The sequence below is a fragment of the Gossypium raimondii genome, chromosome 1 (genome assembly GCF_025698545.1).
Source record: "Gossypium raimondii isolate GPD5lz chromosome 1, ASM2569854v1, whole genome shotgun sequence".
Lineage (NCBI taxonomy): Eukaryota > Viridiplantae > Streptophyta > Magnoliopsida > Malvales > Malvaceae > Gossypium > Gossypium raimondii.
In genome coordinates this window covers 14,632,625-14,702,526 of record NC_068565.1, presented here as the reverse complement: position 1 = coordinate 14,702,526, position 69,902 = coordinate 14,632,625, and the positions used below count along the sequence as shown (strand labels likewise).

Below are 69,902 nucleotides of genomic sequence, written 5' to 3'. Positions count from 1 at the left end.
AAAACTAGAGCGGAACCCAAGTATATTCGATAAAGATGGGAATTCAGCAAGATATGTGTATTTGATAGGATTAACGTACCATGGGTACCAATGGGTTCCTTAACTCGACCACGACGACCGCACTTCGTCCACACTTCAACAGGCTGCAACCACATCCAAATCAAGAATATAATTTATGTAAAAAGTAATTTTTCCACTGGCTATTCAACTATAGAAACAAAATATTTTAAATCACTTGTAACAGATTATCCTACCTTAAACCATCTCACATCCTCTGGATTATGGAACATATATCGTACTGTGGCTTTTAACTTTGATACTCGTTGAGGATAACTGCATCAAGATATAATCCAAATTAACATAGCCAAACTACATAAATCACTTTTGCATTTTATAGGTATTGCTTCTTTTAAGTCTGAAATTCTAGAATAAACATAAACCAGTAGTAAAATCATCTTCGAAAACTTTTATCACCCAACAAAAGAATCCATACCCAGTTAAAATAATCTTCTTTAAAATTATTCTATCGGGGTCAATACTTCTCAAGGAACCAACAGCAGCAACTGCAGGTGTGCCAGTTCCTGCTGCATTCTTCAGGGCAATCAAGGGGAGAGGTGGAAAAGAAATGGGAGCATATATTGATGCTATTGAAAAACGTCCGGCATGAAGAAACCTTTCCATCTTGTGCTTGTCTGAATTAATATTGTCAGTTGAAAAGATCGGTCTGAAAATAAGCAGAGAGATTTCAGGATTCTGGTAAAAGGTCCAAGACAGTAGTAAGCTACAAAGAGACCATTACCTAGCAACAAACTGACGGAAACCAACATGGAATATGAGTTCTTCTTTAGATTTAATTGGAGCATCATAACTATCATGCTTTTTTATACTGCAAAAAGAATTTATATTGGGAAAAAATAAATAAATAAGGGTGAATTGTTGCTACTCATAACCAGGAAAGTGTAAAGAGAAATATATACCTAAAATGAAGAACAGACATCTTAGACTCATGTTGCAGGAGACCACATAAAATAATGGGTGCAGTTCTTGATGCCGCACACAAGTTGGAAGCAACATGAAAAGGAACCTCCTTGATATAAAACCTAGCAAATGAACCAACTGGCGCACAGTCATCCCTGCCCTCTTGCTCCACTTTTAAAGCTTTTGCAACAACATGCTTTTGTGTTCTTGCAAAACTATCAAAAGCAAAAATTCTGGCATATTCTGGAGGTAGAGATTCCTACCAATAACCAGTAAACTTTAAATAACTTCTTAATATTAACCCAAAACAAAGCTCATCAAAATGGTATCACAATAAATTACTTTGGGGTCCCACGAGGATGTCCTAAAAGACTTAAGGCCTCTATATTTTGCAAACCGCTTTCTAGCAGGAACATCTAGTGGAGTATCCACTTCATCTGGAAATTCTGAAATTAACATTTAATCAACGGTATATTAGCACCTACATTACAAGAGGTGTTCATACATGGCTGTGAAGATTTGAGAAGAGTGTTCAGAGAAAAATGCATGCATTGGTGTAGTAGGGTAGTAGCTACGCAATCTCATCATCAAAATTCAAAACTTAACTGCAGACTAGCTATCATATGCATGCCCTCTCCTCACTTGTTAATACTTTGAAGACTAGAATTAGTGACTTCAATTATGAGGAGAAAAGGGCTTACAAGGGTCAAATTTTAGTAGTCAGATATAATAAGATGTTCCAATTATAGGTGCCCCCCCCCCCCCCCAAATATAGATTATTCTGGCTTTACACAATGTGACAACTAATCATAAGAAATGCTCGAAAAAAACTCTAGGACTCATCCAGAAAACATAAATACCCTCATCTTCGGCATGTGCCTCTTTTATTTTTTTAATCTCATCCTCTATCTGTTCCCTTGTCATATTGTCCCCTTCCTGCATGTATAAAAAAAAATCATTCACATACAGAATATTTAAGAGAAAAAGAAACAACATGAATGCCACAAGAAGCAAGGATATGCAGAAACATATAGCTGGCTCTTCCTCATAATTCATCAAGTACAAATTGCATTGGGACATAAGCATCAAAGAGACACACCATCATCACTGAATCATTTTCAGTTTCTTCATCAGAGTCCCTTAAGTGCAAGGAAGCTTGATCTTCCTCAAAATCTGGATTATTGGTGTCTTCTTGACTAGGAAAGCCACTTTCTCCTTCATCCAACAACATGCCATCATCATCCTCATCATCATCTCCATCATTCTCCACGCCAGAATCCTCTCCATCTGTACCATCTACGATCCAAGCAGCCTGAATGGCAGCCAGTGGTCACAAATAGATTGTTATGCATAAACATGAAAAATAAGAAACAGAAAGGTGGACAGCAAATGTTAAGAGTCCCAGGAACTGGCAAGACAATTCAGACCTGATACTCAGAAGTGCCTCGAGGGAGAGCTCTCTTTCTCAACCTCTTCTGCTTTTGATTTCTTTCAGCCTCAGCCATTTCTGCTTCAGTGGGCCATGTCTGTCATAATAAAACAGCAGTATAAATAGCACCCAACATCCCTAGAAGAATGCATAAGGTGTGTGCATACCACTATAAAGTAATTTTACTAATTTAATAAGAAAACTCAATTACAAAGTAGCTAAGCAGACACAAAATTAGTTTGTACTTTGTAGATTGGATTGGGGGCAAGCAGCAACTTAATCATCTTATCAAAGGCACAACCCTAATATGTAACCAAAAGTTTGAAAAATACAACCCTTGGTTTTCCTGATGTCTCAATTCAATTTAATTATACTCGTCTTTTAAGCATACTCAGTATCAAAATTCCTTGAATTCTTTACTACAGGTTTTGATGCGTGCATGACGATTACTATTACTCCAAAAAAAACACATTTGAGTGATTTGATTAATAGTTGAAAGAAGCAGAAAAATGAGATGAAACAATATCAGGGAAGTCAGTATTTAACAAGAATGAGGAGACCAAAGTAGTAACTCTGTTGATCTACATGCCAAAAAGCAAGTACCAAGTCATGACAGAGTAATCATAGGAAATCGCGAGCAAGATATTTAAAGCTTTAATATCCAAGTTACCTGTTCTCCAGCAAGTGGATCTGGAACATTCTCAACAAGCAAAGGCTCCTGGCTTGATGGATCAGGAGCTAGGGAACGAATGATCTGGACGCGAAGAAGCAAAATTGAAAAGTTCATTACCCACTTCATTGCTACCCAGTACATAAGATAAAGGCTTTTCTTGCTTCTGAAATAGTGTTCAAATTTCATTAAAATAAACTTACCTCAGCATCTTCAATGTCATCAGAATCCATAGCATTATGATCTTTTCTAGCATTTAAAGGGATAGGATCCTTCATAATGTCAATTCTACTCAATTGAAAATCCCCCGCACCAGAAACATGAACCTAATGTATAAGACCGTAAGAAGCCACCACCAGATATACATGTGAAGCAAAAGCTAAGAGAGAGATAACTACCAGCTGGTTCACTGAGAGGCTGTGAGCACGTGTATAACCAGTGAGGAGAAGTGTACACTGCTCTGGAATGGAGTCATCTGGTACCATATCAACCTAAAACATAGCAGTTCGTAAAATTTTACCTTCAAAGGTTTTGGCACAAACAAGTAACATGAAAAAAAATTAATGGATTGTAAAAGGATTGAACAACCGCCCATCCAAAAATGATTGTGTACAACCTATCACTAAGATTTTTAATAGGTGAACATCTCCAAGACTTGCATTGCAAAAATACCTTCGTTAAAGTTTCCTCACAATCTATGCTACCCCTAATGATGTAAAATTCATAAAAAATTGCAATAATTTAGAAGTACTTTTTGAGCAATGAGATAAGGCCGCTGATTTCTCCAATGCGGTGTTGTGAGTCTTTGCTCCTTAAAAAGCCACATGAACTGCAATCAAAATATCAGTAAAGAGTATTAGAAGCAGGAAAAAAAGTGAATAAATGGAACACAATCATTATTCAATTCCATCTCAATCTGATTAATTCACGGATAGATCAGTTAAACCCAAAAAAAGAAAACTCATTGCAAAGAATATCACCTTGTGCAAGTCGTCCTTCGTATCTGCGGGATAAAACTTGCAATCCTCTGGAAATTCAGAAGTAAGGCCGGAAGTAATGATCTTCTTTGCATCATTTCGTCTTTTAAGCTCCGTAGGCAGATCCTGGAGGAAAAAACTTCAACCTCAGTACTTGCTTTCTTAGAGAGGTCACAAGTATAAAAACCATATATAGTCATGAACTGAGAACATACACGAATGAAAACGACAGTGCTTGGTAAACCAAGAGACCTGAACACTGAAAGGCATTGACTTCCAAATGAATCAATATAGTCACATGTGCTTTGTTCAGTGGCTGATGCCACAAAAGCAATCAAATCAGCAACCTACAATTAAACAGGCAGCTGACCATTATAGTGAAAAAAAAAGAAAGAGGGTTACTAAATGAGGTTGACACAATATATCACCAAGATGTAGACAATTTTTTACCTTGGCCATTTCCATACACGATAATAGGTCCCCATGAGGAGCATGCAGTACCTAGACAGAACAACTTGACGATTAAGAGGTTGCTAATTCTTGCACTTAAGATCAAGGATAAAGCGCTCATCTTTCAATAATATTACACTGAACCTCACAGAATGATAAAATGATATCCACCACAAAATTGACAAATCAAAAAGAAAGCTGAGCTTGAAATATTAACTAGCAGCTTTCTCTAACTAATAACATGAAATAAAAACAGGGGCAGTAACGCCTACTGTTGCTCGCAGTTTGTACTCTGAAGAAACTACTGTTGATGAAAAAGCTCCGCCAACATCTGCTGATAGCAATCTCAAAATGTCTTCAGCAAGTGACCTTACATTCACAGATGCGGAAAGAGGGAAAAGAAGCTGTGATTAAAAAATAATAAGACTTTAGGGGGGAAAAAAATAGGCACTCGAAGCAACAATATGGGAAGAATTAATTTATACAAAAGGCATACAATGACACGGGGAGGGCCGGCTGATCCACTTGAAGCCCTTTTTTCTTTCAAAAGAGCTTCCTTCTTCTGCTCTCTTAGCTACAAAATCGAATAGCAATGTCCAGTGTGAGATAATAAGCACAAGAGATATTCAAATTTATTCTCACTCACCATCTTGCTTCGCTGAAGCCGAGCAGCTCGGCCTCCCTGCGCTACATTACGGTTTGATTTTGCAATCCGGTTCTTGTCTAAATCACCAAAAGACAAAGAATCCTTAGTAGGGAAAACAAAATCATAGTTATATATATATAAATCTGAACCATTGAAGTTGAATAGAGAAGGACAACCTTTGTGAGAGATTTTATGAATGTTCCTAGAAGATTTAGAGGAGAAACGAGTTTTGTGAGGCTTATTGACTTGAGCTCGAGATCCTCCCATGCTGATCGAGACAGTGGGATAAACAGACTCCTGCATAGTAGGGGAAATAGCTCAAAACCTCTCAAAGTTAAGTTCAGGGTTGGCAGTGGCGGGATAAGCTTAGAGGTGTCCATGGGCAGGGCCTGAACAATATCTTAGGCCCAATTGGTATGCCCGGGTCCGGCCCAAAAAAGGGGCTTAGATTTTTTTCCAAGCCCGGCACGAATTATATTTGCTAAACTCGGGCCTGGCCGGTATTTTTTTTTGAACAAAAATATTATATAAAATAAATTTTAAAAATATAGAATATCAAATACACTAAAAACATTAAAATAAATATTTCCCTAAAAATTGACTAAGCAATAAGGACAAGGATTAAAGCAATTTTAAGAATACCATTGTGTGATGAAGGTAAAAAGGATAAATGATGGCACGGTCTTACAATAAAGCTGAGATTTATACACAGTAAACAAATTTATAGTTACATAGAATTTATCAACTGAACCATCACTCTTATATAATTTCCACAGCAATTTGATAGAAGCAGGCAGTACTTTCTGGCACTGCTTGCACAAGAAACTCAACTTGGACTTGTTATTATGAAATGTAACTAATATGATTTGGTCTGGTTATAACTAAACAGCTTAGTAGTATGCTAGACAATAGCTGGTGGCTTTATAACTATTTCAAGACCTAACAATTAGTCCATCTTCTCTTTTCACATTCCTCTTTTCCCATCTTTCTTCAACAAAATTGCTTATTGTGTTTTCAAGCTGAGCATTTTACAACACAATCCTCATCAATCAGGTTTTTAGCAAGCTTTAATTTTTTCAATGAGAATAAAGCATAAATGTGCCACTACCACTTAATCTTCTATATAGCATGAAAAAAAACTACATAGTTCATGTAACATCTAACATAAAGTAAGAACAGTTTAGGACTTTGGCTTGTCAAAAGTAGGCAATTCCATTTGCGATCACAACATTACATAGACTGTCCATTCACAACAGTCTTCCCACATGTGCTCCAATGCAAACAGAGTCGGTAATTAACAAGATTTAAAACTCAATTAATATAACAAACAAAAATAAATGAACTGTGGAAGCAGCAGTGGAAGTATGGTGCATATATACCGAGCAAACCAGTGGGACGGCGACGGCTGAAGGCTGGAGCGGAGAAGCTGACAGAGGAAGCGGGAGACGGGCGGGCAGCGGCGCTGGAGGTCACTGAGCCGGGTGGGGGTGTCGTCTCTGTGGAGGAGTGAATGGGTGGGTGGGGGAACTGAGGTTGCAGAATTTGCAGAAGGCAGAGAAGCGAAAAGCACGATGTGGTACCTCAGATCGCACTGGAGGTGGTAAGCAGCATTTAGGGGGAAAGGGGAATTAGGGATTGGGAAGAGGAAGGGCAATGAGGGATATGGTAAATATTTATTTAGCAAAAAAAAATAAAAGTTTGTAATTTGAGATTTTATAAATTTTGATGGTTAATTTTTTAAAATTATAAAGAAATCGATATAATATATAAAAATTGAGGTTAAATTTATTATTTTATTAATTTTTTTATTTGTCACGTTAACTTATTATTTGTGATTTTAACGAGAGTAACCAAAATGATCAAAATATGTAATATAGGTGCTTAAATTGTAAACTTTTTATTTTAAGTGCCTAAAATGAATTTTTTTTATATTTAAATAATTATTTGAGTAGTTTACCCTGAATCATTTTTGTTGAGTTGAAACCTAAATCAATTTTATTTAACGAGGCTAGATTCGTAATTGAAAAAATGAAACAGCAAAAAACATTACTTGGAAGCCTTCATTTTCACGATATTAGATCTAGAATAAGTTTGTTCCCAAGCAGGGATGAAGTCAAAAGAATTTTTTGGGAGGGCGAAATTAAATTGTATATTTTTACGATGGTAAAAAGGTAATTTCATCATTTTAATAGATTATATATTTATAATCTTTGAATGATTACATCAATTTTTTAGCATTTTTAGGGGGTCAAAATATAATTTTATAATTTTTAATTTGAAGTTTTATAAATTATACATATGCCTAAATAGAAAATTTTTCATTTTAGGGAGGTCGAAACCCCTACCAACCCCTGGTTTCGCCACTGTTCTCAGACAACAGAATCTAAACCAGCTAAACCTACAAAAAAACACTATTTAAACAACAAAAAGAAACTAACTTTTCTAGAAAAAAAAAGTAAAAGTTTTTAAAGTAATTTACATGAATGAAACAGGTTGTAAGAAAAGAAGAGAATTTGGGCTTCTTTTTTTCAGTTCCATGGTTTACATGATAGAAAGAAAGGAAATTTTCCTTTTAAGCATAAGTGGCAGGGAATTTTTGCAATATAAACTTTTCATAGTAAGGTTTCTATTTTCAGAATTCTATAACAAGGTAACAATGGAAATTTTCCAATGTCGCATTTGTTTAATTTGTAACAAGTAGATGGTCAAATTGATTGACACATCATCCTTATTAATATTAAAAGAATAGTTTTTTATTTGACAATGCACGAGTTTAATTGTATGTATTAATTAAAATATATTAAAATTATTTTATAATTTTGTATAAATTTACTTTTATGATAATATTATAAATAAACTTAAATCGTTTTATAATTTTTATATATTTTATAATTCAATATTTTATTTGATAAAATATTGTCTCAAATTATTGTCAAATTTATTTATGCTAAACTATTTAAATTTGTTTTACTTTTTAAAACTCATAAAACTAATATAAGGTTCATATAATGAATCGCAATTAGAATAAAAATTCATTTAGCATGAATTATAATAAAATTACTTTTTTTGTTAATTAAAAAATGTTTATCTAAAAAAAATTTTTTGAAAGAAATTTAAAAATTAAAATTGATCCCAAAATCTATTAAAAATAGAATTTTTTTCGCATTTTACACAATCATACATGGTTAATAAAGTTGTCGAAACCATCTTTTTGAAAAATAAAAGTTTTTAGGTTGTCGACTAAAAAAATGAAAATTGGGAGTCGCCACCAATCTTTTATTAGGGTGTGATTGGATCACCTAAAAAAATAGTTTTGGTCTACGAGTTTTTTAGAAAACGGGTTCGGGAGTCAGTTACGTAGAGGAAGGATTAGCACCCTCGTAACGCCCAAAAATTGGTACCTAGTTAATTAATTAATGTCTTAAGGTCGAGAATTTGAAAAAAACATAATCCTTAGCAAAACTTAAAAGATTACGTATTAAGACCCTTATTATTTTAGAGAAAGAGGATATCACACCCAATGCGTTAGGGCACAGCATTCTAATTTTCCCCAAAATGAATTTGGCCAAAATACTTGTACAATAAAACTTTAAAAGAACATCCACTTATCGAAGATTTAAGAAATCACACCCAATACGTTAGGGCACGATTCCTTTAGAATCCCAAATTTGGAATATTTCCTTTACTTTAAAAGAACATCCACTTATCCAAGATTTAAGAAATCACACCCAATACGTTAGGGCACAATTCCTTTAAAATCCCAAACTCGGAATATTTCCTTTATTATTTTAAAAAAAAATCTTCATTTCGAGAAATCAATGCGTCACATCCAATACGTTAGGACACAACGTGTTGAATTCCCAATAATGAACTCTTATTTTGATTAAAAGAATATCTATTTTAAAAATTTGATTTAAAAAAATCGAGTAAAAATGTAATGTTATGCTTCATTGAATATATAATGCAATAATAAATACTACGATAGCATAGAAATAATGCAAATATATGAACAAATAAATAATGAATGACATATAATATATCAAATAAATGAGCAATATAAATATAATAAATGAAATTACGAAGAATTAGATACATATAAATTTTCATGTAAAACTTTGATTTATAAAATTTATAATGTACTTATGAGAACATAAAAAAATATTAAATGATGTTAACATTATTAAAATCGAAAAAAATATGTATACATATAAATGTGAATAAAACTTTAGTTTTAAAAATATAAATGCGCATAAAAAAATAAAGCATATACATTTTTTTTAAATAATTACAATAAAAAAGCAATTACATTATTAAAATTAATTAAGAAAATAATAAGAAAAACCAAATTGAACGGCAATTGAAAAATTTCGGGGTAAATCCGCGAATAAATGAAACCCCAGGGACTAATTCGAACACGCGAATTACATAGAGGGGCTGAAAGGGAAATTTTCCCTTCTCCTTTAAAACGGCGCCGTTCCATTAGGACAAAATTGGAATTGAGAATAAATAAAGGGGTAAATTTAAGAAATGAAGAAAACTTAATTGAAAATATATTAAAAGGTGGAGGGGCCAAAAGCGCAATTTGCCCCTTTCGCTCAAAAACGCGCGGACCCTAGGCCGGATCGGGTCAAACTCGGGTCGACCCGTGTCCAAAACGACGCCGTTTTGAAGGGTTATTTAAACCACTAACTTTCCCAAAAAAAATTCATTTTAAGCCTTTTCTTAAAAATAAAAACTTTTAAAATGCTTTCCCCTTCCCCCAGTCCTCCGGCCTTGGTCCGGTCATCGGCCGGTGAATGGCCACCGCACTGGTCGCCGATCACCGGCGCTGGCACCGCCGTCTGCGGTGGCCGAAAAAGGGGAAAATGACCCTTTCGGCTTTCTGGACCTTCCTAAGCCCAGATCTAGGCTCAAAATACCCAAAATCCAGCAGAAAACGCAAAGAAATTGCGAAAACCCTTCGGTTTCCGGCCAGCGATCCTCGGGGGTGGCTCCCTCGATCTTCCAACGGCGTTTCAAAGGTAAACGAAGGTAAGCTTTTTTATTTGTTTTATTTACGCACGAATTAAAATAAAAAAAATAACAGTAAATTAGAATAAAACAAAATAAAAATGTGAATGTAAACCTTTTGATCTTTTGCTCTGTATTGTATTCACTGTTTTTGGCTGAGAAAGTAATTTTTTTATTGATTTTCCCAATCCCTATTACAGTGTATTCAAAGCCTTTTTATAGCCATGATAATAATAAATCAAAGAAAGAAAGAAATCTGCTGATATATTTGATTCGCAAATCCATGATTTTCTTTCCATATGTTGTTTGTTTCTTTCTTGATGCTTGTTTCCTTGCAGGTGAAGATCATGGAGATCCAGAGGACTCGTCTTGCGGCGCTGTTGAAGATTAGAAACCCTAGGGTTTCATTATCTGTCTTGGGCCTCTGTATTCGGGCCTTTGTTTGTTTTGGTTTGGGCCTTGTGGCCCATTTGTAATTCGGGATTTTAAATTCGGGCAAAATTGGGTATTTACAGCTGCCCCTTTTTGCTCGTTGTCGTGTAACGGGAACGGAGCAAAGATTTTAAAAATGCCCGATTTTGCCCAGACATGCTGGACCTTGGTACTTTTCTTCTTCAAAAAGCCTCGTCCCTTCCTACTGCATCTTCAGAGGTATAGGAACTAATGCTTCAATCTACTCCTCTGCAACTTTAGGGAGATAAGATTTGATGCAATCTGCTCTCTGCAACTTCAGAGAGATAAGATCTAAGGTTTTAATCCGCTCCACTGCAACTTCAGGGAGATAGGATTATCGGCTTTAATCTGCAACTTCAGGGAGATAAGACTTGTCATCTTCAGTCTGCCCCACTGCAACTTCAGGAGGATAAGACTTTCTTACTTAATCTGCTCCACTGTAACTTCAAGGAGATAAGACTAGATGCGATCTGCTCTCTGCAACTTCAGAGAGATAAGATCTGAGGTTTTAATCCGCTCCAATGTAACTTCAGGGAGATAGGATTATTGGCTTTAATGTAACACCCCTTACCCGAGACCGTTTCTGGAGTCGAACACGAGGCATTACTTAGCTTATCTTACTAATTCGGAGCATAAAAACTTGGTTTGAAAATTTATTTCACTATTTACAGCAATCTGTCCAATCGCGCAGTAGTTACTAAATTAATTATAACTTAAGATACAGAACTCGAAATTTAACTCCATAAATTTTCCCTGAAACTAGACTCATATATCTACTTGCCATAAAATTTTTAGAATTTTATTAGTTAAAGTCTCCCCTGTTTTACCACCTGACAGTCCTGCCCTCTTGTTACTAAAAATAAGTTTTCTCACTGTAGGATTTTCATATGAAGTTCTTACTTGTTTCTACAGAAAATAGACTCAATAAGGAATCTAGAAATATAAACTATAACTCATAAAAATTTTAATAAAATTTTTAATGATTTTCTAAACTCAGAACAGGGGACTCCAAAAACAGTTCTGACCTTGTCTCACTAAAATTCACATATCTTAAAATATAAATTTCTTTTTGCTAACATCGTTATTTTTCCATGAAAATAGACTCAATAAGCTTTCATTCCATATATTATTCACCCTCTAATTCATTTTATACTATCCTAGGTGATTTTTCAAATTCACGTCACTGTTGCTGCCTGAATTCTGTTTCTTTGCACAATTTTAGCTTTTCATGATTTCCATACATAATTTATCACCTAAACTCTTATAACAACAAATACCTTCATACTTAACCATTTTAATAACCATACATCATCAAATACTTACACACCATTCTTTAGCAAAATCATAACTACAAACATACAAAATAACTAAATCCCTATACATGCCATAACCCAAACATGTTTCATCATAAAATACCGAGTAGTTGTTCTTGATAGTGTGGACGATCTCCGACTTCTTTAGGATCCTTGAAGTAATCTTACAATACTATAAGAGAAAGAGAAATAAAAGACGTAAGCATAAAGCTTAGTAAGTTTACTAGCAAATAAATAACAATATTTAACACAAATAATTAAACTTAAGTGTCTATATCTCTATTTTACTCTTTAGTTAATCTCCTACTAGTTCTCTTGCTTGATTACTTAATATACTTGTGTTCATAACTTACTCTTCTCTTGCTGCATCATTGAATATCAAATGTTAGTATAATAAATTCTTAACTCCTATAACTCACCTGAGCTTGCCATTTCTTATCTTTAACTGAACTTTCATGTACCTGATTAGTTTACTAGCCCGTTGAACCACATTGGAATAATAAGGATACTCGGGTATCTTCTGATCATAACATGCCAAAGCCATGTCCCAGACATGGTCTTACATAGGATGTTCTCATGTCGGTGCCCATGCCATGTCCCAGACATGGTCTTCTGAGGACCTCTCATCTAAAGTATAACGCCATGTCCCAGACATGGTCTTATATGGGACCTCTCATCTCGGTGCCAACGCCATGTCCCAGACATGGTCTTACATGGGACCTCTCATGATCTCAAGGATGCCAATGCCATGTCCCAGACATGGTCTTACATGGGATCTCTTTACCCAAATGTCATGACATTCGTATCCAGTATCATCTTTATGTATCAACGGGACTTTTAAATTTTAATTCTCTATCATTTCATGCTTGGATCATCATCAAATAAATTCATAAAATAAATTCATAATTGCTGGAAATTAACAGCATTAATAATAAATATTGAAATATTGCATTTATTTACCGTAAACTTACCTCGGTACCAACTATAGTCAAATTCACCAACTTAGTCTTCAACTTTACTCTTTCCTTTGTCTAACCTCGAGTTTCATTCTTCTTGATCTAAAATAGCAAATTTAATTAATTTAATACTCACATTCATCAAAACAGCCCTCGACTCTAACTTTTCAAAATTACAATTTTACCCCTAAACTTTTGCATAATTACATTTTTGCCCCAAGGCTCGGAAATTAAACTTCATCCCTTATTCTTATGTTTTATGACATGCTGAACATTTTTCCCTTCTATGGCAACATCAAATCCCCACTCTAACATGCACTTAAGAACATTAGGTATTTTTACCGATTATGTCAACTTACTCGTTTTCGCTTAAAATCGGCTAGCAAAAGTTGTTTAACATAATTTCTAGCTTCATATTCTATCATAAAACATCAAAATAAACACTTTTCACCTATGAGTATTTTTCCAAATATAAACCCTAGGTTAAATTATTGCTAGAATAAGCTAAATTAAGTTACCGGGATCTCAAAAACGTAAAGAACATTAAAAACGGGGCTTGGGATCACTTACTATGGAGCTTGGAAGCTTGAAAACCCTATCTATGGCTTCCCCCCTTGCTGATTTCGTCCTAATGAAGAAGATGATGATTTTTGCCATCTTTTTCCCTTTTAATTATTTTTATTACTAGATTACCAAATTGCCCCTAAATTAAAAATTTTCTATTTCACTTATCTCATGTCCATTTTTGTTTACCAAGTTACCAATGGTCTAATTACCATATAAGGACCTCCAATTTAAAGTTTCATAACAATTGGACACCTCTAACATGTAGAACTCAACTTTTGCACTTTTTACAATTTAGTCATTTTGACTAAATTGAGTGCCCAAACGTCAAAATTTTCGAACGAAATTTTCATGAAATCATTTTGTGAAATCATATACCATAAAAATATAAGAAAAGTAAATTTTTTCTCATCGGATTTGTGGTCCCGAAACCACTGTTCCGATAACCTTAAATTTGGGCCATTACAATCTGCTCCACTGCAACTTCAGGGAGATAAGACTTGCCATCTTCAGTCTGCCCCACTGCAAATTCAGGAAGATAAGACTTGCTTACTTAGTCTGCTCCACTGCAACTTCAGGGAGATAAGACTAGATGCGATCTGCTCTCTGCAACTTCAGAGAGATAAGATCTGAGGTTTTAATTCGCTCCACTGCAACTTCAGGGAGATAGGACTATCAGCTTTAATCTGCTCCACTACTGCTTAGGGAGATAAGATTTACAATCTTCAACCTTTTCCGCTGCTGCTCAGGGAGATAAGGCTTGATGGCTTAAATCTGCTTCCGACTATCTTGGAAAGATAAGATTCGCCGTCTTCGATCTGCTCCACTGTCAATGCAGGAAGGCAATATCTGCTCTTTCACTGATCTGTTCTCTGTAGAACATGACCTGTATAATGAACCTAACTATGCCTAATGATTAGGATGACATGATCAAAAATGCATCAAATGCTCCTAACTAGACATGTGTGAATTTTGCATGAATGTAAAATTTATTTTTCCGAGAATGATCCATCTTAGGTTGTCATTACTCGAAGTTTATTAAGGCTTTGTGACTGACGTGCTACAACATCTTCTTGTTTCACTGGCTTTTCTGAAGAAACATTTAGCCAGGCTGCCCCCACTGTGAACCTCCAAGTTTAATCCATTGGGATGCAAAATTTGTACCATCTTTCTTCTACTGTGACCCAAGGGTAAAAATATCTGGCCTTTTCTCAATCCTCTGCTATCACATTTCGAAGATACAGAATGCGAAACTCTTTGGTTTCCTACACCATTCCTAGGGTGTCATATCAAATGATCACGCACAAATGAAGGACTCTCTTCTCCAAGGAAACCCCTTCTTATTGTTTGGTGATTTAAACTTTGTCACCCACCTGACATCCTGTCATTTTGTTTGATCAATGTTTTTGACAACAAAATCCAAAGAGATAGTCTTCATTTAGACTCTTCCTTCTCAGATTTCCAACCTTTAAACTTGGTGCGTTCTAAACAATAGTCATGTTTCAGGCTCCTGTATTATTTAGAAACTTCTAGAGTAATATGTAAAAATTCCTTCGTGAAAGTTTTATTAGTCCATTAATCATTATCTTAATGCAACATACTTGCAAAAAGGGTATAACAATGGATGAGAAAACAATTCGTTCTGAGCATAGCTTGAAAGGAATAGATTATCAAAAATAGTAAACAAGGATAGCAAAGAAATTGATTGGGAATGTGTATCTTGGAAAAGAATGAAGTATTCCAAGAATAACAAATTCAGTATGAATATTGGGTGCCCCAGATATCACAGCTTGAACTTCTCTGTACAAACTTTTTAAAGATCCTTCTGAGTTTGACATGTGTTTAGGAGATCCACAGTACTCTGCCAATGCCCCAAGATGTTGCCTACCTTTTCCTGATAATTCAAGTATAACAAGATCACCACATGCCCCAATCTGGTTAAACTTTGAGTTGCTCTAATCACCTTGTGCCCCATTCTGATCAATATTTGAGCCGCCCTTTTCGGGTTTTCAACTCAAATCCCCATTGGTCTCAAAGTGCCATTTACGGGTTTTCACTTTGACCTCTCCATTTTCTTTTCTTTTTTCTTTCACTTTCATTTTTTTGAATCTGAACTCATAGGATTAGACAAGTCCTTGTTATCCCTTTCGATCAGAACCAATGTAAAATCTTTTTTGTGATCAAATTTATTTTGATAGAGCCTTTTGGGGCATAATTTTAACTATGACGAAAACTTTGGATCTTCCTCTTCAATTAATATGAAATCCAACAATGGAGAAATGACAACTTGACTTCGACGGGCTAAACCATTATGAGCCAAAGAAGAAGGCATTGCCCCGGTAAAGAATGCATCGTTCATGATGTTAATCTTGAACATACTGTAAAATTTTTTTATTGCATTGTTGTTCAGATTACAATGTCAATGCATACCCAATCATGACCATACGAAGACATCTTTGAACTCTTTGAAGTAACTCAACAAGGTTCTGCTTCATTTTTTCGGTTATGCACGTTCTCTTAAGGTCACAATCTCCATTGTCTCCTCATGAGGTAAGATTTCATTCCTGTTCGACCATCTGTAACAAGTCTGAAAATAGGCTACAATCTATGCCATCTTTAAAGTCATGAGATCCCTCTAAACACAGATCCCACTAAAAGGAACTTCGAATTAAATGACATCACTCATGTCATTGATATCGGGGACCCATAATAGGTACCAAAGAATATACAAAAGAATGTATGAATATTCATTTGTACAATTATGAATGAATAGAATAAAATGGAAGAAGATCCGAAAGAATGAAAGTATAATTATTCGAAAAGAATGAAAGAATATTGGCTTAAAAAATGAATGCAAAGATGTATTTTATTAGAATAACAACGTTCAGACATGAGCCTATTTCATAAAGGAATTCTTATTGCCTCTAGGCTAAAGGCAACAAGTGTGTTTTAAACATTACTCTGAGTAATCTCTAAATACTACAGAGGCTTCTTCTGCAGTCTAATTATTTAAAACACTCCCAAATCTATAAGGGCAAAAATCTGACAAGGTCTCTTCTTCAGTTGTTTCATCGTGAACACTTCTCGACGCCCCTTCATATTCAATCATGACTGGGTACTAGATGAACCATCTATCTTGACAATACCGATGTTGATGAATTTTTCAACTAGCTTTTTGAAGGTAATGCAATTTTCTATAGAATGCCCTGTAATTCCTGCATGATAATCACATTGTGCACTTGCATCATACCATTTGGGATACGGGGCTGTGGAGGCTTCACATGAAAAGGAGCAACAACATGCGCATTGAATAAGCTTTGATCTGATTGCTTATGCGACATTGGAATTGGCGTGAACAAGAGCTTTTCATGACAGCTTCACACCTAATTCTTGTCTTGATGAACCCTGTTGGTTAGCAATCAATTTGCCGTACGTATTCACACTGTTCACCTCATTTCCCTTTTCTTTTGAGGCTTGCCTTCTGTTATTTCCTCCAGCATCAATCTTTCCGTTCCTTATGGCACTTTCAATCATTTCACCATTCATGATTATGTCAGAAAAGCTTTTTGTGGCACTCCCTAACATATGTGTGATGAATGGGGCCTTCAATGTATTAACGAAAAGCATCGTCATCTCTCTTTCTAAAAGAGATGGCTGAACTTGGATAGCAACCTCCCTCCATCTCTGTGCATATTGCCTGAAACTTTCACCAGGCTTCTTCTCCATATTCTGAAGAGTGATCCTATCAGGTACCATGTCAGTCACATGGCTATACTGTTTTAAGAACGCCTGTGCTAGATCTCTCCATGAATTAATCTGGGTACGACTCAATTGATTGTATCACTTGGATGCTGCCCCTGCGAGGCTATCCTGGGAACAATGTATCAGCAGTTGGTCATTATTAACATACCAGTCATCCATCTGCAGAAAATAGTAACATGAGCTTCGGGGTTACTAGTTCCATTGTACTTCTCAAACTCAGGCATTTTGAATTTATAAGGGAGTACTAAATCTGGAACCAAGCTCAATTCTTTAGCATCAATCCCATAGTAGCTATCAACAAATTCCATTGCTCTAAATTTCTCTTCTAGCCACTTACTTCGCTTCTAGCTGTTTTGACGACTCATCCTTCATTTTCTCTCTTCCGGACATTTCATCAAAGTCAGGGACAGTATGATGAACAAGGTTGTCTTCAGGGTTGGAGCCAGATCCAACTTGAAAATTCATTGGTATTGAAGTATCGGCCTGAAACTGTTGAGGCTTGATGGTGACAGAAGATTTGCGTGGATATACCTCAACATGCTGAGGGGTAGAGTCCGAATGATAGACATGTCCCTCATTGTCTCCTTCTTCAACATTGAGCACAAAGCTTTTTCCTTTATCAATTCCCTTGTTCAACTATTGAGTTAACTGAGCCATCATATTCCCTTGAGATTCCATTATTTTGTCTATCATTTTTTTGCTGCTCATTCATTTGCTGTTGAAGTTGCTCCTGCATTTCCTTTTGGAACTGTTCTAGCCTTTACATCCTTTGATCCATGTACTTAGTTTTTGATCGAGTATCGTAGCAGTTTTTAGTAGGCTGGTTGGCTTCCAGATTAACTGAGGAATGATTTTAATCGATTAGGCTCTTTAGTAGACTTTAATGTATATGATGTCATGCAATGCGAATGCATGCGATGAATGCATAAAGAGATGTTGATTCCGATTCAATTCCATTTAGAGAACTTTACTAGAAAACAAATCTCTTTGCATAAAATGAATATTTATACGGCCTTGCCCTCATAGGCGAAGACACTCAATCCTTTTCTTCATTCGAGCGTTAAGATAAATCTCTTGAGTTTTTTCAAAAAGGACGTCTCTTCTATCTCCTTTCTGCTTGATCCGAGTCGTAACATGTTGTTCGCTCATCCTCGTGATGCTCATTGGCTTCTCTTTAAGAAGGTTCAGCAACTCTCAAATAATCTTTGTCATCTTGAATCCTTGGGCAACAAAGCCATAGTCGTGTAGTCCTCCATTAAATCATCATCCTTCTCTTATCATGTGTTCTTGGACCATATTCGGACAACCATAATGTCATCCACTTTATTAAGAAACCTATTTTCTTATGACTAGCTCTCTACTTAGCGACTGAACGTGAATCAACACCTCTTTTTTGATGATGAAATGAAATGCCATGTTATGCAATCAAAATAAAACACAAAAGTCAGTATCCAATACAAGCATATAATCAAGGAAGAGTAAAACGTCTATTAGGCCATCTACTAGGGTTTAGTGCAGTTCTACCAAAGGCAAGCTTCTAAGGCTCATTATATGCGGTTCAGTTCTAAAGTAAAGGTACCCGAACCAGCAGATTCCTCAATCCTCACCCATTATAGGCTCATATGGATCGAGTTCGGTTCAGGGGAATACATTTCCCTATGGCTGCACGGAGATGAAAATCTCACGAAGACATAGGTACGGATGTATCCCGGAAGCAATCCACTACCCTACACGGAGGTAAAAACCTCACGAAGGAATAGCTTCTCACTCCCACTTAAAAGGGTAAAATTGTTCAGCTTATGAAATGTATAATGCAAACAATATTTAAACAAGAAGATAATGAAGGATGTCATGAGTTTTTTTTATAAAAAATATTTTCTCGACTATAAGACAAGAATTAATCAACTTTGTGGCTCGACTCTCAAAAGTCCCCAGTGGAGTCGCCAAGCTGTCGAAACCATCTTTTTGAAAAATAAAAGTTTTTAGGTTGTCGACTAAAAAAATGAAAATTGGGAGTCGCCACCAATCTTTTATTAGAGTGTGATTGGATCACCTAAAAAATAGCTTTGGTCTACGAGTTTTTTAGAAAACGGGTTCGGGAGTCAGTTACGTACGAGGAAGGATTAGCACCCTCGTAACGCCCAAAAATTGGTACCTAGTTAATTAATTAATGTCTTAAGGTCGAGAATTTGGAAAAAAACATAATCCTTAGCAAAACTTAAAAGATTACGTATTAAGACCCTTATTATTTTAGAGAAAGAGGATACAACACCCAATGCGTTAGGGCACAGCATTCTAATTTTCCCCAAAATGAATTGGGCCAAAATACTTGTACAATAAAACTTTAAAAGAACATCCACTTATCGAAGATTTAAGAAATCACACCCAATACGTTAGGGCACGATTCCTTTAGAATCCCAAATTTGGAATATTTCCTTTACTTTAAAAGAACATCCACTTATCCAAGATTTAAGAAATCACACCCAATACGTTAGGGCACAATTCCTTTAAAATCCCAAACTCGGAATATTTCCTTTATTATTTAAAAAAAATCTTCATTTCGAGAAATCAATGCCTCACATCCAATACGTTAGGACACAACGTGTTGAATTCTCAATAATGAACTCTTATTTTGATTAAAAGAATATCTATTTTAAAAATTTGATTTAAAAAATCGAGTAAAAATGTAATGTTATGCTTCATTGAATATATAATGCAATAATAAATACTACGATAGCATAAAAATAATGCAAATATATGAACAAATAAATAATGAATGACATATAATATATCAAATAAATGAGCAATATAAATATAATAAATGAAATTACGAAGAATTAGAGGCATACATATAAATTTTCATGTAAAACTTTGATTTATAAAATTTATAATGTTCTTATGAGAACATAAAAAATATTAAATGATGTTAACATTATTAAAATCGAAAAAATATGTATACATATAAATGTGAATAAAACTTTAGTTTTAAAAATATAAATGCATAAAAAAATAAAGCATATACATATGTTTTTTTTAAAATAATTACAATAAAAAAGCAATTACATTATTAAAATTAATTAAGAAAATAATAAGAAAAACCAAATTGAACGGCAATTGAAAAATTTCGGGGTAAATCTGCGAATAAATGAAACCCCAGGGACTAATTCGAACACGCGAATTACATAGAGGGGCTGAAAGGGAAATTTTCCCTTCTCCTCTAAAACGGCGCCGTTCCATTAGGACGAAATTGGAGTTGAGAATAAATAAATGGGTAAATTTAAGAAATGAAGAAAACTTAATTGAAAATATATTAAAAGGTGGAGGGGCCAAAAGCTCAATTTGCCCCTTTCGTTCAAAAACGCGCGGACCTAGGCCGGATCGGGTCAGACTCGGGTCGACCCGTATCCAAAACGACGCCGTTTTGAAGGGCTATTTATACCACTAACTTTCCCAAAAAAAATTTCATTTTAAGCCTTTTCTTAAAAAAAACAAAAAAAAAAACTTTTAAAATGCTTTCCCCTTCCCCCAGTCCTCCGGCCTTGGTCCGGTCATCGGTCGGTGAATGGCCACCGCACCGGCGCCGGCACCGCCATCTGCGGTGGCCAGAAAAGGGGAAAATGACCCTTTCGGCTTTCTGGACCTTCCTAAGCCCAGATCTGGGCTCAAAATACCCAAAATCCAGCAGAAAACGCAAAGAAATTGCGAAAACCCTTCGGTTTCCGGCCACAGATCCTCGGGGGTGGCTCCCTCAATCTTCCAACGGCATTTCAAAGGTAAACGAAGGTAAGCCTTTTTATTTTTTTTATTTACGCACGAATTAAAATAAAAAAATAACAGTAAATTAGAATAAAACAAAATAAAAAATGCGAATGTAAACCTTTTGATCTTTTGCTCTGTATTGTATTCACTGTTTTTGGCTGAGAAAGTAATTTTTTTATTGATTTTCCCAATCCCTATTACAGTGTATTCAAAGGCTTTTTATAGCCATGATAATAATAAATCAAAGAAAGAAAGAAATCTGCTGATATCTTTGATTCGTAAATCCATGATTTTCTTTCCATATGCTGTTTGTTTCTTTCTTGATGCTTGTTTCCTTGCAGGTAAAGATCATGGAGATCCAGAGGAGTCGTCTTGCGGCGCTGTTGAAGATTAGAAACCCTAGGGTTTCATTATCTGTCTTGGGCCTCTGTATTCGGGCCTTTGTTTGTTTTGGTTTGGGCCTTGTGGCCCATTTGTAATTCGGGATTTTAAATCCAGGCAAAATTGGGTATTTACAAAAGTTATCTTCATTAAAAAGAAAAACGAATAATATATTTTTTGTATCAGATTAAATTGTAAAAATTGAATTAAATCAAATAAGCTTCAAAACTTGGAATTGACGACTCTAGGGAACATTTAGTTAGGTGAGACCAAGGGGAGATTCTGTTGTGAATAAATTCGATTTTCCCAATTTTTTCTAGTGAGGTCGAGAAATAAATTAGACTAAATCGTCTAATTGGGTAAAATAGTGACCAAAAGGTAAAATTAGACCAATTAGGAGTTTAAGCAATTTATACCTCTAACCTGAGAGTTAATTAGCAACATAGATATCAACTGACCACTTAATTTTATCGGATTAATTCTCATGTTTCGTTGTAACACCTAAATACTACAACTGACCTGTTCATAGAAGTCGTTTTTTGTTTCTATATTTTGTGCTAATTCTCTACTCGAACTACAAACACCAACATGCATGATCAAGTTACTAGCATCATTGTCAGGGAGATTTGTGTGTGATAAGTTGAATTGTGTTGATTTCTGCATGCTTTGTTAGTGAGATAATTAGTGAAAACTAGGTTTGCGGATACGTCATTTATTTATGTTTTAATGGTTTCATTGTTTAATAATAACTACAGGTGGCTAGAAGATCAATTTGTGTCTGATGTGAATGGTATTTCAATGCCTAGTTAGGGGTATGATGGCAACTATGGGAGATAAGGATATGAGTCTCATTGTTTCAACACTGTCAGGGGTATCACAACTTTCATACTTCGATATGGTGATACCCCCCTTCTCGATGATGTTTTTGCTCCATTTCAGCTACTGTGGGCTCCCTGCATCATCCATCAACCTTATTAGATGCCCCGAATGTCAGTTGGTCATCTCAAGTTTCAAAATAGCATAAAATGCACAATAATAACTTATTTGTGCAAATAATTAAAACTAAGTAAAAACATGACAAAAACATATAACTTGCTAGGAAACAAGCTCATTAAGTGTAACGAAGAGCCTAATTTGACATATCAAATTACGACAGATCATTACCATTAAAGAGAAATTGACGATTTTGGGTTTAATTTGAAGAAATTGATAGTCAGCAAGTTTAGATTGTGAAAATGACTAATTTGTAGAGCTAATTAAGCTTGTTAGATAACTTTGTAATATTAGGGACTAAATTGAATAAATGAAGAACATGTCATGAAATTATGCTATGAATAAAGAGTATAGTCTCCCTAATGAGAGAATGTGAAGTTGGATTCTGATCCGATGCTAGATATAAAAAAATACGCATGCTCCGAGTATAAGGACTAAATTTAACAAAATACAAAATATGTTTGACTTTGTATTTGAATGTGAATTGAATGAAATTTAATATTGTTTTATTTATTAAATTATCGAACGTAGCTAAAGGTGACGTCGAGCCATCACGAGAGATAGAAAAGACGAGAGTTCTAGACTAGTAACGACAATTACGATTTGTATTTTTATTATTCGAGATCATTATATATACACACATTTACATGTTGCTTGCATGAATAGCTATCGGGGTAAACTTATATTATCATAAAAAATAATTCTTATTGAATGATATTGAATGCCGAGAAATTTGACTGAATTGAATATGGTGTAAAAGAGTGTGTGACATAAGTGGAATATGATATGTGACATGAATATAATATGAACTATGTTATATGAAAATGGACTGTACGAATTGATGATGAAATGAAATGAGAGTATGGTATATGAATGGTTGATGCCCATGTAAACTTAGTAGAAAGGTTGGGATACAATTGACATGCCAATAATGTCATATACACATTTGTATATGGGTTTGTTGACGATGTGGAGATTATGATATGTCATTTGGGATCCAACATTTGTTGCGGGTCATCGAGTATCCATTGCCTCTTCAGAGATCTTGGTGTGGTGGAGGGATGTATTTACATATGTATATGCATTTGTTGCCTACATGCTAACTTAGACCAAGAAAAGTTCAAGCCTAATGTGTGAACAATTGCTAAGTTTAAGGTCTAACTTGAACCCAAAATAAGTTCAGGCTAGAGGTGTTCAAGGGTCGAGCTAGGCCGGGTTTGGGTCGGGCCTAAACAAAATTCTAAGCTCATTTTTTAGGCCCGGCCTGACCCGAAATATGGACCTAAAAATTTGTCCAAGCACGAGCTCGGCCCTACCCATATTAAATTTTTTAGATTATTTATTAAATAATTTTTTAAATATAATAAATCAAATACATTTAAAAACATAAAAACAAATATTAAAACAATAAACAAATAAAAAATGATACTAAAATTATTCTTAAAATAATACACAAATTGAAAATATAATAAAAAGTGGTTATATTAAAATTGAAACAAGTTAAAACTAAAATAATAACATAATTAATAATAAAATAAAAGTTCTACAATATCCAAATAATATTAAAAACGACGACGGAACAACATAATAAATAGCTGCGAAACAACAATAAAACAACACAAAAAGTAGCACCAAAATAACACAAAAAACATCACCAACAACACCCAAAACCTGCAAAATATAATCAATCGACAAAAATATCTATACATTAACCAATCAACATATTTAATTTTATAACAAACTATAAATTGTAAGTTAAATTAAATTGTCAACAATTAGAAAGGTTACATAAAAAGCAATCGAAGAAACATCATCCTCATCGTCCTCATTTTCATCATCATTCTTGCAACCAATTTCTAACATGAAATAAGAATAAATAATTAGATAATCAAATTGATAAGAATAATATGAAATTACAACTATAAAACGAGAAAAATAATTACCCGTTGAAAATCCCTTAGCTCACATCCGATCATCAAAGCAAACAACGGGTTGAACCATTTTTGACTTAAGTGAACTTCTCAAAGGTGTGATAACTTTTTTACCCATGCTGAAAGCTGATTCGAAAGCTACAATCGATATTGGAATTGTCAAAAGATCACGAGACAATAATGAAAGCTCATTATATCGAACTAAACTTTTGCTCCAATAATTCAAAACATCTATTTGACTATTCAACTCAAGCTTCGATTCTTCCAAACAAATGTCCAACTGTGACTTTTCACTCTTAGTGCTAGATTCATTTAAATACAATTTATAATCATTACTCTCATCAAAATCTCCCCCAAAATCAGCATTGATTACATTATGTTGATGCAAACTAGAATCAACAAGATTTTTATCCGAAACATTAGAACTTTCAACCAAAGAGGAAGACGTGAATTTAAATTTTTTAACATACTCATCAAACAAGAGTCTAAGATTGCTAAGAATGCTTTCAACAGAATCTGAAGCATGAATACCATAGATTGTAGTAAAGCAATACTGCACACTATTCAACTTGTAACGAGGATCTAAAATTATAGTACATGACAATATCAGCGAATATTCAGCCCAATATTTATTAAATTTCTCTTACATTTGCTTAACCATTGGAGTTAAAAAAGAATGAGGGCCTTTAAGTGTATCAAGCAAGACCTTGTGAACCTTCCAAACCCTTCTAAAATAAAGATTAATCGTTGGATAATTACAACTAGAAAAAACATAAGTCACATCATAAAATACTTTCAAAAATTTGCAAAGAATAGCGACATTTCTCTGCTCCTCATTAGAAAGCGCAAATATTTAATAATCTTTGTCGAAACCATTTTTTTGATATTTGGAAAAAAGGGGATCGACTTTGAAAATGAAAATGGGAGTCGCCACCGATCTTTTATTAAGGTGTGATCGGTTCACCATTAAAAATAAATTTTAGGTCTGCGAGATTTGAAAAAATAGGTCCGGGAGTCGGTTACGCACGAGGAAGGGTTAGCACCCTTGTAACCCCCAAAATTGGCACCGAATCGATTGTTTAATGTCTTAGTGTCGAAACTTTGAAAAGATTTTAAAATACGATCCTTTTATCTTGAATAAAATGAATTGGATAATAATGCTTCCTTACTTCAAGGAAATAAATTGTCACACTCAGTAAGTTAGAGTGCAACATTTCAAATCCTCAAAATTAAATTTGACTTTTAAAACCTATGCATTTTGAGAAGGATATTTGATTATTTGGGTCAAATGAGAAAATCAAAACCCAGTGAGTTAGGGTTTGATTTCACAAAATTCCTAAATATCGAATATTGCCTTTATTTTTATTTGTTAGAAGAATCCTCATCTCGAGAAAAGAATATGACATATCCAATGAGTTAGGGCACCACCTATCGAATTCCCGAGAATGAATCTTTTCATTTATATTTTAATTAAAAGAGATATTCGGTTTCTTAGATCCCGAGAAAGATTGGAATCCAATAAGTTAGGACATAATCTTTTCGAGGATTCCGAAACTCCAAGTGTTGCTTTATTTTGAAAGGCTTTTGTATAAAATGATTTTGATATTAAAAAAAATGTGAAACGTAACCTTTTAAGCAAATAAAATGCGATAAAATGATAATGTACAACGCGAAAGGATAACTCATAATCCTAAAATATGCTAATGAACTCGAATTATCTATCAACACAAACGAAATGATATAATGTACATAACACCCATAATCACATATCACATGTAAATATTAGCACCAACATGTAAAAATTAAAGATATCAAAGTCTATCACAAACACAATGAAACTAATTTGAAGATTTGAAATGTTTTAAAAATAGAACTTGAGATGAATAGCATATAACATAATAGTATCTAAATAAATTTAAAAGTAAATATTATATAAGAAGTAAATTAAAATTCATGTCAATTTTAAATAAATAATACATGTGAAATGAGGATTTTAATAACAATATGAATGATAATACATACATAATAATATACAAAAAGGTTGGAACAAGCGAAATATATAAAGTAGGGTTTTTAAAAGAAAATAATTATATATATAGGAATAAGTAAAATATATAATAATATATACAAAAGTTGAAATAAACAAAATAAATTAAAATAGGGTCCTAAAAATAAATTATATATATGTATAGATAAATAAAATGATGTAATAATGTATTATATAATCGTATATGTTTTAATAAAATAATTTAATATAAGTTGTATATAGATATAAAATAGTATTGTATAAAAATATTAAAACCTAAAATAATATTACATAATAACATAAAATAATTTATATACGTAAATAATGGCAATTAAATATACAAACTAATATAATAACAATATCAATAATAATATCAGTAGTAATAATGGTGATAATAATAATAAATTAATAATAATAATATTACTGAATAGTAAAAAACAAAAAGGACTAAACTGTAGACAGAACAAAATTAACAGGCCACAAATGTGATTTAAAAGAAACGGAGGGTCAAACTGCAATTCGCGAATTACGGAGGGAGCCAAATGGGAAATATCCCGCTTCCCCAAAACGTAGCAAAGTGACATGGACCAAAATGAGACAATCATTAAAAACGCGGGGCAAAATTAAAAGGTGAAAAGGATCGATTTGAAAAGAACATGCAAAGATGCAAGTGTCGCTCGCGCAATAATCCCATCAGACCCAAAACGCGGGGATCCTTCCCTCGGGTCGGGTCACCGCGCGGGTCAAGGGACCAAACGGCGCCGTTTTGGCGTTGGTGCCCTTGCCTTAAAACGACGTCGTATCAATGCATTATTTAAACCTAGTTTCTTTAAAAAAAACATTTTGCATCAACAAAAAATTAAAAAAAGGGGTAAACTCTCTGCTAGGGTTTCGGCCCTAGCTTTTTACACCACTCCTCCGCCGCAATTCCACCATGAACGGTGGTCGGAGCCTCACCACAAAGGGCTTTTTGGCTCCTTTTCGCGCGGATCCGAGGGCATCCAGATAAGTCTTCTAACTCCCTCCTTTTTTTTATTTGCTCTCTATATATACTTATATATGAGGTTAACAACAAACGAAAAAAGAAAGAAAAGCCATCGAAGAAGAAAACAGAACGAAAGAAAACCTTCTTTTTTTGTATTCTGCGTATATTTGATACCTGATGCCTGAGGGTTCTCCTCCTCCTCCTTACAAATATTGAAAATGGCTTTTTATATAGCCGAATCGAAAAGAAAAGAAAAAATAAATCAAAATACATCATTTTTCTCTGCCCTCTTTTCCTGCCTCTTTGTGTCTTTGTGGGTTTTACAGTGTCTGAGGCCGTCTGAGTGGCGTGGCATGGCGCAGAGACCAGCTGGAGGCGCGTGGCGTGGAGTCGGTGGCGCGCGTCGAGGGCAAAGCTTGATTAAGGTATAACGACTTCTTGCAAGTCGCTAGGGTTTCTGCAATCGGGTTGGGATTTAATGTAATGGGTTTGTAATTTGGGCTGTGTTGGGTAATATAATTAGGTAATCGGGTTTGTGATATTGGGTCAGATTAGGTTCGGGCTTAATTGTTTCTGTATTTTTAGACTTTTAATTTATTTTTAATTTTTTTATTTTATTTGTTTTTGTAAGGGCCGGGCAAATTCGGCCTATTACAATCTTTATCCCGTTAGCCCCAATAATCTAGCACATCTTTATAGTAAAGAGAAGATTCAAGCATCAAGTAAGTAGAATTCCATTACACACACATTTTGATGCAACTTTTTGGTCACATTCAAATGAAAACTTTTGTCGACCACATCATAAAATATTTTCCTACGAATTCTCGACTTTTTTATGTACTTAATTCCATTTCGTATCTTACCAACATCATCATCAGCAAGTTCCAAACCGAATTTAACTATAAAATTCAATATATGTACACAACATCTAACTTGAAAAAAAGCATCATCACACAAAATAGCTCGGTTCGCATGAAAACAATTTTTAAGACAAAAAACCATAACATCATTATAAGAAGCATTATCCAAAGTGATGCTAAAAATTTTCTTATCTATACCCTATTGAGATAAACATAAAACAAGCTCATCCACTATGTTCAAACCATCATACGGAGGAAATAAAACTCTAAACCTTATGATTACCTTTTATAGCTTCCAATCTTTGTCAACCCAATGAGCAGTAATGCAAATATATTCATCATTAGTATGCTCTGAGTTCCAATTATCAGAAGTTATACAAATTAAACCAGGTGCTTTAACCAACTCTTCTTTGACATGATCTTTCTCTTTTGCATAATACATTAGGACATCCCTAGCAGCTGTATATCTACTTATATTCTTAAAATTAGAACTAGCAATTCTCATCATGTATCTAAATCTCGGTTCTTCAACTGTCCTAAATGAATGCTTGCCACACATAAGAAAAGTAGAAACAGCTCGACGACATTCATCAGCATCAAACTTGTAGTTTTTTATAGATGGACCACCTCCTAATGATGGTTGAGTGGCCATGGTGTATTGAGTGATGTCCTTATTAACTTTTTTCAAACAGTTACTTAGATGACGTCTTAAATGAGAGGTTCTACTAGAAGATTTAGCAGAGAAGATACTCTTACAATGATTACATTATACCTTTAATTCATTTTTGTTCTTGCATTCAAGCTTTGTCATTTCATCCCACACCTTTGAGGTGGTAGACTTTTGACGTTTGAGAGCACTTTCATACTCATTAAACACATCATCCATAGGTATAGGAGTGTTCGAACTAGCCATAGTCATAAAAACTCAAGTCCTGAAATTCAAATAAACCAAAAGGTTATATAATTGTTCAACAATTGTATATAATATATGAATTATTCCATGTTATTATTTACTATCATAAAATATTAGCCCAAATTAAAACCAATCTAATACGATTAAGATTAATCGGACTTGATTATCGAGATAAAGTATATCTTTGAATATGAGTAGATAATAAAGTAACTAATTTCTAATTCATGATGAACTAAATAGAAATTAAGATTAATTTGCAAAGGATACATATTAATGTTATCACCCTTAAATTATATATAACATAACTTTTCCAACATTTCGTCTTCGACAAAAAAAAAAAGGCGTCATTTTCTCTAAAATACTTATATGCTAATTTGGAATAACAAAGCCACAAGGTTCAAGGATTTCAACATATAAATGGATTCAAGTATGTTTCTGCATCTAATTTTTGCTCATGATGATATGACATAACAAATATTAATTTATAAAGATGTTGTATTATATATTCATGTTCAAATATAACTTAGACATAAATACCAAATATAAATACATTCATAAAAATAAAAAATAAAAACCAAATCAGATAAGTGAGGCTTTTTAAGGTAGGACATGTGCCAATGAAGTCCCTAAATCCATTTCCCCCATCCATTCAACTTGAGGAAATAATGTGAAGTGTCCTTTGACATTAGTAAAGACCATAGATGAAGATCTTGGCATTGAAGATGTTATGGCATTGAAGTAAACAACAACATAATTTAAAGATATTCAACCTTACATTTGAATATGTTCGACAAAACAGAGATAACTTGAATTTTTTACGTCAAGCTAGTTTTGTCTTCTATATATAACTTTATTTCAAATAAATTAAATAATGGAAATTTATAAAAGTAATATAATTAGAGACATAAATGAGATATTGGTGTTTAGGTATTATTCCAATTTGATTCGAAAAAACTTGAATTCGATACAATAATTATTGAGTTGAGCTCAAGTATGATCAAGCAGAATTCGAGTACTTTAGTACTTGATTCAATTAGTTTGTGAGCTTAATTAAGCTTTTCATTTTAATAATTTTTTATATTATGAAATTATTTTTTTACCTTACTATATAGAAAGAGCTTAAGGGTGTAAATAAGATATTGGTGTTTGCAAGAGCTATTAAAATTTGATTCAAAATAAAAACTTTGAATTTGATTGGTAATTATTAAGTTGAGCTTGAACTCGAGCAACTTGAACTATTGATTGAGTCAAATTCGAACACTTTAGTACTCAATTCGAACAACTCATGACCCTAATTGAGCTTTTCATGACCCTAATCTTGAGTATGAAAATTGATAAACTCGATTAAGTCTGAAGTTAAATATTGAATTTCGAATCAAATTCGAGCTAAAACTTAGCATTATTTGAATTTAGCTTGCCCCTAAACATTATATATAACAAAAATAATGCCAAAACAACTCTAAGTTTTGAAATTTTATAAAAATAACGTTAATTTAAATATTAGATTGTTTACTTAACGAAAATATTAGTGTTTAAGAAACTCATTTCAACTTGTGTTGATCAAAATTTTAACTTATCATGTTAAAAATAAATTGTTATTTATAAAAATAAATTATTATTGGTGTACGACAAAACAAGATGTTATGAACTAAATACAAAATTTTTAGCAGTAAATAGTAACCAGTTAGAATGCAAAGTCCCCCTGGCGTTGAAGATGCAATGAATGCAAACCAAATGTAGCTAGTTTGTGTTCATAGAAAACAAACAGTCAGCAAATGAGCCCTCCATTCCGATCAATAACAATCACAAACATTCGAAGCACATCCGGTCAACAACAATTACAACAATCACAAACATTTGCAGGAATGATGACTTACCAAGCTCAAATGTGCTAGAATTGGCTGAGAACGCTTATAGTGAAATGCTTCCTGTTGGAGTTATACTAAATAAGATCAATGTCAGCAATTTTTCCAGGTGTCTATGTGGTGTTGGGAAATTTGAGAAAGTATGTAACATTATTCATGAAATGATGCATAAAGGCTTTATACCTGATACTAGTACATACTTCAAAGTGATTGCTTATTTGTGTAATGCCTCTAAAGTAGAAAAGGCTTTTCTATTGTTCGGGGAAATGAAAAAGAATGGCGTCGTACTTGATGTATATACATAGACTATTTTAATTGATAGTTTTTGTAAAGCTGATCTTATTGAACAAGTACATAATTGGTTCGATGAGATGGCAAAGGGTGGTTGTGCCCCTAATGTGGTGACGTACACTGCTATAATACATGCTTATCTTAAAGCAAGGAATGTGTCCAAGGCTGATGAACTCTTCGAGATTATGTTATCTAAAGGTTGCACTCCAAATGTTGTTACATATACAACTTTGATTGATGGTCATTGTAATTGAGAAAGCCTATCAGACTTATGCTAGAATGTGCACTAATGCAGAAATCCCGGATGTAGATTTATATTTTAAAGTGGTTGACAGTGATGCCGAAACACCAAATGTATTCACATATGGAGCTTTAGTGGATAGTTTATACAAGGCTCACAAGGTCAAAGAGGCACACGATTTATTGGAAGCCATGTCAGTAGTTGGTTGTAAGCCAAACCAAGTTGTGTGTGATGCTCTTATTGATGGATTTTGCAAGGTCGGAAAGCTAGACGAAGCATAAGAGGTGTTTTCCAAGATTTCTGAGCATGGTTATAGTCCAAATATTTATACGTACAGTTCATTAATTGACAGGTTGTTTAAAGATAAACGATAGACCTTGCTTTAAAAGTCTTATCCAAAATGCTTGAAAATTCTTGTGCTCCTAATGTTGGTATATACACAGAAATGATTGATGGCCTATGTAAGGCTGGTAAAACAGATGAGGCATATAAGCTTATGTTAATGATGGAAGAAAAGGGGTGCTATCCTAATGTGGTGACTTACATTGCAATGATAGATGGCTTCGGCAAAGCAGGTAAAATCGAAAAAAGCCTTGAACTTTTAGAACAAATGGGTTCCAAGGGTGTTGCTCCGAATTTCATCACGTATAGTGTTCTGATAAACCACTGTTGTATAGTTGGCCTATTAGATAAGGCTTATGAACTTTTGGAAGAGATGAAATAGGCATACTAAAACATAATCAAAACACAAAATTCTTAGTTTCCATTCGAATTAGGTGCAGTTCAGGTGACCAAACAAAATGATACTAAAACATAATCAAAACACAAAATTTTCCTTCATTTGCTAGGTGACCAAACAAAAAGAAAGTGAAAAGGAGATTTCTTACCTGAGTCGATTGAGGAAATCAGGTGGGCGCCAGTGACAGAGGAAGCAGGTGGGAGGTGGAGATGAAGGTGGTGAGCGGCGCTGACGAACAACATTGCTGGATCGGTGGAGGTGGTGAGCTTAGGGATTTTGGTTCTGGAATTGAGAATAAGGGAGAAGAGGGCACGAAATTAAAAATGATTAAAAATAAAATAAAATAAAATATTTAATATATAATTCGGGCCGAGCTCAGATCGAAAAAGTCTTATCCAAGGCCCGGCCCGTTTTCTAAACAAGTCTCGTTTTTTTGTTCAAACTCATTTTTGGGCCTATATTTTTACCCAAACCTTCCTATTTTTCGGGTGGGCCTTCGGGCCAGGTGGCTCAACCCATGATCAGGTCTAATTCAAGCCCTAATGTGAGAATAATTGTCAAGTTCAGACACTAATCCTATATTCAAATTAAATTTTTACAAATAATTAATATTAATTGCTTATAAATATTTAAAATTTATATTTTATATGTCAAAATATTAATAATAAGTTACAATAAATTATTTTTTTATATTATTATTAAAATTTCATAACATTAATAAATTTAAATATTATTTAAATATATATTTTTACTTGATTTAAAAAATATTTTTTAATAATAATAATACAACACAACCTTAAACCAAAATTTTCCAGGACAATGTTTTAAAAGCAACGTTAAATTAACATCCAAACTGGTTGGAGTAGAGAGAGTGAGGGTGTACCCCATAACAAAATGGGCTAATGGGTAGATTTGGCTATATCCATTTTACTAGAGTTCCCCTGTAGCCCATGTCTTTGTACATCAAATAAATAAATTTGTTATTTGAAAGAGAAAAAAGAAAAATCTGCTTGGCTACGGTCACCACCACAAAACTAACCGTCAAAAGAACCGATAAATCTAAAAGCAGCTTTCTCCACTCTCCCTATTCCTAACGCTAACGACGCTGAAATACAGAATCAGAAATAAGAATGCTTTTGCTGCCGCCCACCCTCCCCGTGCGATTCCCTTCCATCCAACTATCTTCACCGATCATTCGCCTCCACTTCAGCCACCACACATCCCTCTGCACGTCTGCCGCCGCCGCCGAAACCTCCATCACTCTCTCATTTGATAAAGAGAGAGATAGAGACAGGTACGGTGATGAAAATGACGACGAAAACGATGTTCTTTCTCTTCACAAGCGCCGTTACGACTTCACTCCGTTACTCAATTACCTCTCCCGCTCCAACTCGGCGTCTGACTTGGACTCCGACTCTGCCTCGCCCACTTCACTCGACCCTATTGAATTCCAGTTGGCCGAGTCATATCGCGCAGTACCTGCTCCACTCTGGCACTCCCTATTGAAATCTCTATGTGCCTCTTCTTCTTCGTCCTCCTCCTCTTCTATCAACTTAGCATACGCTGTCGTTTCGTGGCTTCAGAGACACAACCTTTGTTTCTCCTACGAGCTTCTCTACTCGATTCTAATCCACGCGCTTGGTCGTTCCGAGAAGCTGTACGAAGCGTTTTTGCTCTCTCAGAGGCAGAGCCTTACTCCCTTAACATATAACGCCTTAATCAACGCGTGTGCCCGCAACGACGATCTCGAGAAGGCTCTTAATCTTATGTCAAGAATGCGTCAAGATGGTTACCAATCTGATTTCGTGAATTACAGCTTGATAATTCAATCGCTTACCAGGAACAACAAGATTGATTCATCTCTTCTACAGAAGCTTTATGGAGAAATTGAGTGTGATAGAATTGAGGTCGATGGGCAGCTTTTGAATGATATAATCGTTGGTTTCGCCAAAGCGAATGATCCAAGCCGGGCTCTAAAGTTTTTAGCTATGGCGCAAGCAATTGGGTTGAGCCCGAAAACGGCTACTCTTGTGGCGGTCATTTATTCCTTAGGTTGTTGTGGGAGGATTGCGGAGGCTGAAGCTGTTTTTGAGGAAATGAAAGGAAGTGGACTGAAGCCTAGAACCAGAGCTTATAATGCGCTTCTTAAAGGGTATGTGAAATCAGGTTCTTTGAAAGATGCAGAATTAGTTGTATCCGAGATGGAGAGAAGTGGGGTTTCTCCTGATGAGCATACATATAGTCTTTTAATTGATGCTTATTCCAATGCCGGTAGATGGGAGAGTGCAAGAATTGTATTGAAAGAGATGGAAGCCAATAATGTGAAGCCGAATTCTTTTGTTTATAGTAGGATTTTAGCAAGTTATCGAAACAAAGGAGAGTGGCAAAGATCTTTTCAGGTTTTGAAGGAAATGAAGAGTAATGGGATACAACCCGATAGGCATTTTTATAATGTGATGATTGATACTTTTGGGAAGTATAACTGTCTTGATCATGCCATGGCCACCTTTGATCGTATGTTGTCAGAGGGGATCGAGCCAGATACTGTTACTTGGAATACGCTAATAGATTGCCATTGTAAAGCAGGGTGGCATGATAGAGCGGAGCAATTGTTTGAGGAAATGAAAGAAAAAGGGTATTCACCATGTACAACTACTTATAATATTATGATAAATTCATTAGGAGAGCAGGAGAGATGGGACGACGTTAAGAGCTTGTTGGGGAAGATGCAGGGTGAAGGTTTGTTGCCTAATATTGTGACATATACCACACTTGTAGATATTTATGGAAAGTCTGGAAGGTTCAGTGATGCCATAGAGTGCTTGGAGCTCATGAAGTCTGCTGGATTAAAACCTTCCTCAACCATGTATAATGCCTTGATAAATGCATATGCACAAAGGGTAAGTTATGCTATCATTGTTTCAGTTCTCGTTCTCTCATGTTAGGCCAAAGTGTCCTACTTAACCCTGATCATGCATTCTTTAATTAACTTGATGGTTTTAGAGTTAGCTGGTGCTGTCTTGGTTAAAAACATGTTTATATATTCTCCGCCACTAGGAGGCGGAGTTATGTGTCCTATTCGTAAAGCCTTCATGAGTTGGTAAGTTCATAGTATATGAATATGTTAACAGTTCTGGTCCTCTTCAATATGGTCTGTATCTTGATAATTCTCGTGTGTGGTTCCTGATTACTAGGAAACTGTTGGGCAAAGCGTACCAGGTGTACCTTTGAGGAGTGAGTCAAATGCTTGGGAAGGATTTATTTGGGTCTATGTTGTTACGAAAACAAAATGTTCTAGTCTAGTGATCTGCTTGGCACAAAGACTGCATTTTCTATTGGCATGTCAGAGCATTAATTTTGAGGTTTAGCTAGAGCTAACTCTATTGGTTGAGATGCTTGTAGCATACCTTTATCATCTTTTGTTTGCTTTTAAACAGGGTTTATCTGAGCAAGCAATGAACGCATTGAGGGTTATGGGAGCAGATGGCTTGAAGCCTAATCTCTTGGCTCTCAATTCATTGATAAATGCTTTTGGTGAGGATAGAAGGGATGTTGAGGCATTTGCTGTGTTGCAATACATGAAGGAAAACGTGAGTACCCTGTTACCTTCGTTTGCTTGCCTTGAAGTTATTGGTACTATTCATTTAGGCCATAATTATGACACTATTATCTGGTTCAATTTATATACAGGGTGTGAAACCAGACGTTGTGACATATACCACACTTATGAAAGCTCTTATCCGTGTTGACAAGTTTCATAAGGTATAACGAGTCCTTCCTGTTATGAGAACGAGATAATAGCCCTCTGCTTTTCTGCATCACAAATAATATTTTCTGTGCCTTTGTATAGATAGCCATTTGGATCAGTTGCATGCTAGCTTTGCTTTTTGCTGTTTTTGTATTCTTTTTCCCTATATGACTATGTTGAGTCATTTGATTATAGTTATATTTGAATCTCGGTTGTAAGTCACTATCTACTGAAACAACTATAAACTTGCATCTTACCGAGATCTGACTATCCCTCACCCCTCCCCTCTCTTCTGTAGCATATAGCAACATTTATTCTAGTTTTCCTGTCCACTAAAAAACGTTGAAAGATCAAACAGATTTGTGGTATTGGTCTGATCAATTCTGCTTCTACATCAGTTGCTCTTAACGTAATGCATTGCATGCATCATCTATTTACAATTGTAACATCCATGTTTTGTTATTTAAAGATACTCTGTGTGGTTTGGATTAAGGTCCCAGCTGTATATGAAGAGATGATTTTGTCCGGTTGCACTCCTGATAGGAAAGCTAGGGCAATGTTGCGGTCTGCTCTGAGATACATGAAGCAGGCAGTGAAGTCATAGTTGACAATCCATAATCCATATGGCTAAAGCAAGTCATGACTGAACAAATTGTTGTTTGAGTTATCAGTTTGAGGTTAGTAGACATGATCTTTTGATGTATGAACATTTTGTATAATTCCATCGTGAAAATAAGCTTGTTTTCTGCTCACAAGTTACTTCGTTTAAAAGAACCTACAATAAAGTGTTCTTTAGTTGAGAAGTGTGTGGGTACTTTTTAACCCCATGTCACTTTGTAGCAAATAAAATGATAATCTTCTTCTATATCCAGTAAATTGTTTTCCTTAATAAACTGTTTTGCAGGAACCATCAATTCATGCTGCCATGCTGGCCAGGGTCATCCTTGTGTGACTCAGTGGAGTGGTTGAACCCCACGAGTTGTATTCTGGAGCTTGGAATGAGGAACATTTACCATACATTAGGACTATTATACATATGACATGATGACACCTCCCCCCCTTCTCTTCTTCCCTTTGCATTTTTGTTGAACATTTTTTTCACCATCTCAAAATAGAAACAATATGATTGATTGCCTGTATCTTGTGTATTATATATAACAAAACAAGAAACATTCTATAGAAAAAAAACAACATTCAAAATGTACTTTAACCTCTGCTGTTTTATCTATAGAAATAATATTTGTTGCAATCCGACTTCGGGATGCCTGCATATCGTAGCGAGTGCAACTTTTGCAAAATTTTTATCTCAGTCCGCAACTTTAAAATCTGAATATGTTTCTTTTTTATAGATGTTGAATGGGGAGGGGATCCACACCTTTAAGAGAAGTCTTTGAAGTGATGTCCGTTGGGTAGTTGATCATAGATAATATTTTAGAATTCAGGTTGTCTCTTGACCCTGCGAAAAGCTTTGAAGGTTTACGGGGTGGAAGTGTCTTAGTTGGTGAAGAGAGTGCATACTTGAAGGACTCATAGAGTTTAGTTAAGTGGTACCATATTTCTTTGAAAAAACTACTTATGTTATGTTTTGGTTGATGGTTTGAACTGTATTGTGTGTGTTCACTGATTAATTATCTACACGTATTTCATACTCTCCATCAATTTAGACACTCTCATCAACAAAAAATAATTTAAATGATGTTATTTAAATTCAAATTAATTAAATTATTTATCAAATTTTCAAATTTCGAATTAGGATAGGATAAGTTTACAAAATAGATTCAACTAGTGAACATCTGAAGATTAATATTTACACAGGTTCTAAGTTTGTAACAAAATGTGATTAAAATATCAAAATTCTATGATTATCTGAATCCACAAAAATGAAATATTTGTAAATGTCTGTATTCATCGGTAGTCAATTTGCCTGCAAATGCTGTCAGGATTGTCAAAAAAAAAAAAAAATGCACGCAATCGCTTCAGCCTGTGCCTTACGCTTTCCCACAATCGCAAAATTTTCATACCCCCGATTTTTGGTGCTTAAAAGATTGATTCTATATCAGAAAAAGAAAATAAGTTACTACCAAACAAAAGGACTTTCCAGTTCCAATTGCAGCAAACACGCGAGGTTTAGCTTTGTGATACACCCAAAATGGTAAAAAAACTATCTACATTACCTAATAAGAATGTACTCAACATACAAAAGAAAAAAGGCCTCTAATTAACGTGTACAGAATCACAACATACATCTTTATCAAAAGAATGTATCGTGCTGTTGTCCCGAGTTTGTATTCTATGTAAAAAAGTTCAAATAGGTATGGCCGAAACAATTTGTCTGCCGGTTTTAGAAATTCGAGAACAGAACATGAACAATAACAGTACTGAGGATAACAAGAAAAGCCGGAAATATGTTCTTATTTCCTGCATTCCAACCTCAAGAACCTCCATCTTCTTACCGTACCTGTTTCTCCGTCCCATTAAGTAGCCATCAAAGTATTCATCGATGGATACCCATTTGTCCATGCTAGATACAGCAGCCTTGGAATGGACATCAATCTGATGTGGTCCCAGCTTAAATATTGTGAAAAAAGCTGCAGACCAGTCATTGAGAACTCTCTGTAAATCCAAATTAAATATTCGTTAGTTGTTACAGCAAATAAACAAACTAATTTAATCATCAATTAACTACAGTTTCCACTCTAGGAAAACAAATGAAGTTTAGAAAATTCTAGATATTTGAGATTATATATTTGGAAAAATAAAGTGAAAGAGAAAACAAAAGCAAGAAACCGATTTCAGAGGCAAGTTAAACATACCTTGAAGGTGGTATGGTCAACAGGATTGAACATTTTAAAGCAGTCTTTTAATGTGGCTGTATTATCTCCATAGATCTGTCACCCAACAACATGCAGCTGTGGCTGTTAAAATGAGATAAATTCGCTTTAAATTATTCTGCGGAAAGAGAGTTCGCAATTCACATACCTCAAAGGTGAATGACATGGGAACTCTTACAACATCATGCATGTAATCTGTTGCTGTCCCATGTGCCAGATACCTGAAACAAGTAACACCCATATATTAGTGGGATGAGATTGCATGAAAAACAAGTGAATATATCAAAACACAGTTATTATTATCGTTATCATTATAGTTTTATTTATTTATTTACTTTTAACAATATTTTTGAAACCAGATAGGAGGTTGGACTAGGTGAAGCTTTAGATTGCAATTCTGCCAGTACAACAGGTTCAACCAGCCGGCCAATTGGAAATTTTGGTATTAAGTGCATGGTTTTGATATAAAGTATGAAGTATAGTAAAAAAACAAAACAAGCATTTGGCTTAAAGGTATGGTCTACAGTATAGAAATAAAAGGTCAAAGTTCAAATTTCACCACTTGCAAAGAATTTTGAATAATAAAATAATAACATAAACCCTAAAACTGATTCAAGTAATAGTGTAATCCGATTTTATCTGGCACAAACGTTTCTTGATCAGTTCAATAAAAGTCAGTTTTCAAACGGTCCAGTTTTTTTTTATTCTGCTTTAACTTTTAGGAGAGAGAACAGAAAGGTTTCCATTAAAACCCCTTTGGTTTCATATATAGCAACTGACTGAACTAGAGTGCTCTAGTACAAAAATAGATATTGTAGGAATGATGTCATTGTCATGAACTAAAAACTACTTGTAACCCAAAAAATGAAACTACATACGACTTCTACAGGATGGATAAGTTGAGCAAAAATAGCTCCCAAAGACAACGTTAAAAAATAAATATAGAAATAAAGAAATAAAAGAGATAATGAAGCTATAAAATGACTAGTTTCCCATGTGAATGCTTTAGTGGGGAGTGATACTATATGCTTAATATAACTAGCATGACGCTATTCATCATTTCTTCAAGTATAAGAATACAAACCCGACAGAACCTCCACCAGAACCAATCATGCAACGCTTGTGGCAATGGACGTTGTTCAGCTCTTCAAGCAACAATCTCATTCGTTGTGATGGCAATCCATCTGGGGTTCTGTTTTTGTGGTCATATGGCATAAATAGTGCCTACATGAAATCATGAATTAAATCAAAAGCAAGAAGTGGGTCTGGAATGACCTACAGCAATGGTTAGCTCCAATAAAACAGAATTTAGCTGGAGCATATAGGCAACACATCTGACCTATCCTTACGAGACAAAAAGCATAAAGCAATATTATACAGGATAAGACATCCAAAGTTTTCTCTTGATTGCACATACTACAGCTTTATTTACGACATTGTGTGTTTTTGTGATATATGGATGCACACTGCAAACTAACAGGATTAATTCCTCTTGACGAAACATTTTAGGTGAAAAAAAAAATGTCTCAGTGAATTTAAATATTTCCTAGAGATTTCAGTGTCCAAAAAAGGTACTTTAATGCTGCAATCATACGAAATAATAGCTTAAGGGTTGCACAATAGTTGAGGCAAAATCAGTAATTGGAAAGGAAGAACTATTAACATGCAATTCAGGACCACTCACCTCCATTCCAGAGTGTACATTAACCCATATGTGAGGATCAAATGATATGGCAATTTTCCGCATGATTTGGGTTTCAGGCTCACTAAAAGGAGCAATTCCGGGATTCTCTTCATATGGATCATAGTCCTATAATCGAACAAAATATTACAATGGAAAACCTCATCATGTAAAAGAAGATACAACTTAAACATGAAACAACAGTCGTAAGAACTATATGTAATAGGATTTGCATGAAGAAAATGGGCAGCATGATGAACCTTCTCCTTCTTTCCCCAATCTACACTCCAGTTCCTATTGAGATCAACTCCTCTCCCTGCCAAAGAAACCCAGTTTAAATCTTTCAACTTCTTATCAAGATCATAGATATTATATATCGTTGAGAGATAAATTGAATTACCATTTCTCCTTTCACAAAGATTTCCTGCTTCAACAAGCTTGCGACCGTTCAGATTCTCCATTGGCACTACCTGCCATGTTATTGGACATTAGCACTCAAGTAATAAATGGTCCATATATTATATCTCTCAAGCAATCTAGCATCACATGCTCATTTAAATAAAAGAAAAAATCTTATCCATATTTCCTCCTGTAGCAAGCTCATAATTGAAGTTCGAGTAAACTAAAATTTCATAAACAACCCACTTCACTAATCAGAAGCCCAACAAAAGCAATGAATGTCTTGCCAGTAAATAAAAGTTACCTTTATGACAACATTGTCAAGGGTACCATTTAAGGAAGCTCGGTCCATTTTGGGTAGAAACTGCTCTTCGCTTAAGATTGACAAGATCCGCAATGCCAGTTCAGATGTAATAAGCTCCCGTCCATGCTGCCCAAAACTCTGGAAGACAATGAATAATCTGTCAAGAACACCAGCAATTACCAATCTGAGATCATATATTAACTACATACCAGATAAGAGAAAAAGGTTAGCAGATACAGTTATAGTATGGAAATTTAAGCGGTAGATTCAATCTGTTACAATATTTAATAACTGAAAGGCAAAAACATCCATAGTTCTTGCTATACTATTCACCAAATATGATTTATGGAGGAACTTACAAGAAGGATCCGGAACTTGGATTTGTCATCAGTCTCTTTCCTACTCTGGCAATAAGTAACAACAGTTATCTCCGATGTGTACCCTTTGTTTCCGGCTTTAATTGTTTCTACCTGTTTATGGTGTGAATAATATAAAATCAAATTCTCACACAAAAATTGTTTCCAACTATAAGATGTAGTTCACCTACAGTGAGTTTGTCAGGGTGTCGATGGACCAAAGACTTTATTTGTTCAATCAAATCATCACTGCAAAATAGTATAAAAGTAAATTAAAACAAGAAACAATATTTAAAAAAAAAAAAAAAAAACTCTTAACTCCAAAGTTCAACAGCACTTTTAAAACAAAGATTGAAGAAAAAAAATGTTTGGTGTCTGACCTAGATCTTTCAAACTACTTCAACAATTTAGATTAGATTAGTTCATTTCTCGCTCCAGCCTATTCTCTGATTGTTACTCCTTTTGTTCTCATGTTAATGATTCTCGAGTTCTAAAACACAACTTAACTTAAAATGTACGGCAGAAAGGTCAAAACCTGACATTCAAATACATTCTTGCACATTCCACCATGCCGAATTAATCTAAGAGCGGTAGAGTACAATGTAATTCTCCAAATCTAGCCTGGGCAAGCTTAATTTTACCTTATCTGGAGGTTTAAATTAGAGAGCTGCAAATCTCAGCTTGAAAGGAAGATTGGATAGTCAATTTGATTACAGCAAGCTAAGGAAGCATCAAGAAAACATTTTGTTACAGAAATCTCCCTACTTGAAGCATCAAGAACACATTTTCATAGAGATCACTCTACTCGAATCTACTTAGATTTCATATTGTCAGCTGTATTTCAAGCTAACGTATTTGACGCATAACAAACAACTCTGTTTAATTCCTCATTTGGGTTCAAAAGATTCGTTCAAATCATCCGCCAAAATGTTAAAAAGAAGTTAGAATAGAATGTTCTAATTATTGATTCCACGAAAGGGTAAAGAAGAAAAAAAGTGTACATCGAGCACGTTTAAGATTTGGGATCATCAGAATATTGACGATACTATAATTTTGATACTGAATCGAACGCTATACAGCACCAAAAAAAGAATAGCTAAATTGTGTATCGAAATTGAAAGGAAACAAAAATAATAACTAGAAAGAGAAAAGAGACCTGGAATGGTAGAGATCCCGGTTGATGGGAGTAAAAGAAGGTCGAGTGAGATCAGAATCGGCTTTAACGACAGTGAAACTTGGCAAAGAAGCAAAAACGGAGAGGAGGTAAGAGAAGAGAAGAAATGAACCACCCATCGCGATAATATCAGAACAATAACGCTGACTCTGCGAGTGGTGGACTGGACCGGCCAGGCTTCTGTGTTTTATTTTATTTTTTTCATTTCATGTTTTCTGGGAATATGATACTATAAATAGCCATACAAATATATGCATACACTTCCAATTTGATTAGATTTTTATTTTTATTTTTAAATGTGTTTTATTCTAGAATCTCATTTAACCAAAATATTAATCAAAAGATTATTTTAGAAAACAAATAATCAAATAATAGTAATAACTTCCTTTCGCTCTGCGGAAGAAAACCTAGGCTTGATAGCTGAAACCTACCGCCGATTTCCCTGTTAATAAACCTCTTCCTTCGCCTTCCACTACAGTTTTACCATGCTTCTAAATATCATATATTTTCTTTTATTTTTCGAATTTTAAAATTTTAGTCGGATAGTTAACATCATTAAAATTTTTCTATTAAATTCGTTAATATGAAATATCAAAATTAAAAATATTACATAACTAGTAGTCATGTAATAAACATGAATTTAATATAGAAATTGAAATTAAAAATGAAAATTGACCATTATTATATAATCTAAAAAAGGTAGAATTCTATGTATTTTGACACCTATACATCAACATTTGATCGTAATAGAGTATTTAGGCTAATAATGATATATTAAAGTTGATATACTAAATTATGTCAAAAATCAAACATATATATAGAAATTCATATTTGAGCATTGTATAGGAACCAGAACTAAAATTTGTCAATTATTATATGATCTTGAGAGAAATTGAACGTCAATAATGGTAATGTATCGTAAAGAAAAGAAAAAAAATAGAACACACAGAAATTTACGTGAAAATCCTTTCGAGCAAAAATCACAGGCAGAGAAGAAGGAAAATTTCCTATGTCAAATTCGAATGAATATAATATGAGAGACGATTACATCTATTTATAGGTTTAAAATCTTATTTTAATCAAAGTCAAATAAAAATAATACAGTAGAGTTAAAACACATTATTCTAATCAACATCAAATAGAGGAAGTAAATTTCTATATGTATTTAGACACCTTATCCGGGCCTTCGGCCCTTGTAGATCCTCTATCTTGCCATAGGAATTTGAGTCAAACAACTCTAACGGGTCTCAAAAAAGAAATAATGGATCTCAAAAAAGAAATACAAAGGTTGTATATTTGGACACATATATGTCAACATTTTAATCATAATGAAGTATCTAGATTAACTATGACAATATAAGAACCGATGTAGCAAATTATGTTAAAAATTAGAGCACAAAATTAAATCTAAAATTTAAGCATATTATAGGGAATAAAACTGAAATCAGACCATTCTTATAACATTTAAAAATAAAGCGCTTTATTTTATTATTTGGACAGGTGTCATAAAAGAATGCCTCTATTAAAGTATAAAACTAAATTTGAAAATTGAGCAGGACTCTAAAACTGAAATTGACCTCTCAGAAAAAAAAAACTGATATTTGAGCATGTTATAAGGACTAAAACTGAAATTGGACCATTCTTATAAAATCTTGTTGCATTTTTGGACATGCCTTTTTGTATATAGAGTTATAGATAATGAAAACATAATGTTTAAATAAGAGATTTAATCATTAATTTATAAGTAAAGTAAAGCGATATAAGTATATTTTAAATATTAAAATTATTATTTTCCACGTTTGAAGTAGTAATGCAAATGTTATTAAAATTTTCTTTACAAGGATAGGTTTTTTTCCAAAGATCACAGAAACACACATTCTGTTTTTAAACTTAACTTTCCATCCTAAAATCTGTAAAGTGCAAAGATTAGCTTTCCCCATTTCATTTCATCAAACATTCCTCAGTAAATATTGTTAACCAAAATACTCAAAAAGAAAAAAAGAAAGGAAAAGATTGCCATCTAAAGCCAGTAACTTCTAAGAAGATGCAGAAAGAGTTGTTTGCCGCAGAGTCTCTGTCTTGGATCGCCAGTTACTTCTTGCGATGAACTATATGTAGCAAGGTCTATGTAGTCATCAAAAGGTACACAAGGCCTTTTAGATACTCTACAATTTCGGATCCCCCAAGCTTTGAACTTCCAAATACTCTATCAACAAAAGTTATTGGAACCTGTGGGCAGTAAATATTCAAATCAATGAGATTTCCAAGGTCTAAATAAGCTGCCTTTGCTGCATGATTTATTGATTTTAGAACAACTTAATGGTTTAAAATGAAATAGGGGATGCAACAAAAACCAAACAGGGTGAAGCATATGACCAACACCCTGATCTAGATAATTTCTGTACAATCTGGTGAATACAGGGCAGAACATTCTCTCCATCATGGAATCCCGTCGACAGATAAATAGGAAGAGATTGAGTTAAAAGAAAATATTGAATAAAACAAATTAGCATTCAAGTTAGTTGCGGAAATTGCTAAAAGGCATGGAACTCAAGGCCGTGTCCTGTCTTGGGCTTTTAAAGTGAAATATACTGACATTAGAAGAAGATAACAGAAGTTTCAACTCTTACATAGAAATGAATTATACCTCTTCTATGTGATAGCCTTTTCTTGAAGCCCTAACAATCATCTCCATTTGAAATACGTATCCCTTGCTAACGCAGGAGGAAATGACATCTTCAAGCACTGATTTCTTATAAAGCCTTTAAAAGAGACGGGGAAAAGTAATTGTTATATCTAAAAAAGGCTATGACAGCCTGCATAGCCCATTTTCTGTTGATTAGATCTCGTACCTGAAGGATCCGGTTAAGTCCGATACACCAGGCCACAAAAGAGTCTGAGCAAGAACATTGGCTCCCCTACTTGTTAGCTTGCGAATCAGATTCCATCCATGCACACCACCGCCTTTGACATATCGTGTTCCAGTAACTATGCTGGCACCAGTTTCCAGCTGTTTCCTAAAAGATGTCATGCACCAGCACAGTTGAAGGATTTGAGTAAATCAGGCATAACTGTGAACCCAAAAAGGAAAAGGAGTTCTTACTTGATGAAGCTTGGCAAGTATTTTGGCTGCAAAACAAGATTGAAGAAATAAATCAAGCACTGAAGTGTTGTAAGATTTAACTGGCAGAAGAGGCATATAAACACAGCATAGCACTAACATGATGTGATAGATCAGCATCCATGATTACAACAAAATTTCCAGAGGCATGCTTCAGACCATGTATATAAGCCGTTCCTGAAACCAATAAAGGTTCAAAGGGCAGATCAAGGCATCAAGCTACTACTCCTGAAAGGGAATAATTTTCACTTACCCAATCCAAGCTTCTTAGGTCTAGGTCTCAATAACTGCATAATTAAGGGAAAAAGAAACAGATGTAAGCATAGGAATTGATCAGCAAAACCGACTGCATATAGATTGAATTTCGGAGGTATATAACTTACAATTCGATCTTCACCATACAGAGTCTGCAGCTTTTTCACTACTTCTTGAGTACCATCTGGGCTCCCATCATCCACAACAATTATTTCAAAATCTACATCCCTACTCCAGACATGGAAAGTTAAAACAGCTTCTATACAAAGATATCTCAAAAATAACAGATGCTTATAATTATTCAAGCATAATGATAGAAAGGAAGGGAAAGTTAGCCAGGAAAGGAAAAATTAACACTATGGTTATAAAGTTTTGGATTTGGAAGGAACAAAAAGCTACAAATTCACTCATTTTCTTTCATTCCTACCAAACAGAGTGTGAAAGATTTCTCTATATCCGTCATCAAATTCAAATAATCTGAAGAATAAGAGAACAATATAATAAAAATACATAAAATTAATCAACAGAAAATTCTAATATCATGGAAGACCCACAACATAACTCGATAATAACAAGAAAAATAAAGCGCGAATTTGAGAAATGTAATCGGATCTCGGTGGAGCATTTCAAAAGATCGCGATGAAAGAGATCCGTGTAATAAGGGAAAGAAAAGGAGAGATTTGGGATGGTTAGGGACATACCGGAGATGTTTGAAGATGAGATAGACGATGAGAGCAATGTTGAGGCGCTCATTATACGTTGGTACTATTATACTGTACTTGTTCTTGGCAGCATCCATTTTCGTCTTCTCTTCAAAACCTTAACCAATTTTAATGCCGTTTTCTCCGATTATGGCAGCAAGAATTCTTGATCGAAAGAGTTCGTCTTCAATACTGTTGTTTCATTTGATTTTTGCTTAAATTAAATTGGGCTAAGAGCAAACAGAGTAGTTTAACCTCAATGGGGGTAAGGGCATAGAAGAAGGCCCATCAAGCAGGAAAACAAAACAATTGGGCTAATCTCAGACCGTCCTATTTTGGGCTAAATCTAAACCAGAGTTGGGTTAGATAAGAGTTAATAGAATGAAAGGAGAGTAGTCATTAGTGAAAAAACCACTAGGGTTCTTCGACTTGTACGGAAGCAAAGCAGGCGAGGGAGAAACAATGAGTCGGAGTTTGGGTATACCGGTGAAGCTACTGCACGAGGCGTCGGGTCACATCGTAACTGTGGAGCTCAAGAGTGGAGAGCTTTACAGAGGAAGCATGGTTGAGTGCGAGGATAACTGGAATTGCCAGCTCGAGAACATCACCTTCACTGCTAAAGTACCTCACTTTATCTACCTTTTTGTTTTCCTCTTTTACTTGTTTCTTAATGACTTTGATTTCTTTATGTTTATTTTGGATCTGTTGAATTCAGGGTTTAGGGTTTTTGCTCCCAGTTAGTGATAAACCTTAAAATGCTATAAACATATTATGTTAGATTTAGGCATAGGATCTCTGGGCTTAAACCTATAAATGGGTTAAATCCTATGAGAGAAAGGAAGAAGTGAATGGAGTTTATGCTCCAATTTGAAGATATAACTCAGCAATAACTCACTGCTATTTCCTACTTTGTCCTTGAGCTTTGATAATTGGTTGTTGTGTCATTCTAATTAGTTTGTGTATGTCTGTTTGTTCTATCCATTTCAATAAAATTTAGACCTGAAATCATATCCCACAAATGTCTGGTAGCTGATTTAATGAAGTAACTTAATTTCTGACTTTCTTGGAACATGTTTCTTTACTATTTGTTGTATACAATTAAAACTTGCATTTGGGGCTTCAGAATTTCACAGTTTTTTTTTCTTCCAAGATAGTTCGTTGTGATTTAAGTGCATTATCCTTTTTTAAAAGCATGTGCACATCCCCTTTGGATCTAGCTTCATTTTGTCTTTCCTCGCATTTGCATTAATTTGTAACTGATTTTAAGATGATTGCTTTGGCTTGGCTTTCAGGATGGGAAGGTTTCACAGCTTGAGCATGTTTTCATTCGAGGCAGTAAAGTCAGGTATTATCTCTCTCTTTCTCTCCCTCATAGCCTTGTTCCTTTGTTTTTAATGGGTTGTATGTAGTGTAGGGTGTGCTCTCTCTTTAGATCAGATAACATTGTTTGGCTATTAAAAAGGGGCATATTTTGACAGGTTTATGGTCATACCAGATATGTTGAAGAATGCTCCTATGTTCAAACGTCTAGATGCTAAAATCAAGGTACATTTTACTAGTAAGTTTTAAGTTTTCTGTAAGAAGATTTCTAACTTCCTTGTGTTAACTTCATGAAGGGCAAGAGTTCATCTCTTGGAGTTGGCAGAGGTAGAGCTGTTGCAATGCGAGCCAAAGTAAGTTCATCCGTCCAGTAATGAAGATGGACTCCCATTAGTAATGTCCTTGACTAGTATTTGTGCTACCAATTTTTAACTACATTGTTTTTGCAGGCTCAAGCTGCTGGCCGTGGCACAACAGCTGGGAGAGGTGTTGTGCCATCTATTCGTAGGTAACTTGGTATTGTGAAGTTCTTTGTAATCTCTTCTGTCAGAAGCAAAAGGATTGACTCTTTTCATATTGTACTCTTCATATTTGATGTAAAAGGATTGACTCGTTTCATTACGTTGAGGAAAAAGAAATTAGATAGAGGTGAAGTCATTTTGCCTGGATCCAAAAATGACTGCTCAATTTCTGTGTGAATGTTTAAAATGTTTTAATGACTTTTTGTAAGGCAGTACCTTTCGGAAAATGATAGATAGGTCTTGGAGATTTTTAATTTTGCTTGGTAGGCTGTAGTGATAGATGTCTAGCAAAGATAGGAATGGAATAACATCAACACAAATCATTTATCCAATGGGGGGGGGGGGGGCTTAAGTCTAAGTTGCTTGTGATATATAAACAAATAAAAATGGGTTTGTTGGAACAGTTCTACAATTTATTCTCTCTGGGAAAGAGAAAATGAAAAACAAACATAATCTGGTTAAGTTCAAATAAGATATAAAACTAAAAAAAGGCAAACACTGAGTCAGACAGCGTCATATTCATAAACCCTGGGGCAACTTGTGTTGCTCTTTTGCTCCCCTATCCCCTCTCAGTTCATAGTTAGGTTTCTTGGCAGCTTTATTTGGTCAATAAAAAAGCAAATGCTTTCAAGTTGTGCTAGGATTTTGCCTCAAGGAGAAAAGTCGCTGGTTCAGTTTTTGCAGCATAACCATACTTAGATGTGCAATACTTGCGTTGTACGCCTGTAAGTTTCCCTGTCCCTGCTTTCTGATGGAAAGTAACCATCATTCTTGAGCAATCCCTACACCAACAGAACAAGCAAACAACATGAGTAAGCTTTTAGATGGAAGTTACTGACATTTCATGGTAACTGAAAAGAGGAAAGAGCCAAAAGACTTTACACAAGCTGCTCTTCTTTGTAGTTGGTATACCACTCACAGGTCTTGCTCCAATGCTTAAACCCACCAATAGTACACTGAGCAGTGAAAATAGCAGCAGCAGCTAATAAAGAAGGTGGAAATTTAAGCATTTCATATTCGACTAGGCACAGCTCGATCATGAAGAACGACAAAAGCTCAAGCTGGTTCAAAGTCAGATTTAACAGCCATCTCAGATTCAATTAATGACAAAAGCAAAAAATGATAATGTTTATGTTGTCACAAACCTTCTTGTTAGATTGAGCAGCTTTGAGAAATCTCCTCATAAACACATATGGTGTAGGAGAAGATAGATTGAATTGTAAAGTATTGATCATCAATTTCTCCTGCAAATCAAGATGTATGTATGTATCACCCTTTTTACTTATACTCATCAATATATTAATGAGACACAATGTTGAATCACAAACCATGTCAAGCACTTCTTTCCTGCTGTAAGCCTTATCAGAAATCAGAATCAGATCCTCCACAACCGGAACAGAAACTTCTTCGTATTTGCAGGCAAGAAGCATGGCTGTTATTCCAACCAGCTGAAGTTTCTTCCTCACAACTTGATGGACTGTTAAAAATCTATCAATTACATTGACTGTCAGATATAGGGTCTCTTCCATCAGCTCAAACTTGTAATGAACCTGCAAATTGATGGATGATAATTTAATTGCCAGGATGCAACCAAATTCATCCCATAACAAGAAGCAATGTCAATTAATGCAACAGTTTCCTTACCTCTATCAGCCAATCAATGAGGATAGCTCTCATCTTTTCGTTAATGTCATGTTGTTGGGCCATATAATTTGGAGGGACACAACCAGTACACTGCAAAAATTAAATGAAAAGGGTTCAGAAAATCAACCAAAACAAGATGATTAATCACTCCATCTTTTTAAGTTGCAACTGAGCATGAAATCACCTCTGCTTTCCGGTAGAATTTGTATAAATCATCAATGTACTCAACAACTGCAAGCGGATTCTTTTTATCACCATTGTCAATGTCCAAAAACGGCCCTTCAGCAATGTCTTCCATTTCAACCTCCTCCTGCAAGCGGAAGCAAAGCATCAGTCAGTGCCATTTGAACAAAAGAATGGTACTGATTGACGTCTGAGTTAGTAAAGGGAGGCGTGCCATACCATCCGGTCAATCTCCTCCAACATAGCTTCAACATGTCGCTCAAACATAGGCACTTCAGTGTCATTACTTTCCTTGGGGTCATCCAAATCTATGATAGTGAAATCATCCGATTCATTTGGAACCTGTAAGTGTAACTTAAACCATTAATCTTCATATTTTGAACAAGACCTCAATTTCTCATTGTAAAAAGCGTACCTCTGGTTTCATTTGCTGCTTGCTCGCCATATCCGCAGCAAACTTCCTGAGAAAATGAATCATAAACAAAAAAGATCAAGAAGAAGATAAATTTGGGAAACCAAAACAAATATCACATAAAGAAAAAAATTACCGACCTAGTAATTGGTCTATGCACATGTGTGGATGGGATCTTATTAGAGACTGCATTTCTTCTGAATTAAAACACAAAAGGAAAATGGACAAAGAATATCAAAACTGTGCCTTGATTACAAAATTTCATTCTCTAGCTACTGAGAAAGAGAGAAATAGAAAACTATTTGTTTAATTATAAAAAAAAGTCTCATTTTTGGACCCTTGAATTCCAAGAGAAACCCCACTCCTCATATACATCATTTATTCAAACCAACAAAAGCAAACTAAATAAACCGTGCTTTCTTTTCTGTTATAGGCAACCAAACAGAGAGAGGATTTAAGAAATTACTCACTGAGATAAAGGTCTCTTTTTGACAGCACAAGGGAAAGGTGGAGCTCCGACTACATCCCGATTAACGATGCTCAATGCCCTCCGATTCTGCCCAGTAGCCGCCGCGAACTTCCCCCGGGCCCCGGCACGCAAACCCACTTCTATTTGAAATTAAAAAAAGAAGAAGAAGAAAATACATTTCTTTAAAGCTTTAAATATCGAATAGTTATTTAAACATCAAACGCAAGTTAACAGAAAATGGGGTGGAATTAGTCACCTTGTGAGGGTCCGATAACTCCTGGATTGTTCTCATCTGATCCAGCCATATCTTCCGTATCTACAAACAACAACTCCATACAATAAGAACCCCCTTAACATAGGCATCCCTACAACTCTATTGAAGATCGTCAAACTCAAGACTCCATATCAAAATCAAAGCGATTTTATTATTTTTATTTTGACAATATTGATTAAATTGAAAGAAATGCTAAAGACCCAATAAAGAAAGAAGATCATAAAAACATCTTAAACAAGGAAATAATCAAGAACCTGTCTCAAATGAATTTCCCTCGTTGATCTTTGCGCACTCTTCAGAATTCCAATCAGAAAAACCCCGTCTCCTTCGATGCTCAATTCACGGAAAAAAAAGGAAATTAAAAAGAGAGATTACTCGTATTTGACATTTGAAGACAGGACGGCGATGGAGTGATCTCTCTCTCTCCCACTGTCACTCTTTTTTCTCCTCTCTTCCGTTCAGGTTTTTGGGGGTTTTTTCTATTGGTTTTGCAGAAAAGGACCAAAATTAAATAAGCATGCAAACAAGAAATTCTTTATTTTCAAATCTAACGGCTAGTAAATTGAATGAAAAGACACAACGCTTAACTTAACATACCACGTGCTTTCAAATTTTACTCCTTTTTTATTATGATTATCCATTATCCATGGTTGTTGGGTCGGATCTAGCTAACTGTAAACAAATTGGGGCCATGGATCAATCTGATCCAAATACATAACCCCATCCCTCTCTATTCTCTAGTTCCCATCTAGTAGGAAATATTAATAATTTAATATTTAAAAATTCGTAAAAATTTAAAATGTTAAAATAGTTATAAAATATATCCAATATTCCGTATACTTCACTTAAAGATTGGTTCGATCCTTATGTTTGTACCAATATATTAACCGATTCTTGATTCAATCAATTTATCCGAATAAATTCAAATAAATATTAAAGAAAAATTAATCAATGGCAATCCTGTGAGATTTTTCTTTACACCAAAAACTCAAAACCTTAGAAAATCAACCCTTATCTATCCATCACATTCTATAATTAGTTGATATACTTGTGGATTTGAATAACGTACTTTATTTTTAATAAAAATCAGCTCATCAATTTTACACATTCCACGTCTTCCATACACTTTTTTAATTAACATATTTCTTACAATTTTTTTATTTATAAAATAGTTGATTTGATTAAGAAATATCACTCAATACAAGTGAATGTATAGAGGGCAGCCAAATTAAACCAAATTCAGTTATCTTGAACGAGTTACAAAATTAAATAGAAAAATGGTTAAAAATAGAAAAATCTAACAAAATCTTTTATCTAGTCCAAGTTCAAGAATAATGATGCAATGATGACATCAATTGAACCCAAACATACTGGCCCTGGATCTCGGCTCAAACTAAATTATCACAATCAAGTACATAATCCGCTAGACCTCCATGCACCTCGTACACCCGCCCAATTGCTTCGAAGATAAATGACGCATCAACTTTGGGCCTCCCAATCGATGGTACCCAATGCACCTATCTCGGTTGACACGACAATAACGGATTATGAATGAAGATAAACATATTCCTTATTTAATAGGGTTAATTTTGTAGTTTTCTTTCCTTTTATTTTTTTATTAAATGAAACATTTAAATATATTTTTTAAACTCAACATGCTTTGACGTTCAAATCCCAACCAATAAGAAACCACGATAATGCCAACTCATTAAAATAAAATAAAAAAATTCCTTCCATGTCATCAATCTACCAACTCGTGAAGTACAGGGCCAAATTTATCAAAATTAAAATAAAGTAACTAAATTCACCAATCGAGTAAACCACAAGGACTAATTATAAAAATTGACCTAATCTGTTCAAACTTGCATGGTTTCACTGGTTTGTCACCTAATTAACACATTAGATTGTATTTGTTTTGAAATACTATCAGTTTCGGAAACTTGAAAATCTACTCTAACAATTTTATTCTACAAAAAAATATATGAAAAACACACTCCCTGTCCTTTGAAAACTATGGTTTTTTCTTTTCACAATTATTATTTGAGAGAAATTAGAATTAAGGTTAAATTATCTTTCAGTCCCTGTACTTTGAAAAAGTTAAAATCCTACATAATATTTTATGTTACAATTACCAACATGCCATATTGATTAGGCTAACTTTATATAAAGTGACATATGATTGATGGAAAATAAACATTTCAAATTGAAATTCTTTTTCAAGAAATTAGACAAGTGTTCTTAAATTGAGAAATTAAGCATAAGGACTAAAACTCAAACTTTGCAAACGTACAGGAACTGGTAGCAGATTTTAACCTTTAATTAAATTATGTACATGTGTAATTCCATAAGCAAACCATGGGTGTCCATTTACGAGTAACGAACTTTGGAAAGGAATTATCCTATATTAAGAAGCCAAAACTTAACCAATGAACACTCCAACATTCATGGAAAAGTAGGGTTTGTTTTTTTTTTTTTTTTGGTTTATGTTAATCCCATCTCCCTCTTTCGATTCTGGATGTTGTTAACGATTCATGTTTGACGTATATAACTTTCAAAGCCATATATATCTCTCTATGTACAATCGGATTATATATATTGTGTTAGTCTCAAGCACAGTAGATAGATTAGTTGTGTAGATCTAGGGAAAGAGGTAGGTGGCAGAAAGCTGCAGATGGTGATGGATGTTGGAGAAAGAGACGGAGATGGCGAAGATGGAGGCTGGGAGAATATTGGGGAAGATAATGGGACGAAATCACCCACCGATTTGGTGGATGAAACGGTGAGTATGATTGAGTACGTGGCTCGATTTGGGGATTACCGAAGAGCCCAAAGGAAAGAATGTTACAATCTGGCTAGGCGCATGAAGATTCTGTTACCTTTCTTCGATGAGATTCGGCACCATGGTTCCCCCATCAGCCACAATTGCGTCGCTTCTTTGTCTAGGTTGAAGAAAGCAATCCGTTTGGCAATGAAACTATTGAAAACTTGCAATGAGGGTAGCAAGATCCACCTGGTAATAAGAGGATGTGTTTAATTAATTTGTGGATTATATTTGGTGTCTCATATCATATCATCATTTTTTTTTCTTCTAAATCTCATTGTTGCTTACATAAATATATTCTGGGTTTTGCCTTTGTAATTCAGGCATTGGAGAGTGAGGCTATAATGATCAAATTTCATAATGCTTACGTAAAGTTAACCCAAGCTTTGGAAGAGTTGCCTTTCGATGAACTTGAGGTATCTGACGAAGTGAGGGAACAGGTATGGAATTATTATCTTTCTTTGCTTTTTCAAGCTTTGAAGAATTATTTGGAAACCCAAAACTATACTCAATGCCTTCACCCATCTTAACAACATATATATATACATACATGCATACCTACATATATATATATATATATATAATAAGGGACAAAAGCTAGGAATTTTCTGTTTGTGTTCGAAATGAAATTAAAAATATTTTGAGGCCAAAGGTAGGAAATTTTGGGTCAAAATGGTTTAATTTGAATGATAAATTTCTTGGAGAGACCAAAAATGCAATTTTTTTTCCATTTGATCAAAGTTAAAATGAATTAAATTGAACTTTTAAATTTTTAAGAGGGATTAAAAGTGCAATTGCATCATTCAGAAAAGCTGCCTCTTGACTTGGTCCCTATATATATATATATATATATGAGCTTTTATAAGATAATTAATTTGATAGGATATATGTTTGGGATTCATAACATGATTACTTAACATTGATTCTTGGTAATTGAATGTGGATTATTGTTCAGATTGAGCTGATGCTGACTCAATTAACCCGGGCCAAAAAGAGAACAGACACGCAAGATATAGAGCTTGCAGTAGATCTAATGGCGGTATCCTCAAAAACGGATGAAAGGAATGCAGACATAGCCATAGTAGAAAGGCTAGCCAAAAAGCTTGACCTACATACCGTTGAGGACTTGAAGATAGAAACCATAGCTGTAAAGAAACTTTCTAAAGAAAGAGGCAGCACTGCAGAATCTATACAGCAAATCATACAACTTCTCAACAAATTCAAGCAGGTTTTAGGCATGGAAATTACCAATGTTCTTGATGATACTGACACGCCTCAGAAGTTGTCCAAGTGCCACTCTTTGGTCATCCCTCATGAGTTCCTCTGCCCCATCACACTTGAAATCATGAGAGATCCTGTTATTGTTGCCAGTGGACAGGTAATGTAAAAGACAACATTTGTATGCAAGCTCACCATGTTATGCTATGGGAAACTTATTGATTTTATTTATTTATTATTCCAATAAAATCCAGACATTTGAAAGAGAGAGCATCCAGAAGTGGTTTGATTCTAACCATCGCACATGTCCGAAGACCAGGCAGACTCTAGCTCACTTGTCAGTAGCGCCTAATTATGCCCTGAAGAACCTGATCACACAATGGTGTGAGAAGAACAACTTTCATCTCCCCAAGAAAGAGGATCAAGCATCTTCCAGGAAGTTCTTTGTTGATCATGAAGACGAAATTTCATGTCTGGTTGAACAACTATCTTCCAGTCAATTAGAAGTGCAGAGAAAAGCCGTAAAGAATATTCGTGTCCTTTCCAAGGAGAATCCAGAGACCAGAGTTTTGATTGCTAAACATGGAGCCATCCCACGATTAGTAAAGCTATTGTCCTATCCAGATTCTAAAATCCAAGAGCATGCTGTTACAGCTCTATTGAATTTATCCATAGACGAGTCTAATAAGAGGCTCATAACCGATGAACACGCGATACCAGCAATCATAGAGGTGTTGCAAAATGGAAGTATGGAATCGAAAGAGAATTCGGCAGCCGCTTTATTTAGCTTGTCGATGCTGGACGAGAACAAAGTGACGATAGCTCTGGAAAACGGCATTCCTCCGCTAGTAGATTTGTTGCAGGACGGCACAATTAGAGGTAAAAGAGATGCTGTCACTGCACTGTTCAGCTTATCTCTCAACCAATTAAATAAGGTGAGGGCTATTGAAGCGGGCATAGTCCCACCCTTAATGCTGTTACTGGAGGACAAGAAACTGGGAATGGTTGATGAGGCCCTCTCCATCCTCTTACTTCTTGCAACTCACGCAGAGGGGAGACACGAGATGGGACAACTTTCATTCATTCAAACTCTGGTTGACATCATCAAAGATGGAACCCCTAAGAACAAGGAGTGTGCAACCTCGGTTCTTCTTGAGTTGAGTTCAAATAATTATTCACACATTCTTGCTGCCCTTCAATTTGGTGTATATGAGCATTTAGTTGAGATCGCTGAGAGTGGAACCAATAGAGCTCAGAGGAAAGCAAATGGCCTTTTACAGCTTATGAGCAAGTCCGAACAAATTCCATAATTCTTCTCAACATTATACATACATATATCATCTATATATGGAAATCCCAATATCTCAATTAGTTTATTATTCTTTTGCTTTCGTTTTCTTTTCTCTCTGGATAGAGATGATCATATCTGTTCACTGATATTAGAGTATACATATTCAACGTTTTAATTTGTGGCCCTTAACTTAGGAGCAGTCTTTTACTTGTATTGCATGCATATACTTATTTCTTGAGTCTTTTACATGATGAGCCACACTGGCCTTTCCTTATTTTTATCTTAAATCTCCTAATAATTTGTAACTCTTATTTCCACTTATTTTCTAATTTATGTAATAAAGTTGTAGTTAAATCTTGTATGAATAGTGTACAAGAGTTTTTATATTTCATGATGAACAAACATACAAGATACAGTCATATATTATGATGTTGGAGTTGGTTGCCCTTTTTCTGGCCATTGGGTTACTTCCTTTATATCCCTACGTCTCTGCTCAGCCAGTGCTTGGCTAAAAACTGTTCACAGTTGCTCGTTAAAATATCCATGCGAGTATTAACATTAAATATAATAGTTTTTTTTTGTTTGTTTTTTTGTTTTTACAAACACTACCCTTAGGAAAATCAACTCAATACTTACTTCACCACTTAAAAGAAGCTTTTTCTTTTAGTTTTAAGAAAATGTTTTACACTTGTAGAGATAGTAATTGAACTTTAATATAAGACTTTTATAATAAATTACAATTATGTTTTTTTTCCGACATTAGTTCCAACTAATATATATATTTCTTTTAATTTTTAAATTATATAATTTGAAAATTTTATAATTTTAAAAAATAATTCCAACTTTTATTTTTTTAAAATATATTATTCTCATAGCCAAATTTTGTTATTGTTTTTGAATGAAACTTATTGTAGAGGCGTATAAAAAGTTTATAAAATTAGCATGTAATTTTATAAAATAATTCTCATTTTCTTAAAAATATTAAGACTATGTTTATAGAACAAATTTAAAAAAGTTATTAAGGGTTTATTTCTTTTATTAATGAAAAATTCACATTACATAAAGTGATAATTTAATGTTACTTGTTGAACTTTTTTATCTATCAAAAATAGATTATTTTAATATCGACATCGATCATCGATACAACTATTTTAATATTAATGTACTAAATAAAATTTACCTTATTATTATACCGACCAATCAAACAAAGCATCAATCTTATCTTCATAATAATTAATTTCATTGTAACTTATTCCCATGTTTCCTAAATTGACAATACGTTCTTCTTGTTATTGTCACTTCTTTCTAGAAGCTTTCTCTCCTTGAGAGCTAAACTGACTTAACTTTCTTCTACAAAATCCTTGGGGTGTTCTAATTTCTCTTTTCGCAAATCTAATCTGCTTGTATTCTCTCTTCTAACGTAGTTTGGTCTGTTCAAGTAGTGAAAGATAGGTGCGCCGCTTGGTGTTAAGTAGATGTGACTAAGGTTAACGTGGCGAGGGTTATCTGGTCTGCTCAACCCTTGGTTTGATTTTCATGATTTTGAGTGGTAAGGTTTTTTATAGACAAGCTTTCCAAGAAAGAGAAATCTTTGCAAAGAAATGAATGGAATGTACTGGAAAAAAGGTAGAAATGAAGATTAAAGTAGATTCAGTAATATAGAGCGTAACGATAGATGATAGTTGATAAAGTGAAAAAAATAGATATCGACTAATAATAAAGTTAAGCAAAAAGAAATAAAAATTTGAGAAAATATTAAGAGTTCAAATTCAAGTGCCAAAAATCATTTTACCTTTGTGAAAGACTCCTATTTATAATGTTCCAAAAATAGGAGTTACAAAATTGACAATTGATAGAAATAATAGAAGAAATTTATTTTACAATAACATTAATGGTTAAGATGGTTTTTCTTGGATGAGAATTGTTCATGAATAATAATTATTTTGACTTTTTCAAACGTGAGTTGTTCTCAATATAAAGGTTATTCCAAATAAGAGTTATTCTTGAATAATGCTTATTTCGGAAGAATACAATTGTTCCAAATAATGATTGTTCTAAATAAGAGCTTTTCTGAACTCTATTTGTTCTCAACAGGAGTTGTGCTAAAATAATAACTACACTAGATGACATTTGTTCTAACTAAAGCTCCATTTTGGGCATTGTTAATATTGAACAACATTTTTTTGAACAACAACCATTCTAAACAAGAGTTGTTGCTTTGGAAGAGATATGTTTGGTAGCACAATTTTTTGAAATATAATGTTCTTTATCTCAAGGAAGAGATAATATGTTAGTAGTCAAAATTGAGCATTTACATTTTGCCTCCTACATAAGAATTTTTTGTAGAAGTTTTCATGCAAGAAGAGTGTAGTAAAATAAATAAATAAATAAATAAAACAATAATATACTCGTAAAAAATAAAGTTCATGTTATGTAGAAAAGAAAAGAAAATATTGATTTTCTCATTTTGTTTCCCATTGTATGAATTTTGTGTTGCTAAGAGAAAAAACTCATGTTTAAATGTTTTCTCTTAAAAAAATTAAGGATAACATGCTAGTTGTTGGAAAAATCCAATTTAAAAACGATTTTTTTGTATAGCGAAAAATAAAAATTTTGAAAATCGAGCTGGTTTGTAATATTTATAGCAATAAACCATTTACCGAAATCGCACCAGTATTTTCAAGTAGACAAATCCTTGTCATTCCTAGCTTTCAACCAAATTACCTTCTCTGCTATTCTCATACCACAAATTGCTTCGAGTGTGGGCTCGAACAAATTTGAATCAAACACAGAACCATAAATTTACTTTTACTTTTAGTGGGAAAGCAAAATTCTCACTATTTTCGGAAAGAAAAACAATATCTCAAAGTTGTATATTTAGTTCTTGTTAAATTGGTTTTATTTGATAAATTATTTTGATATAACAAACAAAAATATTTTTAAATGAACTTTTTAGAACAAAGAATTAATAAAGTTCAAAGCATAAAATTATTTCAAGACTTTCAAACATCTTAGAAAATGTTTTGAACACTTAGAATATTTTGGACAAAGTTCAAAATCAACTTGAAACACTTGAACTTCATTGAAACAATATCAAATCAATTGAAAAACGCTTTTACAAAAAAAAAAGTATCAATATTTTCCAAAATGTATCAATACCACCATATTTTTTATCAATACCTCATTTTTATCGATACCAAAACTATTCTCTCGACTTGAATAAAAATTGAACAAAAACAATAAGTATCGATACTTTTAAAATTATATAGATATCTATTGATTTATATAGATACCATTTTGCATTTTATTTTTATGATCTTTCAAGAAGGGACAAAAGGTATCAATACTTATTATAAATATATCGATACATTTTATCGTATCGATAAATCATTCTTGGTATAGTTGGAAACTAATTTTAATGGTCAACGAATCAGACATTAAATGCTACTAGTATCGATACTCGTAAAAAAGTATGTATACTTTTTGTTGCAGGTGAATTTAATGATCTGATATTTTTATCCCCAACGACTTTATTTATTTTCTCAACAACCACAATGGTTAAAAATGAATTAGAGGGTATAAATACCAGCTTCTAAAGGTCCTACAACAAGAAGAGAAAATATTCAAGCTTAAAGATCAATCAAAGCAACTTTTGTGCCAAATATTTTGGTACTTTTCTTTCATACACTTGTGAGCTTTATTTCCATTCTATTTGCTCAAGTGTTTTTCATTGTAATTGAGCTTACTTTGCAAACACATCAATCTTTTAAGGATTATTTCTTTGTTTGTTTCTTTATTTCTTTGTTTGTTTCTTTGTATCTATTTGAGGGAGTTTGTATATTAAGGTTTGGGGTAAAAACCTTAAAGGAGTTTGTAAGGTTAAACCTTGTCTTCAAAGATTGTCAAATTAGTGAATTTGAGAAAATCCTTAGTAGTAGAAAGCTAAGGTAGTAGAGTAAGTAATTAGGGTTGAACCACTCTAAATTCTTGTGTTTATTTCTCTATCCTTTCTTTCTAGCTTTAACAAATTTTTTTAAAAGCCAATTCACCCCCTCTTGGAAATTTTGATTTGATTATTTGAGCTAATAATTGGTATTAAAGCTAGTCTATTTTAGATGGTTTAACAACCAAAGAGAAGATCTTTGAGGAAACTCAACGTTCATCAACTCAATTCCTACAATGACGTTTACTTCCGACTCAATTTTTTCTTGGTGAGTCTCAATTTGTCTCCAAGTCTTCTTATTTCAATGGTGCTAATTATTCTTATTGGAAGACAAGGATGATACTATTCATCCAAGCAAATGATCTTGCGATTTGGGACATTATTATGGATGACCCTTCAATTCCACTCAAGCAAGAAGAAGAGCTCTTAGTTCCAAAGAGTAAGAAAGAACGAAACAAAGAAGATAGAAGGAGTATTCAACTTAATGCCAATGTCATGCACACTCTTTTTTGTGCACTTGGTCTGGATGAGTATAGTAGAGTATTGTCATGTTCGAATGTCAATGAGATATGTGATAAACTTGAGGTAACTCATGAGGGAACTAACCAAGTGAAGAAATCAAATGTGGGAATCCTCACTCTCAATTGCGAGACCTTTAAGATGAAGCTCAAGGAGGACATCAAAGCAATTCCGATAGATTCACCATTATCATCAATAGGCTAAATTCTTATGGGAAGACCTATCCCAATGAAAAAGTTGTGAGGAAGATGCTTTGAAGCTTGCTGAAATCATGGGAAGCCAAAGTGACCGCCATAGAAGAAGTAAAGAATTTAGAAACGTTGACCTTGGATGAGCTCATCGGTTCTTTGCTTACACATGAGATGAGACTCAATGAAGGGGTTGAAGAAGCCAAAATTGAGAAGAAGAAGGTTGGTGTTGCTATCAAATCCACCACGAATAAATAAAGTAAATCAAGTGAAGAGGTGGATGAAGACAAAGAGATTACCATGTTTGCTAGAAAATTCAAGAAGTTTATAAGGTCCAATAGAGGGAGAAAATTCTAAAAGAAGGAGGGACTCAAGCTTGAATCTACTAAGGAGAAAGACCCTATCATATGCTATGAATGCAAGAAGTAGGGACACATCAAGTTTGATTATCTCTAATGGAAGAAAAAGGGTTCAAGCAAACAAAAGCTCAAGGCTCATGCTACTACTTGGAATGATGAAGATTCATCCGACAATGAAGATCAAGAAGTAGCCAACCTTTGCCTTATGGCCATTGATAATCCTAAAGTAACTTCTAACTCATCTATTTCAATTTTCTATTCTTTTGATGAGTTATAAGATGCTTATGATGAACTAGGCTTGCTGTTTGAATTAATGGTTTCAAAATATAGTAAAATTATTTCAAAACTACAAGATGAAAATAATTCACTCTCCAAAGTCAAGCATGAACTTGAAAGTAAAATAAATGATGTGCAAGCTATTATAAATGATTTTGAGAAAAAAATTTGTGACTTGCAAAATTTACTTTCTAATGTTCATGATGATCATCAAAAGCAACTTGAGTTGCTTAAGAGTGACAAAGCTCACTCTAACAAAGTTTTACTAAAAAGATTTCTAAGAGGAGAAAGCTTAAAACAAAACTTTGTTAAAACTAGCTTTAATTTCTATAAACATAGAGGTCCCCTAAGTTTTTACAAAGGAAAAATTATTAAAAGTGTATGGGCCCCTAAAGAACTCATAACTACTCAAGATAATGACATCCTTTCAAAATGGATACCTAAAGAGACTAAAATTATAGGAACTAATGTTTATGGACACAAAAGAATTTGAGTACCAGAAATCAAAGTTTAATTCTATGTTTGTAGGAAGAGGAGCATTGCTTCAAGGTGGACAATTCAAGTAAAAACTCATGGTACCTTGATAATGGATGCTTAAAGCACATGACCGATGACAAGAGCCACTTTATCAATTTAAAGCCAAAAAGTGAAGGAGAAGTTGCTTTTGGTGACATCCAAATGACAAATAGAAGGAATTGACTCTATTGGTAAAAACTATTCAATTCTTATTGAAAATATTTTCTATGTCAATGGTCTTAAGAATAATCTACTAAGTATCAGTCAATTGTGTGATAAAGGTCTCAATGTCCTTTTTGAGTCTAATGGATGTAAAGTAATTGACATTATGTCTAATAAGATTATGTTTGTAGGACATAGGATAAGAAATACATATAAGGTGCATTTAGATGACTTGCATGATTCATTCATATGTCTTGTTGCTAAAAATGAAAATAATTCCTTATTGTGGCATAGAAAACTAGGACATGTTCATGAGCATTTTGTATAAATTAGCCAAAAATTACTTAGGGGTTTTCCTAAAACTGAATTTGAATTAGATAAAGTTTATGATGCATGTTTTAAGGGTAAACATAGAAGGGTCTCATTTACACCTATTAATGATGTATCAACTAGTAGAGTTTTTCAACTAATTCATATAGATTTATTTGGTCCTATTAGGACAACTAGCTTGGATGGAAAACAATATGCTTTTGTGCTTGTTGATGACTATTTTAGATTTACTTGGTTTCTATTCTTAAGTACTAAAGATGAGGCTTTAGAATAATTTATCACATTTTCAAAAATGAATCAAAATGAAAAAAAAAAGTTATTTTATCACTAGTGTTCGAAATGACCATAGAACCAAATTTCAAAATCTTGGTTTAAAAAATTTTTGCAACTCAAATGAAATTAGCCATAATATTTCTGCACGTAGAACCCCTCAACAAAGTGGAGTTGTTGAGAGGAAAATTAGAACTTTAGAATAAATGGCTAGAACCATGGTTTGTAAAAGCATTTTACCAAAATATTTTTGGGTGGAAGCCACAAACACTGCTTGCTATATTGTTAATAGAGTAATGATTAGACCTATTTTAAAGAAAATAAAAATCCTATCATTAGCTATTTTCATCTTTTTAGATGCAAGTGTTTTGTTTTAAATAATTGTAAAAATGATCTTAGTAAATTTGATGCAAAAAGTGATAAAGGGATTTTTCTTGGTTATTCTTTAAATTCTAAAGCTTTTTGAGTATTTAACAAAAGAAATTTAGTAGTAGAAGAGTCTATACATGTTATTTCCTAGAAAGGACTCTTGTATTGATGATGATGTTGATGTAGAAACTTTTCACAATGATAATAAAATTGATCAATCATCAAGTGAGAAGATACAAGAACAAGCTCAAAATGCTCTAAAAGAGCTTATAATAGAGGAGAAGGAAGTCATTCATCCAAGAGAGTTCAACTATGTGAAGGATGGTAAGATTTTGGGAGATCCATCCAAAAGGGTAACCATTCGGTCTTCTCTTAGAAATACATGTAATTATGTTGCATTTATTTCATGAATTGAGCCTAAAAATATCAAAGAAGCATTAGATGATGAATATTGGATATTCGCTATCCACGAAGAGTTAAATCAATTTTAGAGAAGTAATGTTTAGACCTTAATTGATAGACCTAGTGAAAAATCTACTATAGGTACTAAGTGAGTTTTTTAGGAATAAGCTAAATGAGAGTGGAAACATAGTGAGGAACAATGCTAGACTTGTTGTTGAAGGTTACACTCAAGCGGAAGGAATAGATTATGATGAAACATATGCTCCCATAGCTAGAACGGAAGCCATTAGGATACTTTGAGCTTTTGCATGCTTTAATGACTTTAAATTATATCAAATGGATGTAAAAAGTGTTTTTCTAAATGGTTTTATAAATGAAGAAGTGTATGTTGAACAACCACCCGGTTTTAAAGATCCAAAATTTCCAAACCATGTTTTCAAACTTTCAAAAGTTTTATATCGTTTGAAACAAGCTCCTAGAGCTTGGTATGAAAGATTATCAAATTTTCTTGTTGAAAAATGTTTTAGTAAAAGGAAGGTTGACACAACATTTTTTATTAAAAGAAAAGACAATGATTTATTAGTAGTTCAAATATATGTTGATAAATATTATTTTTTTGTTCTACTAATAATCTTCTTTGTCAAGAATTTTTTAAGTTAATGCAAGGTGAATTTGAGATGAGTATGATGGGAGAACTAAAATTCTTTTTGGGACTCCAAATTAGGCAAATGAAAGATGGCATCTTCATCAACCAAGCTAAGTACACAATGGAAATGCTTAAGAAGTTTGGGATAGACAATCTCAAACCACAAGCTACACCCATGAGATTTTTTTACAACGCTTGACAAAGATGAAGATGGTAAATGTGTTGATTTAAAATTATATAGGTCTATGCTTGCTTCTTTTTTTTTATTGTCTTATCGTAAGTAAACCGGATATCATTTTAGTATTTATTTGTGTCCTAGATATCAATCATATCCTAAAGAATCACATTTACAATCCCTTAAGATAATATTTAGATACCTTAGAGATTCTCCTAATTTAGGTCTTTGGTATCCTAGAGACTTATCCTTTAGCTTGCATGCATTCTTGAATTAGATTTTGGAGGTTGCAAACTAGATAGGAAGAGCACCTCCGGTACTTGTCAATTCCTAGGCAACATACTCATATCATGGTTTTCAAATAAACAAAATAATGGTGCATTGTCCACCACCAAAGCAGAATATATTTTTGCCGGTAGTTGTTGTACTTGAGTTTTATGGATGAAACAACTTATGGACTATGGAATTAATGTAGATATCATTTCTATCAAGTGTGACAATACTAAGGCTATTTGTCTCTGTAACACCCCTAACCCCTCTCGTCGTCAGATTAGGGTTACAAGCATTACTAACAATTCAAACAATTGATCAATCATAATTAAACATATAAGCTAGCCATTAACAATTTAATATACAATCGAATAACAAATCATACTGTGCAAGGCTAAACTTGGTTTTCCACTGTCTACACTCTTATCACTATTTATCCTTTCTTGAATGTCAGAATTCGGATACATACAAGACTATTTTAATTATTAGCATCGGAGTATTGGTCCATACTCCGACTACGATTATCTTTTTATTTTATATTTTATGATGTCAGTAGAATGCATTTAATTTAGGTTTGCTAATCCATCTTAATTCAGAGTAAAAGTTACTCTTATAGCCCATATTTTGAGTCTATAGGATCCTACAAATAGTTTAAAAACATACAGGGACTAGTTCGAAACAATTTTAGAAGATTTGGATTGTTTTCAAAAATTCCTAAAAATAGGGGACCCAGGCCGTGTGACTCTTAAAGTTGGGACACACAACAGTGTCATTGCCCGTGTAAGTCACTAACTTGAGACATACGACTGTGTCTTAGCCCGTGTAACTCGCTGACTTGGGTCACACACCCGTGTGTGTTGCCCGTGTATGACACACGGCCGTGTGCGCCTAATAGTGCCTTAAAACTCAAGTTTACCATTTCCTATTTGCTTGGACACTAAGCAACTCATTTACCAATCATTTAACTTATTCAAAACACAATTAAACATGCCTAAAATATACAAAATTCATCACCTAATATGCCTAACCAATGTACCCTCATTGGTACCACATTTTATAAGTTCAAATACATCAACAACACATCAAAAATTCAAGACTTTCATTGATATCACATTTACCATAATTGGACTATCACTTAGCTATTTAAGCTATCAAACTTTAAACTATCACATACCAAAATATAAACTAGGTTAACATACCAACATAGTCTCAACCACAACCATATACACATTTAACCATCATTTCACTAGGATACTTATGTCAAAGATAACAACACCTTAATAACAACACCTTAATAACAATATCAACATAAGACTCCCTAGGTACATGCCATTACAAAAATAAGATATCACCACACTTGAGCTCGTGATTTGTTGTTTGATACTGAGTCGGTGCTACGTCAAAATGTACCTAGCCTGTGCACGAAAACAAAATCGCACGCTGAGTATATCTCAGTGGTATTTCTATAATCCGAATAATATAAACTTGATATAAGTAATTAAAATGCAAAATGCAACAAGTAAGCTATGCACGTGTGTTTCAAATCAATAATATAATTTTGCTCATTTCTTATTCACATCTAATAAGATTTTCACATGTTCAAATATATAAATATATATATCAATGGCAATTCATTTAACATTTGAATACATCAACTCCTGTAATGACATGATTCATATATTTGACCAATACTTGAATTCATTCAAGTTTCACATCTCAATTCATCATTTCATATTTCATTTTTCATCTCATAATCATTTCTCATCATTTCCATTTCAATATCTTCTCATCTCATATTTATTTCTCATCTTTTCCATTTCAATATCAATCACATAAATTGCTATTTTACTTTCCCCTATTAACATGACTCGGACATGGACGGATGCATGGATCCAACCAATACACCAGTTTGGCACTGGATAAATCCGAAGTAATAACTGCGCCCAGCGCTATATAAATTAACACCCAGTGTCTCCTCGGTTAAACCAAAGCAAATTGGCACCCAGTGCCTCATCGACTCGAGGTCGAAGTAATCCCTGAACTCTTCCTATCCTATGGCATGCCATCTATATTCGACTCAGCCCGATACAGTTAATAGGGTTTCATTTCACTTTTCAATACAACCAATGTCTCAATTTCACATATATACATATTATCACAAATAAACATATATTCAATTCAATCATCATATTTTCAATAAATTCATAATATACCAAATCAATCCATTTCAAGCGACCACGAATTCAATTCAATTTCAAAGTACAAAAGTACTCACCTCAAGTGCTTACCATATGCAACAATTCAAAATGCAATAATTTATAACTTAGTTCGAATTATAGAAACACGAACCGTGAATTTCAAGCTATTCGACGTCGATTCTATCCTTCCCCTTCTTACTCGAGGATTTCGATATGACATTAGCTACGAAATAAAACAATTAAAATACATTAATATTACACAATTCAATTTGACATTAATTTTCAATTTTCACACTATATTTTACTTATTCTTCAATTTAGTCCCTAAATCGAGACAAATTTTAACCTCCACATTTAAACTCAAATTTTTATACTAATTTCACTCTAAGCTAAATTTGGCTTCCTCTTTTCCAATTTGACCCCTTAATTTTGAATTTTTTTACAATTTAGTCCTTATTGCTCAAAATCAACAATTTACTTCACAATTTAGTCCTTTATCATTTCTAACTTAAAATCTTTCTATTTAATCTCTAATACTTAAACTATTCAACAATGTCAACATCTAAAATATTGAACAATACTAAAAATTATAACATGGGTCGGGTAGCCTTAGATATCGGGATTCCAGAAACATAAAATTTACAAGAAAATAGACTAAATTGCACTAACCAATATGGATTTGAACTCCAAAATTTTCTAGCCGTGCGTCTCCCTTCTTCTTTTCTTTCTTTCTTTTCTTTTAATTTGTATGTACTCATCTCTTTCTTTCCACTTTCTTTCTATTTCTTTTAATTCATTTTCATTTTATTTATTATTATCATCATTATTATTAAAGATACTTTAATATATATCATATACACATGCAACTCCATTAAACCATAACCAACCACCTCCCACCATTTGAATAAGTGGTAAATTTGATACTTTAGCCCCTTTTATTTATTTCAATTTATAATTTAATTTTTAGCCCTTACGCGATTTAGTCCCTGTACCTTAATAACTTATAATTTCACAAAATTCACTAATCCAAAAATTAATTAGCTACTAAGCTAGCCTCGTAAATATTTACAGATCCGATTTACGGGTACGGAGTCCCGAAAATACACTTTCTAACACCCCTGACTATCGGGTCGTTACAGTCTCCCTAAAAGTCGCATCCAACATTCTAAGACTAAGCATATTGAAATTAGACATCATTTCATTAAAGATCATGTCCAAAAGGGAGATGTAATTCTAGAATTTGTTGACACTTTGAGCCAATTAGCTGACATTTTTACAAAACCTTTAGCTAAAGTAATATTTTGGACACTTAGGAGAGAGTTAGATATTACTACCTTACCTTGAATTTGTGTTTATGTACATCCTTGCACTTTGATGTTTTTCAAAAATATTTTATGGGTAGAAATCTTTTGAAAAAGCATGAATTTTTTTTAAATGGCTTTAATGTGCAATTAGTCAGGGGGAGTATTGTTTCTGCATGATTAGTCTATTTTTTCACACATTTGGTCTAGTTTGCATGAATGTTGACTGCCGTTGATTGTGCTAAAGTAGACTTTATGAAATGATTAATATTCATTTTTTTGTATGCCTTACAATATGTTTCATATGCATTATACTCAAATTTGGCATATTCTAGCATATGAAATCATTAGAAATTATTGTTAAGTTATTCTAAGTTAATTTAGAACATGTTAAAACTTAAAACCCAAGTTGGGGAAATTTTCTGCACTTTGAAAAACAGTTTCAACATTTGGTATCGATATTGATTCTATTTTATTGATACTTATTTAAATAGTTGTGGCAAAGTTACTACGATAAAGAATAAGGTTAGAGTGGTTGTGATTCAGAAGGTCGGGATTACCCAAAATCGACCCTTATTGTCAACAATGAATTGGAAAAATCGTATCTGCTTTATTGTATTGAAGAGTTCTAAAATGGCATGCCTCTTACGAAAGCAAAACCTCAAGTTACCTTGCTCGTGTCTATAGGCTTTTTAGATATCTCGCATGGGTTCCTTCTGTATGATCGTGACTCTATGTCTAGAGTTGACTACAAGTGTTTGTCGAATACTTGCTCATTTCATTTAATTTTAATCTAACCAATCCAACTCTTTCGGAATTAGAATTAGTTTATAAGTATGCGAACAGTCTTCTATGTCTAGAGATCGCTGCATTTTAATTAAGAAATAAGAACAATCAAATGAACCAGTAAAGTAAATTAGAGATGTATTGCATCCATAAAAACAGTTTAAGGTATTATCAAAAGTAATCCCAACCCTATGAGATTTAGCTCATGGGCTGGGAAATAAAATTCCAAACCAAAATATTATCCGAAATTGTGTTCAACTATTTCAATTCAATCTTT

At 33.9% G+C, this 69,902-nt stretch overlaps 7 protein-coding genes and 1 long non-coding RNA gene across 15 annotated transcripts in view; 3 read left to right on the top strand and 5 right to left on the bottom strand.

The window, feature by feature from the left end:
- The window catches only part of LOC105786804 (uncharacterized), a 7,306-nt gene extending 507 nt beyond the window's left edge, over window positions 1–6,799 (bottom strand). The window contains exons 1-21 of one of the 2 annotated variants that reach the window (XM_052632157.1): window positions 6,530–6,799; window positions 5,327–5,447; window positions 5,151–5,227; window positions 5,001–5,078; window positions 4,777–4,908; window positions 4,505–4,555; window positions 4,270–4,401; window positions 4,058–4,180; window positions 3,829–3,906; window positions 3,476–3,568; window positions 3,281–3,403; window positions 3,078–3,161; window positions 2,406–2,504; window positions 2,078–2,290; window positions 1,839–1,914; window positions 1,321–1,424; window positions 978–1,237; window positions 800–886; window positions 494–724; window positions 255–333; window positions 80–143 (exon numbers count right to left, since the gene is read on the bottom strand). In XM_052632157.1, the coding sequence (XP_052488117.1) occupies window positions 80–143; window positions 255–333; window positions 494–724; window positions 800–886; window positions 978–1,237; window positions 1,321–1,424; window positions 1,839–1,914; window positions 2,078–2,290; window positions 2,406–2,504; window positions 3,078–3,161; window positions 3,281–3,403; window positions 3,476–3,568; window positions 3,829–3,906; window positions 4,058–4,180; window positions 4,270–4,401; window positions 4,505–4,555; window positions 4,777–4,908; window positions 5,001–5,078; window positions 5,151–5,227; window positions 5,327–5,417 (2,275 nt within the window). In that variant the 5' untranslated portion in view covers window positions 5,418–5,447; window positions 6,530–6,799. Of the gene's footprint in view, window positions 1–79; window positions 144–254; window positions 334–493; window positions 725–799; window positions 887–977; window positions 1,238–1,320; window positions 1,425–1,838; window positions 1,915–2,077; window positions 2,291–2,405; window positions 2,505–3,077; window positions 3,162–3,280; window positions 3,404–3,475; window positions 3,569–3,828; window positions 3,907–4,057; window positions 4,181–4,269; window positions 4,402–4,504; window positions 4,556–4,776; window positions 4,909–5,000; window positions 5,079–5,150; window positions 5,228–5,326; window positions 5,448–6,529 lie in introns of those variants that run through there. The other variant, XM_052632161.1, reaches the window with a different exon arrangement.
- Window positions 6,800–28,213: 21,414 nt separating this feature from the next.
- LOC128041793 (uncharacterized) lies at window positions 28,214–32,726 on the bottom strand. The gene is made up of 2 exons (XR_008196642.1): window positions 32,341–32,726; window positions 28,214–29,075 (listed from the first exon to the last, which is right to left on the bottom strand). It is a non-coding gene; the product is annotated as an uncharacterized LOC128041793 (long non-coding RNA).
- Window positions 32,727–33,187: 461 nt separating this feature from the next.
- LOC105783699 (pentatricopeptide repeat-containing protein At5g42310, chloroplastic) lies at window positions 33,188–37,210 on the top strand. The gene is made up of 5 exons (XM_012609304.2): window positions 33,188–35,092; window positions 35,630–35,782; window positions 35,883–35,954; window positions 36,434–36,617; window positions 36,845–37,210. The coding sequence occupies exons 1-4, from the start codon at window positions 33,323–33,325 to the stop codon at window positions 36,542–36,544; spliced, it is 2,106 nt and encodes a 701-aa protein (XP_012464758.1). The 5' UTR covers window positions 33,188–33,322; the 3' UTR covers window positions 36,545–36,617; window positions 36,845–37,210.
- Window positions 37,211–38,014: 804 nt separating this feature from the next.
- Window positions 38,015–43,096, bottom strand: LOC105783709 (metallocarboxypeptidase A-like protein MCYG_01475). Of its 2 annotated transcripts, XM_012609307.2 has the most exons (11): window positions 42,668–43,096; window positions 41,703–41,760; window positions 41,515–41,625; window positions 41,156–41,293; window positions 40,853–40,922; window positions 40,713–40,768; window positions 40,456–40,581; window positions 39,856–39,995; window positions 38,920–38,992; window positions 38,754–38,828; window positions 38,015–38,553 (listed from the first exon to the last, which is right to left on the bottom strand). In XM_012609307.2, exons 1-11 carry the CDS (start codon window positions 42,802–42,804, stop codon window positions 38,245–38,247), a joined length of 1,293 nt encoding a protein of 430 aa, XP_012464761.1. In that variant the 5' UTR covers window positions 42,805–43,096; the 3' UTR covers window positions 38,015–38,244. The 2 variants fall into 2 exon arrangements, with proteins under 2 accessions (XP_012464761.1, XP_012464770.1); XM_012609316.2 differs by lacking the exon at window positions 42,668–43,096 and having other exon boundaries at window positions 41,156–41,312.
- A 1,387-nt stretch (window positions 43,097–44,483) lies between these two features.
- Window positions 44,484–46,970, bottom strand: LOC105783735 (dolichol-phosphate mannosyltransferase subunit 1). Its single transcript, XM_012609356.2, has 8 exons — window positions 46,763–46,970; window positions 46,190–46,289; window positions 46,060–46,093; window positions 45,907–45,983; window positions 45,789–45,814; window positions 45,538–45,702; window positions 45,333–45,447; window positions 44,484–44,914 (listed from the first exon to the last, which is right to left on the bottom strand). The coding sequence occupies exons 1-8, from the start codon at window positions 46,858–46,860 to the stop codon at window positions 44,810–44,812; spliced, it is 720 nt and encodes a 239-aa protein (XP_012464810.1). The 5' UTR covers window positions 46,861–46,970; the 3' UTR covers window positions 44,484–44,809.
- Window positions 46,971–47,150: 180 nt separating this feature from the next.
- LOC105783742 (small nuclear ribonucleoprotein SmD3b) lies at window positions 47,151–48,857 on the top strand. The gene is made up of 5 exons (XM_012609369.2): window positions 47,151–47,383; window positions 48,055–48,107; window positions 48,241–48,307; window positions 48,379–48,435; window positions 48,532–48,857. Exons 1-5 carry the CDS (start codon window positions 47,225–47,227, stop codon window positions 48,592–48,594), a joined length of 399 nt encoding a protein of 132 aa, XP_012464823.1. The 5' UTR covers window positions 47,151–47,224; the 3' UTR covers window positions 48,595–48,857.
- Window positions 48,858–48,951: 94 nt separating this feature from the next.
- On the bottom strand, window positions 48,952–52,095 carry LOC105783719 (G2/mitotic-specific cyclin-2). 6 transcript variants are annotated; one of them, XM_012609337.2, is made up of 12 exons: window positions 51,840–52,091; window positions 51,568–51,627; window positions 51,313–51,448; window positions 50,983–51,039; window positions 50,846–50,891; window positions 50,650–50,772; window positions 50,432–50,557; window positions 50,248–50,337; window positions 49,932–50,153; window positions 49,749–49,847; window positions 49,486–49,664; window positions 48,952–49,385 (listed from the first exon to the last, which is right to left on the bottom strand). In XM_012609337.2, exons 2-12 carry the CDS (start codon window positions 51,614–51,616, stop codon window positions 49,241–49,243), a joined length of 1,272 nt encoding a protein of 423 aa, XP_012464791.1. In that variant the 5' UTR covers window positions 51,617–51,627; window positions 51,840–52,091; the 3' UTR covers window positions 48,952–49,240. The 6 variants fall into 6 exon arrangements, with proteins under 6 accessions (XP_012464791.1, XP_012464784.1, XP_052488092.1 ...); XM_012609330.2 differs by having other exon boundaries at window positions 51,313–51,451; window positions 51,840–52,090; XM_052632132.1 differs by having other exon boundaries at window positions 49,749–50,153; window positions 50,983–51,036; window positions 51,313–51,451; window positions 51,840–52,095.
- Window positions 52,096–54,046: 1,951 nt separating this feature from the next.
- LOC105783690 (U-box domain-containing protein 15) lies at window positions 54,047–57,227 on the top strand. Its single transcript, XM_012609282.2, has 4 exons — window positions 54,047–54,598; window positions 54,730–54,846; window positions 55,362–55,784; window positions 55,879–57,227. Exons 1-4 carry the CDS (start codon window positions 54,257–54,259, stop codon window positions 56,932–56,934), a joined length of 1,938 nt encoding a protein of 645 aa, XP_012464736.1. The 5' UTR covers window positions 54,047–54,256; the 3' UTR covers window positions 56,935–57,227.
- The last annotated feature ends 12,675 nt before the right edge of the window (window positions 57,228–69,902 follow it).

Excerpts from the sequence above, each read along its gene's own strand:
- LOC105783699 (XM_012609304.2), top strand. The coding sequence starts at position 33,323 with ATGCTTTTGCTGCCGCCCACCCTCCCCGTGCGATTCCCTTCCATCCAA. Across the intron at positions 35,783-35,882 it reads TGCAATACATGAAGGAAAAC|GGTGTGAAACCAGACGTTGT; the intron begins GTGAGTACCCTG and ends ATTTATATACAG. Across the intron at positions 35,955-36,433 it reads GTGTTGACAAGTTTCATAAG|GTCCCAGCTGTATATGAAGA; the intron begins GTATAACGAGTC and ends GTTTGGATTAAG.
- LOC105783709 (XM_012609307.2), bottom strand. The coding sequence starts at position 42,804 with ATGGGTGGTTCATTTCTTCTCTTCTCTTACCTCCTCTCCGTTTTTGCT. Across the intron at positions 40,923-41,155 it reads TTGACAATGTTGTCATAAAG|GTAGTGCCAATGGAGAATCT; the intron begins GTAACTTTTATT and ends ATAACATGGCAG. Across the intron at positions 40,769-40,852 it reads TCTTTGTGAAAGGAGAAATG|GGAGAGGAGTTGATCTCAAT; the intron begins GTAATTCAATTT and ends TTTCTTTGGCAG.
- LOC105783735 (XM_012609356.2), bottom strand. The coding sequence starts at position 46,860 with ATGGATGCTGCCAAGAACAAGTACAGTATAATAGTACCAACGTATAAT. Across the intron at positions 46,094-46,189 it reads TGTATGGTGAAGATCGAATT|TTATTGAGACCTAGACCTAA; the intron begins GTAAGTTATATA and ends TTAATTATGCAG. Across the intron at positions 45,703-45,788 it reads TACTTGCCAAGCTTCATCAA|GAAACAGCTGGAAACTGGTG; the intron begins GTAAGAACTCCT and ends GACATCTTTTAG.
- LOC105783742 (XM_012609369.2), top strand. The coding sequence starts at position 47,225 with ATGAGTCGGAGTTTGGGTATACCGGTGAAGCTACTGCACGAGGCGTCG. Across the intron at positions 48,308-48,378 it reads GTCTAGATGCTAAAATCAAG|GGCAAGAGTTCATCTCTTGG; the intron begins GTACATTTTACT and ends AACTTCATGAAG. Across the intron at positions 48,436-48,531 it reads CTGTTGCAATGCGAGCCAAA|GCTCAAGCTGCTGGCCGTGG; the intron begins GTAAGTTCATCC and ends TTGTTTTTGCAG.
- LOC105783719 (XM_052632126.1), bottom strand. The coding sequence starts at position 51,616 with ATGGCTGGATCAGATGAGAACAATCCAGGAGTTATCGGACCCTCACAA. Across the intron at positions 50,338-50,431 it reads AATTCTACCGGAAAGCAGAG|TGTACTGGTTGTGTCCCTCC; the intron begins GTGATTTCATGC and ends TAATTTTTGCAG. Across the intron at positions 50,154-50,247 it reads TCATTGATTGGCTGATAGAG|GTTCATTACAAGTTTGAGCT; the intron begins GTAAGGAAACTG and ends ATCAATTTGCAG.
- LOC105783690 (XM_012609282.2), top strand. The coding sequence starts at position 54,257 with ATGGTGATGGATGTTGGAGAAAGAGACGGAGATGGCGAAGATGGAGGC. Across the intron at positions 54,599-54,729 it reads AGGGTAGCAAGATCCACCTG|GCATTGGAGAGTGAGGCTAT; the intron begins GTAATAAGAGGA and ends TTTGTAATTCAG. Across the intron at positions 54,847-55,361 it reads CTGACGAAGTGAGGGAACAG|ATTGAGCTGATGCTGACTCA; the intron begins GTATGGAATTAT and ends ATTATTGTTCAG.